We start from the raw sequence: 72,089 nt of genomic DNA on the forward strand, positions 1-72,089 counted from the left end.
CCAGTCTAATCCAACCTTCAACAATGCCTCAGAAAAATGAACCATAAATCAGAAGGAGTTTTCTTTGAGATGCATCAGATGAGGCAAGAGTGGAAACCCCCTGGATAGGAAACCAGTCTAACCTGTTTGGCCATTAGTGGTGACTTGGGTTTTACACCTCATTGCTCCTGGAAACAGAAAAACAGTATCTCACTGGAGCCAAGGAGAATCCCCACCCTCATGCCTGCGTGGAGGACACTTTCACAGAGGCTGAGAGAGGAGCTGGATTTGGACAGTCCAGGCGACAGTGCCGCCAGAAGTCAGAAGACGAGGGTGCCCACCAAACTGAAATCAGGCAGAGAAAGACAACCTTCAGGGCTAGCTATTTCATCCGGGGGAAATGTCTATAAATCAATTCATAAAGAGGTGGTGGTTTGGAAGACAGTTCTGTGATCAAATTTGTTTGGGGGAAAATGGGTTGAAGAAAATTAATATGTTTTCTGACTACAGAATTTTTCAGACTTTTAAATATATAATGGGCATTCAGACTCTCCAGTGATGGGGTAGAGCAGGGGTCAGCAAACTTTTTCTACAAAGGGCCAGATAGGCTTTGTGGGTCAAATGGTCTTTATAACAACAACTCAACTCTGTTGTTGTAGCAGTAAAGCTGCTGCAAAGCCATGGACAATAGCCAAGTGAATATTGTGGCTGTTCCAATAAAACTTTATTTACAAAAACAAGCAGGGGGCAGGATTTGCCCTCCAGGCCATAGTGTGACAACCCCTGGGATAGGATTAATAAAATTTATTGGACCACAGAACGCTTCATTCCTTCATCCTTTCATGTGTTATTTTTATGGGACAAAACTAAAAGTCTTACAGACAGGACACTCTCTGGTTCACGATTATTTCCCTGATATCTACAAGGGAACTTAGGACACAGAAAACTCTCAACCAAAAGTCACTGAATAGGAAACACTGAATTAAATAGCAAAATAAAATAATTCTTCCAGGAGAAAGAGGGCTCCTAAGGGAACACACTGATGACAGCTGAACTATTTGAGACAATGTTTCAGAGCAACAAGAAGTGACTGTGTTTTTGGAATAAAAGAAAAGAAAAAGGAGAAGGGGAGACATAGAATGGAAAAAACGGATTGTAATACAAAGGCAAAGGATAAGAAAAGAAAGAGGTGGAGGATCAAAAGATGTGTTTCCACCCGCAATAAAATGACTTTCTCTGCCCTGGCTGTGCACAACAGTGTTGGCGTCCTGAAAGGGAAAACCTTTAATGAGGTGCTGAAAAACCTTCTTTGGCATTAATTAACAAGATCACTAGGGGCTTCCCTGGTGGCGCAGTGGTTAAGAATCCACCTGCCAATGCTGGGGACATGGGTTCAAGCCCTGGTCCCGGAAGATCCCACATGCCGCAGAGCAACTAAGCCTGTGCACGACAACTACTGAGCCTGCGCTCTGGAGCCCGTGAGCCACAACTACTGAAGCCCATGCGCCTAGAACCCGTGTTCCACAACAGGCGAAGCCACCGCGATGAGAAGCCTGCGCACCGCAACGAAGAGTAGCCCCCACTCACTGCAACTAGAGAAAGCCTGCGTTCAGCAACGAAGACCCAACACAGCCAAAAACAAATAAGTGAAATAATAAATAAATTAAAAAAATAAAAGATCACTAGGCTGTCGTAATTGCAGGGAAAAAAAATAAATCATCAAGAGATATTTCCTAACAGAAATGCAGGTCATTATAAAATATTATTTAAAGTCACATTTACATATAAAAAGGATCAAATGGATGTTGTCCCACTTGGCACCTGACTCCCACCCCTCTCTCTTGTGCACAGGAATCAGCACACGGCACCCCTGTAAGCCAGGGGCTTTGGAATCTTTGCAGAGCCTCCTCCCAAAGGGGCTTGATGGATCTGGAGATGTGAGAACTGAAGGAAAGCTTTGCAGGCGAAATCTCAGGGCTGCAACCCCCCATTCCCCACCTGATTAACTACCACTTATGGTACTACATGCCCGAATCCCTCACTTAACTGGGGTCTCCATGAAACCAGTGACCTGATCTGGGTTTTTCCCCCTGCATCATGTTCTCAACACCCAGCCTACATTAGGGTGATCGATAGGTACCCATTGAAAGCATTCATCAATTCTTCAGGACTCAGCTAAAGACTTACCGCCGCTGAGAAGCTTTCCTGCATGTCCCAAACTAGATGAAGGTGCTTTCCTCTAGAGACACAGTGGCATTTCATGCTCCCTTGTGGTGGCACTTAGAGAAATAAACCGACAATGCAAAATGGCAACAAGGGCCAAGCCCCCTGTCCCCATGCCCAATTAGAAACAGAGCTACTAGAGATAGGACTCTGCTATATTAATATTCATGTCCTTATCTTTAGCACCTTTACAGACCTAGGTGTGGAGTATGTGCTCTCAGCAAGCGCTCCTTGAATGGATATTGATAACTCCATTCTGGCTCAGAAAGTCAGTGGCAGTTGTTATGAATCTTGGGCAAACTTTAGGGTGGCTGCCAGTGGGAGCTGAACAAGGATCTGGAAGGACAGGCCACAAAAAGGAGAGGTGGCTCAGGGAGCTCACTGTGTCTCTAGGGTAGTAACCAGAGAAAAGGGTTCTTTCAAGCCAGAGTGTCCCAAAGTGTGTCCCAAAGTGTGTCCAAAGTTAACAGACATTGCTTTGGTTGTAAATGGACACTACATAAAAAGGGGACCCTAGATTAACTGTGAAGCCACTATACATGTAGAGTGAGGCTAAACAAACAAATGGGTGACAGATGATGAAAGCCAGGCTTCTCACTGTTGGTGTGGGTGGTTGTAGAGAAACAATAGAAGGAGGCTAGAATGGCCAAGGTGGTAATGGATTAGCGTTAGAGACATGAGCATGAACTCATGTTTAGCTTAATATAGATATGAATAGATATATAAATAGATGCTAGATACAGATAGATGCTACATAGGTATAGATATAGAGATATCATGTGTGTATATACAGAGATATGTTAATACACACACATTTATTTCCTAGTTCTATCCTAGTTCTGGGAAGGCCTAGAAGCAATATCCCAGTAATAATAAGCACATGCAACGTCCAGATTTTGGTTTCTAAATACTGTTCTCCAATAAAGGAAACCAAGTCTCCTTGAAGAAATGGCTGATTCTAGGATTGGGTCAGGGAATATATAAGATGACCCTGGAGCATCTTCGAGTGTGAAGAATTAAAGAAGTGCTCAAAAGACAAAACTGTGTGAGTGTGTCAGAGGGACACAGGGGCCAAATGGAAGAGCTCCCAGTGACTTTAGCTGGAACAATCTGAGCAAGAAAAATTAATAACAAAACATTGTGTTAAAATCCAAAGTATAACGTAAACATCTGTTAAGTTCATACTGACTTAACAAATGATTGGATAAGTAAATTAAGGAGAATATACAAATCTCCCATAGAAAAGAGTTCCAAATAATTTACTCTGTGCTCAAGGAGGTGGAGCGTAACCCCTTGTTTGGGCTGCACATAGTGACTTCCTTCTGAAGAGTTCCATATGCGAAGACAGAGGAAAAGTAACTTTACGGTGGGGAAGCCTGACAAACATACTCAGCCAGGTGATCAAGGTCAACATCAACAGTGATAAGTCACATTGATCCCATACACTGTTGATGTGATGTGATGAAAATTGCACCTTACCTCCGGGCTCTTCCTCCCCCCATATCCATAACCCCAGTCTAATCAGGAGAAAAGACATCAGCCAAATGCCAGCTGAAGGTCATGCTACAAAATATTTACCTGAACAGCACACCTCAAAACTCTCAAGGTCATCAGAAACAAGGAGGGTCTGGGAAACTGTCACAGCCAGGAGGAGCCTATAAGGAGACGTGACAACTAAATGTAACATGAGATCGTAGAAGGGAAAAGGATATGAAGCTTAAAATTATGGAAATTAGTTTAAAGTATGGAGATGAATGAATAATAATGCATCAATATTCATCCACGAATGGTAACAAACGTTCCACACTCACATAAGATGTTAATGATAGGGTAAAGCGGGTGAGAGGCACGTGGATACTCTCTGTACTATCCCTGTGACTTTTCCATACCTTAAAACTACTCTAAAATTTAAAAAGTTTCATAAGGTAAACAAAGCTACAAAGAAAATAAAAACAATAAAAAACAAAACAAAACTAAAGGTCCCCATGAACACCATGGGTAGGACTGCCATTGTTTAAGATAACGAACAAAGGTGCCCTTGGAGTTGTGCAAACAGGCCTCCTCACGCTGCACCTTCCCCAATTCTCTGGCGCGATACTGGACCCTGGGTACGTCCCCAGCACTCTTTCCTGGGTTACTTATCCACTTACTGGTGCCGGTATCTCTTTTATGGTCATCCACTGTTGCCTGATGCTTTCAGGTGTAAGTCTCAAAGCCAACACTTTCAAACTTCAATGTGCTTAAGAACAGTCTGGGGAAGTGGGTTATAATGCAGATTCCTGGGCTCCACCTCAGAGATTCTGATTTACTCGGTATAAGGTGAGGCCAATTAATATGCATTTTTAATAAACCTCTGAGGTTTTCCTGAGTCACACATTCTGCTCAACCCTGAACTAAAGGGCAGGGACTAAGCCTCATTTTCGACTAAGTGTCATTCTTTTGCTTCTCATTCCACATCTAGCACCACGATGCTTCCCAGGTACCATGAGCTTGGCAGATAGTTGACACTCAATAAATATTTGATAAAAGAATGAATGTATGCATGCATGAACTGTCAAGATCAACATTTAATTTTTTTTTTCCTGTTTAAGAACTTTGACAATGGGTGTCATGCCCAGGGATCCATCACTATTAGGGGACCCAAGCTATGGGAAATTAGTTTTAAAAAAAACATCTACTGACACCCAAGGCCATTCATTCTGCAGAACCTGACTGAGGTCCAACGTGGTAGGAAGGATTTTCTTTCTCAAATGTGAGAGAGACTCTTGCTATTTGTTGTTCTGAAGCTAATACCATTTTTTTTCTTTCTGTTTTATAGGCTCAGTTAGATGGGCCTGCCTTCTCAATCAGCAGCTCAATAATTAGTTTGGTTGCATTTGCAGGTAGAAAACTGGAGGCACTTTTTTCCCCCACAGGCAGAAAGGTACATGTGCAATTAACTAATTGCAGGCTGATGCTTATCTGGTATAAATGCTAGAAACACACACAGACACACACACCTTGACATCCAAAACTCCATCTCTGACCTGGGGGGTGTGAGAGAGACACACAGAGAATGATACTCTGAACAGGTGAGGTGTTTGGAGGGAAAAAACCCTCCCTTTCCACAGGGGCCCCTGCAGAGGTCACTCCTTTGGTGCCCCTGGGTGTGGAGGGACACGTGGGGAGGTGGAATGCACCGGTTCCCAGAATTCTTTTAGAAAGGCTGTCAGTGTTTAAGTTAGAATATTGCTGGTTAATTGTTGACTCTGAAAGAAAAATTATGAACAGGGGGACGGCTCTGCATGGAGTTAGTGTATTTGAATAATTTAGACCCTCACCGTTAATTTGACAGGGTTGTTTTTCTCTCGCAGCAGCCTGCTGCTACAAGAATTAAAACTGTCGGGAGTACCCTGGGCTGTGCTGGAGCTTAGTAATGAGGTTTATCAGTCAGTAAATGATCTTATACAGCAAATTAAACTGTAAATTTTGTTTGGCTGGTAAATATTTAGAGAATAAAGATATCTGGTTAATGAGAGGGCTGGATGTTTAAAAAAAAGGGGGAGAGAGAAGGAAAAAAGGAAATGTCAACCTTTTAAATCTTGAATGGGGTTGGGACTGGATGACAATTTGCTCACTTACAGTTCTCTCCCTCTCCCTCTTTCTCTCTTTCTCTCTCTCTGTAAATAACAGAGGATGGTTTCATTGTGTATTTAAGGATGCAACAGAAAACCCTCCCGTCTTTGACTTGTGCCTACCACCAGAATGACGTAATACATCCCTCACAGGGTCCTTAGGAATACATAAGGAAAAAAATATGTAAATTGCTCATACAGTATCTGGCACAAGGTTCATCCCTTCTGCTATGATTTATTTTTAAACGCAGATACCCCAGAGCTCTGCTGTCCAGTATGGCAGCCACTCACCACACGTGCTCTTCAAATTTAAACTTAACATTTATTAAAATTAAATAAACTAAACATTCGGTTTCACAGTTGCATTTGCCACATTTTAGGTGCTTAATAGCTACACGTGGCTAATGGCTGTGTATGGGATAGGGCAGACACAGACACACTTCTGTCATTGCATGGAGTTCTGCGGGACAGTGCTATTCCAGAATGTGTCTGACAATTTCATGTTTCTTGTGCTGGGGGAACCGCAGATCAGGTGGTACCTGGGATGGCTTAATTGGCATGTGAGTTTTTGTATTACCATTACTATGTATCTGTGTGTATGTATAAAAAAAGTATTGTAACTCAGTTACCAAATCTGTGGTTTCACACATATCGATACTTAGGACAAGGCAGTTAAAGTAATGTAAAGTTTAAAAGAAAAAAAAAAAACAAGTGTGTCAAGTCGGTTTAGGGAATTTTAAATAAGTCAATATTGGTTATAATAATTTGGCAAAAATCTTGAAACAGTATACAAACAAATGACTGATGTTTGAAAAATGCTGACCCCAAGGCTCAGGAAACTTAAGAAGAGGTGAAAGAAGGAAGAAAAATAGCAGAGTTGAGAGGGAGAGAGGTAAGAATATCCAAGTCAGATTTCTCTAACCTTCCAGTTTTGCTCTGGGTGGAACCAGACCATAATAGTGGGCCACCCACCCACGTCATAAAGAGTCAATACATGCTCCTTAACTCCATAAGCTCAATCTCTGTGGCATTTCTAGGGGTGTCATTCAGTATGAACTCCCCATACATGTGGGATCTTTGGTACAGGGTTCTAGAAACATTATGCAGCACCATAAAGATCCTGAATATGAGGGTGATTTGCAGATTTGTAGGTCACAACTCAAGAGTGAAAATCAGGACATTCTGACTTGTACTCCCTGGCTTACCATGTTGACTGTCCAAAAGCAAGTCACCATCACCTGGGAGGGTACATCTCCCTCACCCCCACATATGGCTCATTACTTGAGCCAAATCCCTTCACCTTCCTTTCCTAACCCACCAGTACCACTTCCACTCTCTGATCACAGGACATCCTCCATATTGAAATATGCCCCTCTGTGACCTTGGTAATCTTGTCCCATAATCTGGTCAAAGGAAAACCACAGGAAAGTTGGAAGCACCATTGTATCAGTGTCACTAAAGGAAAAGATATGACAGTCAACTTGGATCTCTGGAAGAGAGTTTAACAAAAAGGTATGGGCAGGGTATAGGCAAAGCACAAGGTTTAGGATCTTGGGGCTATTAGCAAGATGGCACCATGATTATTGATAGACTTGATTGAACAAGGGAGAGGGGGAGGGATATGGCACCTGGAAGACGAGGACTGCCTGACAGGAGCTGAGATCTTAAGCTGAGGGACACCACCAGCTCATGGTAACCTTCAGGGAAGGAGTCAGAAGAACAAATACCCCAATCACACTCTCCTCCCTCTTTCTCCTCTCTTCCTGGTGCTCCCCATTGGCTAAACCCAACTAAGAGGCAGACAGCAAGGATTCTGTTGATAAATCCTGCTTTCCAGGGCAGGGGGCAGGGTGTAGAAGGGTGGAGAGTGCCTTGGAGGCACAGAGGGCAGCTCCCAGCACAGTCATCCTGCCTGCTCAGGTTGACTAAGCCTCATCTTCTCCTGAAGGAATTGTTGGGGAGGTGCCCATCCTTATTGTTGTTGGAAGGCCAGAAGGCCCAGGCTCTGTATTTTCCCTATAGTCTCCTTTCAGGACCTTATCATCACAGGTAGGCTCCCAGCTCCAAAGCATCACTGATAGTTCAACCTTCTGGAAACACTTTATCACATCTTTGAGAGGCTGAACCCATGCTTCCTGCCCAGTTCCTTCAGACCTTGGTCACAAGACTCAGGAGATCCCAGGCTTTGGCCATGTATGGTTTAAATTCTTTCCAGAGCAAGTAAGAGTAAGCCCTATCTCAGACTCGCTTGAACTGTGTGGTTGCCCATTGGGTCACATAACTGGAAGCGCAGAGGTTCTTTGAACACCACGCTCTGGCTCTGGTTCCTCACTCTGCCCCTCTCCCCGTGTGGCTGCAGCGTTACTGACCTCTAGGTGCATACAACCATGCCCCAAAGATGAGAGGGGGTCACTTTCAAACAGCTCTGTCCAGAAGAATGCAAGACACACGCTAATGTTTAATTGCCTAGTGTTCACATTTTTGAAAGTGAAAAGAAGCAGATGAAATTAAATTTACTCAAATAGATTTTCTTTAACCCAATATATGCAAAAGACTGGCATTTCAACATGAAATCAACAGTAAAAAATTAATAAGAGGGGCTTCCCTGGTGGCGCAGTGGTTGAGAGTCCGCCTGCCGATGCAGGGGACACGGGTTCGTGCCCCGGTCCGGGAGGATCCCACATGCCTCGGAGCGGCTGGGCCCGTGAGCCATGGCCGCTGAGCCTGCGCGTCTGGAGCCTGTGCTCCGCAACGGGAGAGGCCGCAACAGTGAGAGGCCCGCGTACCGCCAAAAAAAAAAATTAATAAGAGATTCTGTATTATTTTTTCACACTAAGTCTTTGAGATCTGAGGTCAATTTGGACTCACCCCATATGGACAGACCATCTTATTATACAGCATGGCTCTAGAAAATTCCCCCAGAAGAGTGAGGAAGCCCCCAGAAAACTGCTTCATGTGCCCCATTGGCTCAGTGGTGTACTTTGCTCTTCATGGAATGACCACTGGTAGGAGAGGCAATTTCCTTGGATGAACCCAGTTTACCTTTGATATTGCAGATGGAGCAATTTCCCCCTGAGGTGCATGGACTACTTAAAGATGATGGAAACATGAAAATAAATAAAAAAATTGAATGCAATGAGCTTGCTGTTGGGAGAGGGTTTACTGGATATGAATCCACAGACAACATCCACAACACCCTGACTCCTCTGTTGGGGAACTTCACTGATCCCTGGCTTGAGAGCCCATTCTAGCCTGGATTTAAACTCCTTTCCTTTGAAAGGAGAGATCTCAAAGAGTTGGGGGGAGTATTTCCCCTCTGTGGATCCAAGAAAGCTGACAGTGATGTAACAGACCCTGCCATCCAACTCCACATAGATTGATTTAATAGGCTTTTGTCTCATGGGGTTGATCGGGCCTTTTGGGGTAGAAAACTGCTTTGTCAAATAAACCTTACCCACTGCTTAAGCAACTTCTGTGCCCTTAGTATCCAAAGGAACAAGAATGGAAACTCAGGTGTTTTCTTTTGGGGATGAGAGAGGCTAAAAAGTGTCAAGAGCACGAGGTTACTAGTAACGAAATACAGATCTTGTAGTACTGTATGCATTTATTGAAAAAAGTCCATGTACATATAAGAGGACTTGCACAGTTCAAACCCACGTTATTCAACTGTATATTTAAGGTGTACAACTTGATGAATCTATATATGTACACATTCTGAAATGGTTACCACAATCAAGCTAATATCTATCACCTCACCTCCCACAGTTACCATTTGCTTTTTGTGATGAGAACACTTAAGACTTATTCTATTAGAAAATTCCAAATATATAACACATGATTATTAAGTACAGTCACCATGCTGTACATGAGGTCTCCAGAACTTATTCATCTTATAACTCGAACTTTGTGCCCTTCGACCAAAACTTCCCAGTTTCTTCCCATCCCCAAGCCCAAGGCAACTACCATTCTGCTCTCTGATTCTATGAATTTAACTTTTTTTTTTTTTTTTTTTTTTTTTGCGGTACGTGGGCCTCTCACTGTTGTGGCCTCTCCTGCTGCGGAGCACAGGCTCCGGACGCGCAGGCTCAGCGGCCATGGCTCACGGGCCCAGCCATTCCGCAGCATGTGGGATCTTCCCAGACCGGGGCACGAACCCACGTGCCCTGCATCGGCAGGCGGACTCTCAACCATTGCGCCACCAGGGAAGCCCTGATTTTAACTTTTTAAGATTCCACATATAAGTGAGATCATACACTATTTGTCTTTCTGTATCTGGCTTATTTTACTTATTTCACTTAGATGTCCCCCAGGTTCATCCATGTTATCACAAACTGAAGAATTTCCTTCTTTTTTTAAAGGCAGAATAATAGTTCACATATATAAATTTATTTACAAAAACAGGTGGCAGGGCAGATGTGGTTCATGGGCCTTTCTTTGCCAACCTCTCTCCTAAACAGACCCCGGATCAGGCCTTCCCCTCTATGAAGCTTTCCTGATAGCTGCGCCATCATCAGTGTCCTTCTGGGCAATTCCACAGCCTTCGCTCATGCATCTACTGGAGAGATTACTTGCTAAACTGTTCTCTGGTGCCACCTGACATGCTTCTCATCTGCTGCACTTATCTTTTAGATCAGAAATCAGGAATGTAGGAACTTCGGGTTGGGCAAAGATCTGGCCCTTTGGGTGTTCAGTCTCCTCTGAGGTGACTTAATGACTAAAGCTAAAAGGAGACCACTTCTCGTGCTGAACAAACGCTCACCAATGGTTCAGGAAGAAAGGCACACTTCCCCGGGAGGGAACCACATTGGCCGCTCACAAACTTAAGCCACGTCTGGGACCAATGACACTTAGGACCCTGGTGCCCAGGCCAGCCCAACCCTTTCTTCAGAACCAGCCTGTGCACCATGAACCATTACTTTGTTGAATGTGACATCTGTTAAACAGCTTTGAATATTTTTTAAAAAAAATCTTATTTTGTCTGAGAACATCTGTGTCCATCTGGACACTCTCCTCCCTAGCATCTCACTTTTAAGTTTGATGTAACTATCAGATGTTCTTGCACAGATTCTGGGACAGATCTGGGTATTATTGAACAGACATCAATTATACTGATGGCATGAGGCATGTCAATCTCAGCAGGGAAAGTGACAGCTTCCTTATCATCAAACCAGTGAGCTTCCTGATTCATTTACCGGTACTGTCAATAACACTCCATGCCAGAGCTGGATACGAGCCCATTTCTCCCCTCCTCATTCTTCCCTGCTGCTTCTCTTCTCCCCAAAAAGGATTGAACCTCCACTTTCTCTGGTAATTCCCCACATCCTATTACTAAGATCCTCTAATAGGTAAATTCCTCCTTAAAGCACGATTCTCGTGCTAGATAGAACGTTGCCTCTTTTCTTGAGCTTGTGCCAGTTTTTAAAAAATCTGTTTTACTCGGGAAACAGCTAACTCAAAATGTCTCCCCTTCTTGGCAGGTCCTGAGGAACTGACTTAGGGATGATGTGGAATTAGATCAATATTCCGACCAGGCCTCCTATAGGTAGTTGACTAGAGATCGCCTATATTAACTTGCTTCCTAGAAGCCTGTTACGTGTATTTTTCTGTTCCTTCTAAATAGTTTGGTTATAGCTTTCGAAAAAGTTCTGTCTTCTCTGTGTCTGGGTGAGTCCCCGTATATATTTCTTTGGAAAATGGGTTAGATCCATATGATCAATCCCCACAAATCCTACTCTGTGCGGTTTGGTTTTGGTTTTCTTTTCTTTTCTTTTCTTTTCTTTTTTTTTTTTTTTTTAACAACAGAGACTATTTAAGTTTCTCAGTGGAGCCTTAAAAGGTATTTGATAGATGGAGGTGAACTAGAACGGGCGCTGTCAGACTTTTCTAAATGGAGTAGAACTTTGAAAACCGCCCTGTGATGCTTTATTGCTTAAGCTTAAGAATGAGTCCTTTGGCTCTTGATAACCCTCCTTTGCCAGTAATTTCAGGTCTATTAATCACCTGTTTGAAAAAAAATCATTTTTTTTCTAATGACTTCTATCCTTATGGATTTCTGGTTATGAAACCAGGGGTTAGTGATGTCCCCTCCAGGAGTTTTGGGGAGTGTCTTTTCTTTTATGCTCTATACTGGTCTTGCCATCGATCTGTCAACCCTAACTTAAATGGTCTGTGTCATAATGATGGTCCCCTCTGTGATTAAACAAAAAGAGAAAAAACAAAAGGCTGGTATTTGGAAATAATGTCTAGATCATGCAGATGTTGGGCTGACATAGATACTGAGTTGTGGCCTATTAAGATTGCCTCTGTGTTAAATGTACAGTCTGATGAAGAGTCTGTTTCTCCAAAAATAAAGTCTCTTAAATTCCATTTTCTTTTAGATAAAATGACAAGGCTCAGTAAGCATCTTCAGACCTCTTCCCAGCCATCCCATAACCCTTCATCTGAAAATATGCCCCCACAATACATTATACATGAAGGAGCCTCTAAAACCACACAGTGGCAAGTGAAGTCCCCAGTCCCGGTCACAGTGGTCATGTCCCTTTGGATCAAACATGGCCACTTGTCCCAGGGAAAATATTGGGTGGCCAGCTGGACCAATCAGATTCTCCCCTTGGGAATATGGAATCAAGACATAGCTATTTTGTAACAACCTATGAGGGAAAAGAATCTGAAAAGAAATAGATATGTTTGTATGTATAACTGAGTTGCCTTGCTGTACACCTGAAACTAACACAACATTGTAAATCAACTATACTTCAATTTTTAAAAAGCTATATATATGCACTAATGTACATCCATTCACTAAACATCTGTATATGTATTATGAAAACAAACAAACAAACATAGAAACCCTGAGTCTTAAGTTGTGGCCATGGAGAATATAAACTTTTCCATGTTATGGCCACGTTTGGATCACATGCAGTGAGGTGAAGAAACCTGGTTTGCAACAAATGAAATGCAGGGACAGAGAGAGAAAGAGGGGAGACACCTGTATAGAATTAGGTACAAAAGCTGATACAACTCCGGGAGGGGGTACTTCTTGCTTCCACGGACAATATTCTGGTCCCAGTTCCCATGCCCAGTGAGGTTTGCTTACACTTCCTCTCCTCGGCTTCTATAAGACCTCTCTGTACCTTTCTTCTAACCCCCTTTTACTTTTGCTTAAGCTGTTCTTTACCACTGAAGACTGTAAGATGTAAAAATAAAGGGAGATAGACACTGAACTTGCCTGGTACAGTGAATGACTTAGATTTAACCAATACTTTAGTTTCCCTTTCCATGTACAAGGTGACACGTGACATGCATTTGACAGACAGGGTTTGTATTCTGGAAAATGTTATAGTGGCATAAGTTTAAATGGGGTGATATTATCAGTAGGTTTCCAGATCAGTGTAGTTTAGACATGGGAAAAAAATCTTCCTTCAAGAATAAGGTCTGATTTAGCTTCTGTCCTTTGAACTTCAGTGTCTGTGTGTATGTGTGTGTGTGTGTGTGTCCACATTGAAAAAAAAAGTTTTCAGAATCTTTAAGTCTATGTTCATCTAATCATTGGTTCAAACTATAGGGCCTTCCCTCTTGCCCACAATTCATACAAATAGCTTCCTCCATCCCCCTTTTCTCCTTCTCTTCCCTTCCATGGTCCTATAAGAGCCCAGGGGAGGGAATAAGTCATTCTGGCTCTGCTAGGGACCAATGGTAATTGTCATTAGAACTGGATCTTCCAGAATAACTAGGTGATCACATGGGGTGGGTGAAGATGAGGAACTTGGAGAAAATAAGTGCTTCAAAGACATAATTTCATATGTTGAAAGAACACAGCTTGACACTGGGAGAATGGAGGCTAAACTGTGAGATGCCTTGATAGTTACGCTAAAGAGTTTGGGTTTTAACACAAAAGCAAAAAGGTCACTTTTGAACTGATCTAATAGGAAATCCTTCTACATGAGTCAAGTGTCATAACCCAGATTGGTGAGTGGTCTTGTAATAGCCGGATTCTAAAGACAGCCTCCCATGAACCTCACCTCCAAGTGTGTGTGCCCCGGTTGTAGTCGCCTTCCATGCAGAACCTGGGCCTCTCCTGTGCCTCCCTTTCACAGACAGAACGTGGAAGTGACTCTATGCTTGGCAGCTTTCACTTTGGGGCTTTTAAAAACTCCAAGCTGCCATGTATGATCAGGATATGAAAGGACTTTGTGAATGGAAATATGGTTAAAACGTGATTTAGTTGGGGCTGTGAAGTGCAACATTTAAATGGCAGTGTTGGGACTTCCCTGGTGGCACAGTGGTTAAGACTCCACGCTCCCAATGCAGGGGGCCCAGGTTTGATACCTGATCAGGGAACTAGATCCCACAGCTATGCCACAACGAAGAGTTCACATACCACAACTAAGGAGCCGGCAAGCCACAACTAAGGAGCCCACCTGTTACAACTAAGAAGCCCCTGAGCCACAACTAAGGAGCCTGCCGGCCACAACTAAGGAGCACATGTGCTGCAACTAAGGAACCGGAGAGCTGCAACTAAGGAGCCCATGAGCCACATCTAAGGAGCACACCTGCCACTACTAAGGAGCACACCTGCCACAAATAAGACCCGGCACAACCAACTAAATAAAATAAATTAATTAAAATTAAAATGGCACTGTTGCTTGAGTCCTGAGATGGGACACATGTGCCAGGACTGGTGCCCTGGGCCCTGCAGAGGGAACTGATGAAGCAAAAATGATTCATTGCCTAGGGAGCTAGGCTGCAAGGGAATCTGAGGATGCAGCTGGTTGAGTGTTAAAGTGCTGAGATTGATTAGTGATGTCTGCCATGGGCACAGAGTGAAAAATTACTGCTCCTCTGTGATTTGTCATCTCAGAGATGAGACTACGTTCCTCGGGCCTAGTTGACTTGAAAAAGGTCAAACTCCATAGACTGGGGGAGGGGAGAAGAGTTCTGATCAACCAGTTGACTCTCCCTCAGCAGAGCAAAGCGCTAAGTGGGAAGAAGAGGGTGCAGCCATTCTGAAAGAAGAAGCTGCCATCTGAAAGCAAGGATGTCCCCTCCATTTCAACACGAGCAAGCCCAGAGCCCCCAGCCATAGTCAGGCTCAGGTGCAACAGGTGTGAGAGTCGTTCACGTGCACATTTCCCCCAAACAGCTCTGTCAAGTGCAATTTTGAAGGGTTGACACTGAGCCAGCCCAGAAACTCAGAAACTCATCAGCTCCCATGGCTCAGAAAGCTCCCCGGGCTGCCATGGCCCCTTTGGAGAGTCTGAGCTGCAGCAGCTAACAAGCCCTGACACAAAGCAGCCAGCGCGGCCGTTCACAGCAAACGCTCCTTCCTGGGGCTCGCTGGCTTTGCCTGTTCGCTGTTGGTTTCCCAACGCCTGAGATAAAAAGGCATACACACGACTCCAGGTGAAGAACCCAAAGCTTTCTCCATCACATGCGTTAAACACAGTGGTCTGAGCGCATCTGTTATTTGGTATGGTTGTGTTGTTTTGCATTTCCTTCACCAAAGCTTCAATAAGGTATAAAACAAGACGTTTGTAAAACAACCAAACCTGAGTGGTGTGGCTGTCTGCCTTTGTTATTTCAGCCCTGAGATTGACAGTGAAAGACAAAATATTTCAATAAAATAAAAGTATTGTCAGCAAAAAAAAAAGGTATGATGATGACATACTGAGAACGCAGCACTATGATAAACTAGTAAAAAAAAATTGACGAGAAGCAGGAACACAAAAGACTGCAATTTAATCTTCTTATTTGAAATATAAATATTGTTACTATCAAGCTTGACAGTATAGAAAATGTGTGCCCTGCAGCTTTCTGACAAAACAAAATTTATATTTAAAACTTCCTGAAATAATACCTTTCATCCAGAGGGTTTTGTCACATCGCGATGGCTCTGAGCCTGCTGTATAGCCCTGCACCTTTAATTATTTTATGCCTAGAAGACACATTTTAAATAGAAGAGGCGGGTTACAAGAGTTTTGACAGCTGAAGCTGATTAAAATACTGACAACATGCACTCTATAGAATTCCCTGAGGTTTTTGTCAAAGACCCATAGGAAAGTTAAAGATAAGGATCCCCCCCTCAAAAAAGTATTTTTACCCACCAGCATGAAACATTCAGGGCAAGCTAGTGTCATTTGTTGCCTGGCCCTTGCCAGAGAAACTTTTAATAAAAATTCCCTTTTTCAAATGTTGCAAGGCCATGGACTGAAAAACTGGTCAGCCTGATTGAGTTTGCTAATCTGTTTCCAGTTAACAAAGCACAGGGCCTCTTTCCAAGGCCAGCTGTTCCATCTCATTTGCTGAGGGGAAGAAAAGCTAGATGGCTTGCTTATTTATTTATCAGTCTCTTTTACAAGGGTGTTACCAACTGGGCTGGTTTCCTGGATCTAGTCCCTACATTGTTTCTCATTAGGGAGTGTGGCTTTTACAACCCCCAGTGAAAATCTAGTGTCTACCAATCCAGTCACTCCTGTTGCCTGTTGCCTGGGGGAGTGAGCCAGAAGCCACTGCAGTAAAGGAGCCATTAGTCTGGAAATGATCTCTGAAAGCAGGAAGTCTCTTGATATCAGAGGCCTGAATTTTAGGGCTGGACCCTCACCAGTTGGTTGAGTCTCATGTGCATTCATTTCTCTATTGCACTGTTGTAGATGGAGGATCTATTCTGGGCAAGACTCCCAGGTCCTTGCCCTTGAAGAGGGCACCTAACTAAAAACCATGGTCAAGTAATACTATACCTGGCAAAACTGTCCTTCAGAAATAATGGAGGGATAAAACACATTCCCAGACAAACAAAAACTAATGGGGTTCATCACCACTAGACCTACCTTACAAGAAATGCTTAAGGGAGTTCTTCAAGTTGAAACAAAAGGACACTAAGTAACAACATGAAAACATATAAAAGTATAAAACTCACTGGTAAAGTTAAATATATAGTCAAATTCAGAATACCCAAATATGGTACTGGTGAAGTGTAAATCACTTTTATTTCTAGTATGAACGTTAAAAAAGCAATGATACTAAAAATAACTAGAGCTATAATTTGTTAATGGATATACATAAAAAGATGTAAACTGTGACATCAATAGTGTAAAATGTGAGGAGAAGTAAAAGTGTAGAGTCCTTGAATGCAATTGAAGTTAACTTGTTATCAGCTTAACAGAGACTGTTACATCAATAAGATATTTTATGTAAGCCTCATAGTAACCACAAAGCAAAAACCTACAGTAGATACCAAACTATAAAGAAATGGGAATTAAAATATACCACTACAGGAAAATAAATCACAGAGGAAGAAAGGAAGTGGGGGAAAAAATCATGAAACAATTAACTAAATGGCCTTACCTATCAATAAGTACTTTAAACACAAATGAACGAAATTCTCTAAACTAAAGTGGCTGAATGCATTAAAGAAAGCCAAGATTCAGCAGCACCAAAATACACATTCTTCTTAAGCATGCATGGAACATTCCCCAGGATAGAGAATATGATGGACCACAAAGCAAGCCTTAACAAATTTAAGAAGACTGAAATCATATCAAATACCTTTTCTGACTATAATGTATGAAACTAAAAACCAATAACACAAGGAAAATGGAAAAATCCACAAACACATAAAGCAACACTCCCCTGAAAATCATTGGGTCAAAGAAGAAGTCAAAAGGGGAATCAGAAAGTACCTTGAGACAAATGAAAACACACAATATAGAAAGTTATGGGATGCAGCAAGAACAGTTCTAAGAAAAAAGTTTACAGTAATACTTACATTAAGAGAAAAGGAAGATCTCAAATAAACAACCTAATGTTACACCTCAAGGAATTGGAAAAATAAGAACAAGCTAAGGCCAAACAGAACAGAACAAAAATAATAAAGATTAGAGCAGAAATAAATGAAATAGAGACAAAAAAGACAGTACAAAAAATCAATGAAACAAAGAGTTGGATTTTTGAAAAGATAAACAAAATTGACAAAGGTCTAGCTAAACTAACCAAGAAAAAAGAACACTCGAATAAACAAAATTCTAAATGAAAGAGGAAACGTAACTGACACTACAGAAAAACAAAGGATCATAAGAGACTACTATGAATAATTAATTATACACCAACAAACTGGATAATCAAGAAGTGATATATTTCCAGAAAAGATTAACCAACCAAGACTGAATCATGGAGAAGTAGAAAATCTAAACAGACCAACAATGACTAAGGAGATTAAAGCAGTAATCAAACCTCCCAACAAAGACAAGCTAGGAACAGATGGCTTCACTGGTGAATTCTATCACACATTTAAAGAATTAATGCCAATCCTCTCAAACCCTTCCAGAGGGAACACTCCCAAACTCATTTTATGAGGCCAGCATTACCTGATAGCAAACCATCTATAGATTCAAGGCAATCCATATCAAAATTCCAATGGCATTTTTCACAGAAATAGAAAAAAACAATCCTAAAAATTTGTATGGAACCACAAAGACACATTATAGCCAAAGCACTCCTGAGAAAGAACAAAGCTGAAAGCACCACGCTTACTGATTTCAACTGATTTTACAAAGCTATAGTAACTAAAACAGCATGGTACTGGCATAAAAACAGACACATAGACCAGTGGAACAGAATCAAGAGCCTAGAAACAAACCCATGCACATATGGTCAATTAACATTTGACAAGGGAGCCAAAACTATATAGTAGGGAAAGGACAGTCTTTTCAATAACTTGGGAAAACTGGATATTCACATACAAAAGAAGGAAACTGTACCTCTATCTTACACCATGCACAAAAAAATGACTTGAAATGGATTAAAGGCTAAAAGGTAAGACCTGAAGAAAACACGGGGGAAAACCTCCTTGACATTGGTCTTGACAATGACGTTTTTTTAATATGACACTAAAAGCACAAGCAATAAAAGTGAAAATAAACTATTGGGACTCCAACAAACTTATAAGCTTCTGCACAGGAAAAGAAATAATCAGCAAAATGAAGAGGCAACCTACGAAATGGGAGAAAATATATGCAAGCCATGTATCAGATAAGGAATTAATAGCCAAAATACATAAGGAATTCATATAACTCAATAGCAATAAAACAAATAATCTGATTTTTAAATGGTGAGAAACCTGAATAGGAATTTTTCCAAAGAAGACATACAAATGGCCAACATTTACATGAAAAGATGCTCAACATTACTAATCTTCAGGGAAATTTAAATCAAAACCACAATGAGATATCACCTCACACCTGTTAGAATGGCTACTATCAAAATGGCAAGAGACAACAAGTGTTGACAAGGATGTGGACAAAAGGAAACTGTTGTGCACTGTTGGTAGGGATGTAAATTGGTACAGCCACTATGGAAAACAATATGCAGATTTCTCAAAAAGTTTAAAATACGACTAGAATATTATTTAGCAGTCTCACTTCTGGGAATACATCCAAAGGAAATGAAATCAGTATTTCAACATCTACACCTGTTCATTGCAGCATTATTCACAATAGCCAAGGTATACATGAAAACAAACTAAGCGTCCACTGATGCATGAAAGAATAAAGAAAATGTGATACATACACACACACACACACACACACACACACACCATGGAATATTATTCAGACATAAAAAAGAAGAAAATCCTGCCATTTGTAACAACATAGACAGAACTCGTGGGCATTATGCTAAGTGAAATAAGTCATATAGGTAAAGACAAATTTTGTATGATGTCACTTATATATGGAATCTAAAAAAGCTGAATTTATAGAAAAAGAAAGTACAATGGTGGTTGCCAGGAGGGAGGGGTGGAGGAAATGAGAAAATGTTGATAAAAGGGTACAAATTTTCAGTTATAAGATGAGTAAGTTGCGGGATCTGACATTACGACATAGTGATTATAGTTAACAACATTGCATTATATACTTGAAAGTTGCTAAGAGAGTAGATCTTAGATGTTATCACCACACACCAAAAGAAAAAGAAAAAAAAAACTAGTTATGTGAGGTGATGGATATGTTAACTAACTTTACTGTGGTAATCATTTTGCAATATACACAGGTAGCAAATCATCATAAGTGCAGCTTAAACTTACACAATGTCATATGTCAATTACATCTCAATAAGGCTGGGGAAAAAAAAGAATGAATAAGTTTTTGAAAGAAAGGCACAGTGGAAAGGTAACTCTGGGTTCAAGGAACCATTTTTAGGGAAAAGCTGGAGGCAGGAAAGAAATCACTGATCCAGGAGGAAACCCTCTTTGAGATGAGACCTAGAGGGAAGATGAGGCTAGAAAGGGGTCAGCAAATATTTTCCGTAAAGGACCAAAGACTCGAGGGTTTGTGGGCCATACAGTCTCTGCCACAACTATGCCATTGCTCTTAAAGTACAAAAGCAGCCACAAACAATATGTAAAGGGACACTGTGGGTTTCCAATAAAACTTTATTTACAAGATCAGATGGTGGGCCAGATTTGACCCACAGGCCATAGTTTGCAATGTCTGATTTGGGGGTGCTTGCATTTGAAATGACTTATTAAGTTACTTATTCTATAAGTGTTCGGGAGCCATTGAAGATATGAAGGGAATGGATTTTTTCTTGAACTTCTGAGGGAATATCAAGAAGTGGGATGTTTTGATTATATGCTATTCCTCACTTTTAAAAGCTGATAAAAATAATTAACAGTGTGCATTCAAGTGGATACTTGGTTCCTAGGGCTTTCTTGGCATCATCTCATTTAATACAGCAGCCCCAGAGCAGGATATACTATTTCCCCTTCGTTTGACTCCCCAAGGACTTGGAGTGGAAAGATCAGTCTCTGATATTTCATCGACAACTCGAGTTGGCTTCTGCATCTCACCCAGTCGACCAAGGGCTCAGAGGCAACATGCCTCTTGCTATTCACAAGGAGCACCCATGAGCACCCTAGGAATGCAGCAACTGGGAGAGGGCTTGGTGGTCAGTTTGGAATCAGCTAAAATCAGCAAATATCGAGGAGCAGAAGCAAGGGAGGCAAGATACAGTGAGCGCCAGCCACTGGCCAGAGCCCTCCAGTGCACTTTCTACTGTTGATGGCACTTACGTAGTTTTCAGATTTGGGCTACTACAAACGTTGCCCCTGTAACAGTGTACTGCCTGTCTTTCAGGGAACACGTGTGCATTCTATTGGGTATGTATTCTTTAGATTTCTTTTATACCAGAAAGTTTGCATGTCTATGCCAGACATTTGCCCACTTTTTAATAAAATAGGTGTATTGTGTCTCGTCTGGCTATACATCCCCTTAAACAGAACTATTGAAGGCACAAATAGTGAATCATGGACCCACATCTCAATGAGGCAGAAGAGGGGAAGTTCAGAGGGGCACGGCATTATCAATTAATAAGGAGGTGGGCAAGATTCGGGGAAAATTTACCTCCAACCTGGGTCAGAAAATCCAGCTCATTGTTACTTTATTGTGCTTTGATTAACAATATCATTCTGAATCACTCCCATTAAGCTAGTCTGTTTCCCCTACATAATGCCTTAAATAGAAATAAATTGCAACATTAGTTAACAGCATTACATCATGTAAATTTTAAAAACCGCAGCTTGGGAGAAATAAAGCTTTATTAGGAGTCGGGTTACAAATCTGCATTAGACAAAGCTGCAGATATTTTTGGAAAGTGTTGGCTACTTGAGCTACTAAAAGAAAATTGGTTTCTTTGAATTCTCTTAATGCTGCTGTGGCTTTCACTGATGCCACTGCCAATATTTCACGGCCCTGTCTATGACATAAAGCAAGGGTATTGTTGAACTTGGCCCCTGGGGTTGGGAGGTGGGGAGGTGATGGCGGGGATGGTTTTGGAGCTTGACTGAGTTGAATTTAAAATCGACCACAACATTCAAAGATAAGGACGTTCTCAATCAGAGGCGATCTGAGCTGGATTTGGGGAAACCAGCTATATGTATTTTGTTACATCTGATCTTTGAAAGTTTCAGTTTTAGAGTCTGGATCACTGAATATTCTCAGTGTAAGGACAGCATGAATCTTATTCATCTACCAGTAAGCGGTTTGTGAAAACAGGAAGAACATGAACTTCAGAGCTGGTTAAACCTTGATTTCTAATTTGTGACCCCGGCTAAGTTTCTTGACTTTTCTGAGCAGGGCCACCATATACAGTTGTACTGCAAAAAGTGTCCCAACTTAGGGGGCAAGTAAAGACTGAAATCCTATGTGTGTCCCACTAGCCAAGTCATGGAACTGTGTCTTCCAGGGGATTCATTTGTACAAAGTCACTATATAAATTTGTGGTGGCCCTGACTCTGGGCCTGTTTCCCTACCTATAAAATAGAAATAGAATCATGAACTTCACAGGATCACTGTTGGAATTTTCTGTATATCATACAAGTAAAGGGTGCAGCAGACTGCAGGACATCCTATACATATTTTGGGCCACATTTGTTGCCTTCTCCAGGGTGAGTACCTGCTACATGCAGTTCTTGTCCTGGGTGCTAAGAAAAAGAGTAGGAGAGCAAGGAAGGCATCTCCTTTTGTGGGTTTAAATATGTAGGAAGCTTCTCCCTTTACAGGTCTATTCATAAAGGTGGTCTTTCTTTGGGTTGTTGTTTTGTTATAAAATCAGTATAATGAATATCACAGGAATTTGAGGAAACAGGAAAGTATCACTTATAATCACACAGCTCATTATCATCATATCTGTGGACATGGATGTTATATGACAGTGTTTACCAAAGAAAATTCATGTAAATCAGGACACAAGTCATAACATGTGATCATGGAAAGTGTCCTTGTGATCCTACTTTGAAAGACAATGCTTAAAAATAAGAACAGAGTCTGGCTCTAACTGAAAGGCCAAATTGACTGTTTTAGGTCAATTTCTATTCAATGCATTGGATGGTAAATATTCAATCTGATCCCATTATAATCGTTGAACTATTACAACCACCGATGATGAAATAACCATATCAGCTCAACTATTCAAGCTACTAATCTATTTTTTGCCACTTGACAATTGGACTAACTAATGTGATTAAAATATGGTTGAGTTACTGGCAGCATAGAGATACCATCTATGATTGAGCAAAGAGGAAAAACAATCCAGAATGTGGACAGGCAAGACAGGAAGAAAGGTGGACTATGCCCGAGGCTTGAGTTTAGGCCATGCTTTGCTTTATGTTAGCAGAGCCCGCCCATGGGGGCTGACCAATAAGGGAGTCCCCAGGGATATACCATACAGGTGCCATGGCCAGCTCAGCCTGGAATGACCCCACACTAAAACAAGAGAGATGGTCAGAAATTGGGAAATGGGGCCCAGATTTAAAACCCGAAATGTGGGAAATCAGTGCATTTCATCAGAGATACGAGGTGAAAGATGGTGTGGGGAATATCCAACACATGAGCACTGGGACCAGCCGATCAAAAAGGAGTGATTTGTTTTGGCTGTAATTCTGCAACTGTTGAGTGTCTGTTCATAATATCTACCCTAAGATTGATTTTGTGATAGTCCATGATTGATAGGGGAGATTTTAGATGGGAAGGTTTAAAAGGCATGAAATAAGTCACAGAAAATGAATAGCATGACATAAGACGAAAAGAGTTGAAGTGTGAGCGAGTGTGGTGGATGGTAACAGAAGATTATTTAAAAAATAATCTCAGTGAACATAGATACACGTTTGTGTGTCCTACAATGTAATAACAACAGCACCATCACCTACTTTGTGTCAATCTTTTCCCACATATTTAAATGCTTGAGGTATCTTTCCTTGTTTGTTCTCACTTATTTCATCATTAAAGAGTTGAGCTTTTGAAATGATTCCAAACATTAGAAATGATTACTCCTTTAGAAAAAAACAGATGGACTGATAAGAGAGGTTACCCCTGGGGAGGAGAGTGAGATTGACAGGTTTAGTCAAGGTGGTGTAGGAACTTCACCCGTGTCTTTATTACTATTGTTTTTGCAGTGAGAATGTATTTAGGAAATATATTTGTAAGTAAAAATAAATACAACAAAAATAATTGCTATACTTATTATTTTTTAGCTTAAGATATAGTAAAATTGGCCTTTGTTTTACACCTGTAGCTCTATAAATTCTATATAACACATGCATAGATCCATATAACTACGACCACAATCACAATACAGAAGAGGCCCGTCTCCTCTGCCTCAAATCCCCTCCTGCCTTTGTAGCCACCCCTTCCCACATCCCTAACACCTGGCAACGACTCATCTGTTCTTTGTCACTCACAACAATTTTGTCTTTTCGAGAATGTCATAGGAATGGAATATAATGTAACCTTTTGAGAGTGGCTTTTTTTATTCAGTATAGTGTGTTGAGGTTCATCTAAGTTGTATGTATCAAGAGTCCGTTCCTTTTTATTGCTGAGAGTATCCTATCGGATGGATGCACCACATTCTGCTTATCCATCATTCATTGAAGGAAATTTGGGTTGTTTCCCATTTTTAGCAGTTGTGAGTAGAGCTCTTATAAATATTCATGTGCAAGTTTTTCTGTGAACACAAGTTTTCATTTCTCTAGAGTAAACACCCAGGAGTGGGACTGCTGTATCATAGGATAGGCGTGTATTGAACTTTGGGGAATCTACCAAATCGTTGTCCAGAGAGACTGTACCATTTTATAATCCCACCAACAACCTAAGAGAGTTCCTGTTGCTCCACATCCTTGCCATAGATGGTGTGTAGCTGTGGGAGTTTTCCCAGATGAAATCTCAAACTGGCTCCTGTACACAGAGGGGCAAGTAAAGATGGAAGAAACAGGCAGACCACTCCAAATTGGTAGGAGAAATGACTTCCAAGGCTTGTCTTGGATGGCCACAAGACAAGTAGATCTCTGTGCTCAACAGTCAGAATCTTAGAAGTTTATATAGAGGCCTTAATGGGGTTCCATCACTATAGCATCCAGATGGCCTCAACCACAGCTTACTCTCTCAAGGCTATGTCCTTGGAACAGTTCCCACTGTGGGAACAGTGGGCAGAACATATATTCCAAGGACAGGGGAGGAGGTGAGGAATGTTCATCTCCCTGGATCCAGCTCACAGGTCAGCCCACATCTTCTCAATGGGCCACATCTTCACAACGACCACCTCCTACAGCCACCACTTGGTATTGTCAGTACTTTTTTCTTTTTTTTTTCTTGCTATTCTAGTAAATTGTAGTGGTATCTCATTCTGGCATCACTCCTTTTTGATTAGTTTGCATTCAATTAATTTCTTTTGATTGAATATCTTTTCATGTGCTAATTTGCCTTCCCTTTGGTGAAATATCTATTCAAGTCTTTTGCCCTTTTTAAAAAAATCGGGTTATTTACTTTCTTACTATTGAATTTTGAGAGTTCTTTATATATTCCACATAGAAGTCCTTTGCTGATATGCAATTTGCAAACATTTTTTCCTAGTCTGTAGTCTATGTTTTCATTCGTTTAGCAGTATCATTCACAGAGCAAACATCTTTAAGTCCAATTTTTTTTCTTAATAAACTATGATTTTGGGTTATGTCTAAGAACTCTTTCCCTAACCCCAGGTGACAAATATCTTCTCCTATGTTTTCTTCTAAAAGTATTATAGTTCTGCATTTTACTATTAGATCTATTGTATGATTTGAGTTAATTTTTGAATAGGATGTGAAGTTTAGGTTGAGGTTTTATATATGTGTGTGTATATATATATATATATACACACACACACATACATATATATATGTGTATATGTATATATACATATACACATATATATACACATATATCTCTAACTTTCCAGCACCATTTATTATAAAAAATATTTGGTGCTCCAAATTTCCAGCACCTTTCTTCATTGAACTACCTTTTTCATTTTTTTCAAAAATCAATTTGCCATGTTTGTGTGAGTCTATTTCTGAACTCTCTGTTTTGCTCCATTTGGTCTATATGGCTCTCCCTTAACTAATACCTCATGTCTAAATTGCTATAGATTTATAGTAAGTCTTAAAATTGGGTAGAGAGATTTTTCCAACTTCACTTTTCTTTTACAAATTTCTTTTGATTATTTCAGCTCCTTTGCCTTCCCATATAGATTTTGGAATAAGTTTGTCTACAAAAAACAAACAAAACACTGGGATGTTGATTGGGAAGTACATTGAATCTATGGATTAATTGGGGGCAAACTGACATTTTACTGTGTTGAGTCTCCCAATCTGTGATCGAGGGATGTCTCCCCATTGATTTACGTCTCCTTTTATTTCTTTTATCAGCATTTTGTAGTTTTCAGCATATAGATCCTAAATATGACTTTTAGGTTTATATCTAAGTATTTCATCTGTGGAGCTATTATAGATGGTATTATTTTTTTGATTGGTTTTTCAAATTTTGGTTTCAGGTCTTCATTGCTAGTATGTAGAAATACAATTGATTTTAGTGTGTAATTTGGACCCTGTAATTCTCCTAAATTAACATATTAGCACTAAGAGTTTATATTGTTGTTGCTGTTGGTTGTAAACTAACTGGGATTTTCTACAAATCCAATCACATCCTCTAAGGAATGGAGTGGGTTTTATTTCTTCCTTTCTAATCTGTATGAATTTTATTTCCTCTGATTGCCTTGTTATACTTGCTAGAACTTCCACAAAAACGTTGAATGGGAGTGCTAAGAGTAGATCTCCATTCCTTATTCCAGTCTTGCGGAGGGGGGAGGGGAACCTTCAGTCTTTCACCATTAAGTATGATGCTAGATAGCATGCATACATTGAAAACTTCATCAGACTATGTTATATTTTTGCTTTCAACCATCAAGCACATTTTAAAAACTCAAAGGGAGAAGAATCGTTTCCTATTTTCTTTCTTCATTCCTGATGGTTCAAGTATTCCACCTGTTTTCACCTCCCTCTGTCTAAAGCACTTCCTTTAGCAATTCTTTTAAAGCAGGACTAATGGCAATAAATTCTCTTAGTTTTCTTTCATCTGAGAATGTTAGGGTGACCAACTGTTCTTGTTTGCCTAGTTTTAGGATTAGAAGTGCTGCATCCAGAGAAACCCCTCAGTCCTGGGGAACCAAATTGGGACAGTTGGTTCCCCTAAGTCTCTTTATTTTACCTTTGTTCATTGATTGAATATTACCTCTATTTTCATTGATTGTAGAATTCTGGGATGGCAATTCTTTTCTTTCAACCCTTTAAAAGTGTCATTCTACTTCCTCTGTCCTCCATGATTTCTGAGAAGAAAACCATAGTCATTCAAATCGTTAGTCCCTATAAGTAAAGAGCTGTTTTCCTCCGGCTGTTTTCAAGATTTTTTTTTCTTTATCTGTAGGTTTAAATAGTTTGATGATAATGTATCAGAGGGTATTTCATTTGGTTTATTTTATTTGGGATTCATTAAGATTGATGAATCTGTAAATTTATGTCTTCTCACAAATTTGGGAAGTTTTCAGCTATTACTTCTTCAAATATTTTTTTCTCAGTACCACACTATTTCTCCTCTCCTCTGGGACTCCTGTAACATAAATGTTGAACCTTTGGTAGTGTCCCAAGGTCACTGAGGCTCTTTTCAATTTTTTTCACTCTTTTTCTGTCCATTGTTCAGGTTGGATAATTTCTATCGATCAAGTTCACCTAGTGACTCTCCTCTTTTAATCTCTATTCTGTTATAAAGTACATTCAGTGAGGTGGGTTTTTTATAATTTAGGTTATTCTATTTATATTTCTAAAATTTCCATTTTTGTATATCTTCTATTTATTTTGTGTTCTATCATTCCTTTCTTTTCAAAAGTGTAGGCACTTACTTCTTGGATCATTTTAATAATAGCTGTTTTAAAGTCTTTATCAGATAATCCTAATATCCGTGTCATTGGTATTCTATTGATTATCTTTTCCCAGACAAGTTGATATTTTCCTGGTTCTTTATATGATGGGTAACATTGGATTGTATGCTGGACATTCTGAATATTAGGTTAGGAGATACTGGATCTTATTTAAATCTCATGGAGAATGTTGACACTTAGGGTTTACCAGGCAATCAACCCTGCTGGGTGAAGCTGCAAATTCTCCCCAGACTTTTGTAGTTTGTGGTTTCCATTTCAGTCCCTTTTTCAAAGCCTCTGCAGTGCTGTTTGAATTTATCCTGCATGTGTCCTACCCAGTGGGCTGTCTGGGACACTGCCCCAGTGAGTGGGGTCTCTCTCTCTTAGTTCGCACCTCAAACTCTTTGGTATGTTCTTTAAGATCAGAAACACACGTGCTTAGTGTGGGAGTGATTCCAGGAGTTTAAACACAACTTACTGGGTTGATTTTTGCCAAGCTCATCTCTCTCCATCATCTCCCTGCTATGTTCCACCTTCCCGAGGCTTCCTGTTTTGGTGCCCCTACCAGAAAGCTAGGGCTTTTGTTTCCCTGCTCTTTCCCACAACAGTACCTTCATCCACAGCCAAGTGGTGGGAAGACAGGAGAGGAAAAGAGCAGTGGGGTACTCCTCATACTTTCGGGACCAAGTAGAGGGGCAGGCTCATCTTCCTCTGAGTTGTAGTAGTTTGAAGAGCCCCAGTTCCATCACTACACACCGCATTGTCACCACTGTGCAATGATTACCTGGGCACTGGGGCTCAAGAGAGTAAAGGTATTTTTCAAAAGAGATGATTTTCCTGCTCTTGCTGAGCTTTGGGTGTCCCTTTCCCGCTTCTCAAGCCAGGGCTAGAGGGCTTCTTTGGGAGTTCTGTCTGTATGCGTGGATGACCACTTGGTGTTTTGCGCTGCCTCGAGTCCAGGCTGTCGGGTAGAGGAGGTAAAAGGCTGGTAAACTCACCAAACTTTCAGTGACTCTTAATTTGGCTCTTCTTCCCCAATGTGCCTGCTACTGCTACTTTCAGAGACTTCAAATTGTTTCTCCAGGCATAGCTTCCCCGTACATTCTACCGAGCTTTTATAGCTTCATTCAGTGGAAGAGACAGGATGGAAGAATGTGTGTACATCATTTTACCTGGAATTAAAACCCACGGCACCTATGTTTTCAGGTTTATCCTTGGAGGTGCATATTACCATGGACAGAACTTGGGTAGTGACGTCAGATTTGAGACAGAACTCTTCTCTGACACTTACTAGCTGTGTAAACCTAGACATGCTAGTTGACTTCTCCAAGCCTCACTTCCCCTCCTTGTTAAGTGGGAAGTGAATACATGTCATTGATGTTGTCTAGTTCCAGAAGGTAATGTGCAAAGTGCCTGACACAGAGCAGGTACTTAATTTCTATCCATTTATTGCCTCCCCTCCACCCTCTTCCTCTCCGAAGCTGCTCTCCTGGAGTCATGGTGAGAGAGAGAACTTCAGAGTGTGAGGAACCTGTTCAATCTGATTTTGCAACTTCTTGTAACCGGAAGTGGTGAGAAGGGGACGGAAAAGAGTTCATGGCTGCATAAGCTTTAGGCAACTTTAAACATGAGAGCCTATGGTTCTATGCAGACAAGATATGAAGAGTTTTGAAAACAGCATAAAAGCATCAAGGGAGCAAGGCTGAGACGCTTCTGTTCTGTTTAATATGTCATTAGGAAGATTTATATTCATATACCACAACGGCGATTGACACTTCATAATAAACGCTTTAGGTATGACATCAAGAAATTACAATATACATATTTAAAAGCCCAGCCTTACATTTGCAACACTGGAGATAAAGTGGGATATAGTAGGAACTGATCAATCATTTAGTTGACTTAAAAAAAAAAAAAAAAGAGGTGGGCTTCCCTGGTGGCGCAGTGGTTGAGAGTCCGCCTGCTGATGCAGGGGACACGGGTTCGTGCCCCAGTCTGGGAAGATCCCACATGCCACGGAGTGGCTGGGCCCATGAGCCATGGCCACTGAGCCTGCGTGTCTGGAGCCTGTGCTCCGCAACGGGAGAGGCCACAGCAGCGAGAGGCCCGTGTACCGCAAAAAAAAAAAAAAAGAGGCAACCGTTACTTTGGGGAGGTGGCAGAGGAGTGATTTATTTTGAATAAACAAAAATGCTCTGAAAAATCTTCAGTTGGAGTGTCCAAATCCTAAACATAGATCCGGCAGGGTTAAGATGGAGCGTTTACCCACTGGCAAGACCGCCTGCCTTCGTTAAGGGCCATTCACAAAGCAGCACTACGGACTCCTTGCTGTTTTCACCGTTGAGAGCAACGTACAGCGTTTTGCACGGGGTCCTCACTTTGAGATCCACAGGGAGGGTGTGCTCTCTAGTTTCAGTAACAGCAAGGGCTGGGCGCCTCCTGAGTGACCATCCTATTTACCTTTTATAACCTCTGTGAATCACATTGGCTGCCAGAACGCTCAGATCCAAATGTGCAGCCCTCTTATACTCAGGAGTCGAGAATGCATGGCATGTATTTATGCACTTTGTGTGCTGCCCTTGGTGCCGGTTTTTGTTTGTTTGCTTGTTCGTGGGAAGCATGCATGTCACTCACCCTGTATGAGAAGAAAAGACTTGGGAAAGAACGGCTCTCCTGATCGCTGCTTTGGCCACTCGGCCATTGTTCCTCCTCACAGCTGCCAACGTGATCCTTCTACAAAATCTGTCTGAGGCTGTCATGCTTCTGCTGAGAAAGTCTTCATTATCCCCCTGCTGTTCAAGACACTGGGAGCCAGGAGGGTGTAGCAGCTTGGAGTGTGCAAGCTGCCCAGCCAAGCTTCAAATTCCAGATCCACCTCACATGCCATGGAAAACTGACCCAGTTCTCAGAGTTAATACTGCGAACCCTCCAGCACCTTCTTCCACCTGTCCTTTTAGCTTAGGTCTGCCTGGGATATTTCCTCCATCCCAACATGAGTATTCTTTTTTTCCTTGTACAGATGTATGATATTTCCTCCTCCCCAAATTCACACAAACCATTTCTCCCAGCAGAAGGGCCCTCCTCCGCTCCACTTCAAAACGTTCAAGCCAGCCTTCAAGCGATGACTCACATACTCTCCAACAGTATGAGATTCTCTCCTTCCTCACCTTTTCTGTAATATTTTGTCTCTCTGATTCTTCCATTAACACATTTATCTTATTAATTTGATAAACAGTTGTTTACTACTACTATATATACAAGGTAGTGGATAAATTTTGGGGGGCATATTACAAAATTAAAATGAAACACATTATCTTGCTCCTCATAGAGTTTTACAGTCAAGAAGGAGAAAGACAAAAATGTTTAACATTAAGAGCCCAGGAGAGAATCTAAATGTCATAATGAAAGAGTAAGCATCACAGGAGTTCAGAATGACTCTTTCCCTTCTTCTTACACAGAAGTTGACACTCAATTTTCTCCTTAATTGTGTGTTTCTCATTTCCTTTGGGGAAGATGAAAAGAATGGTAAGGATGACGGGGTGTTTGTTGCCCATCACTTTGTGCCAGGCACTGTGCTAAACGGTTTATAGCAGGTTATTCTCAACCTCGGCTGCACATTAGGAATTCCTGGGGAGGCTTTAAACATCCCAGTAGGCACCCACGCCTATGAAAGCAGAATCTCTCAAGTTGGACCCAGGCATCTGTATTTTTAAAGTTCCCCGAGCAATATGCAACTAAAATTGAGAACCACTGCTCTTCCTGTGTTTTATCAATGTTTCCCAGATTATCCTGATGACAACTACCACCTGGAATATTTGTTTAAAATAAAAAAAAACCAACCCAAACAAACAGAAACCCAAGGTTTTGAACCCCAAAGCCACTGCCTCAGAATTTCCATGAGAGGGTCCTGAGAAGCTGTATTTTTAACAAGCATCCCAGGTGATGGTTATCATTAGGGAACTTGAAAACAAAAGCTGTATTGTATCACTTTATTTACACAACAGTTCTTTTATTTATGTACTATTAATCTCACAGCTCTATAGGTGAGGACACGGAAGGGCAGAAAAGTTAAGGCACTAGCCCTAGTTACACAGAGCCAGGATTTGAACCCAGGTAGTTTTGTATCAGTGCCTGCATCCCTATCCACCACTGGACTGGGTTGGGACATGCTGCGATAGAATGAGGACAGATGTCCACGTAGAAACAGCTGACACCTTTTCAAGGGCAGGGCAAGTCTCATTCACCCTTGCACTCCCCTCACCTAGCAGAGCACCTGAGACCTCGGAGGCATTTAATGTTTGATGGACAAACTAAAGAAGTAATTGATGGGACTTCCCTGGTGGGGCAGCGGTTAAAAATCCGCCTGCCAATGCAGGGGACACGGGTTCCAGCCCTGGTCCAGGAAGATCCCACATACCACAGAGCAACTAAGCCCGTACACCACAGCTACTGAGCCTGTGCTCTAGAGACCATGAGCCACAACTACTGAGCCCCTGAGCCATAACTATTGAGCCCGCATGCCACAACTAGTGAAGTCCGTGTGCCTAGAACCTGTGCTCCACAACAAGAGAAGCCACCGCAATGAGAAGCCCGCGCGCTGCGACGGAGACCCAGTGCAGTCAAAAATAAATAAATAAATTTATAAAAAAAAAAAGAAAAGAAGTAATTGATGTGCTATGACCCAGCCAACCTCTCCTGGATATAATGACCTCAGGTGAAGGTCAAATCACTTAACCTTTAGATGGAAGGACGTGGAATATGGCTTCTCCGTTTGGGCTTCGGAGGCTTTCATCCTTCTGCCGTGTGACTCAAGGCCGAGGCTCAGCTTGCCTCAGCCCCAGATCTATAAAATCTAAGAAGTGCCATTGATCCACTTCCTTGGGGAACATTTTGGAAATCTCAAGTTGTGTACAGACACCAAAGAGCGACACAAGTGCGCCAAAGGTGGGCTGTGCTGAGACTCCCCGACGTGCGCGCGCTCATCGCTGAATGGCTCATCAGGAGCGCTGTTGCGAAACCAGCTCGCACACCCTATGATTTCCGCAAGTTCTAGAGAATATCTCATAACTGATCACTGAGTTTCAGTCCCCATCTATCTGCACCGTCTGGGGAGGCTTCATGGGAGGAGGTGAAGATGAGCAGAACTTTGAAGTGTGCTGGAAAGAGAAGGTCCAGAGCTTTGGACTCAAATCCTGAGCGGGTCAACCTCGGGGAAGGCACTTCACCTCGCAGATCTCAGCGTGTTCACCTGGAAAACCCAGACACCGATGGCAGCGAACTCGTGGGTGTGCGTGAGACTCAAACACGATGTCTGTGAAGCACTTAGCAGTGCCCAGCACATAGTCAAAGTGAAATCATTGGCCGCTGTCATCAGGCATCACCATCATTTCATTCTTGGTACAAAAAGAACCTGGACCATCTGGACTTGCTCGGGGAACTCAATACATTTCCAGTGCTGTCTGAAGAGGACCCTCTCCACCAACCCTAAACTACCACCACCATTACCTACTCCCATACACACATCCCTCAGAACAGGATTTCCCCAGTTCTGTGTATACAGGGTCATGGCTGTGTTGGGTGGCTATCAGCAATAAAATAACCCAAGAATGAAATACAAGGAAGGGAAGCTATTTCCCCCTCCATGTTTAAGACCCTCCACTGCACTGAATCAAAAGTGCTTCCCCATTTAACCCATCTCCCTTTTCTCCCCCTGGCTTGTCAAGATCTAGGCATATGGGGCTTCCTCATATTTTTAAACTCCATGCTTATTTCCACAAGTCTCTGTTTTTGCTCCTCTCTCTTCCTGGAAGACTCTACCCACGCATCTCCAAATGACTGACTTTTTCTCCTTGAGGTCTCTCCTGAAACTCTAACTTTTTGGAAAAGTTGGGAGCTCCACCAACCCGAAGTTACATCACCAGCCCAAAGCTGCATCTCATCCTATTCCTATTCCTGGTTCAACCAAACACTCTATCATACAGCTATATTCTTCAAAACACTTATTACTATCTATTATTATCTTGAGTTTATTTATTTTCTCCTCTCATTAGAATATAACTACCACGAGGGCAGAAGCTACACATGGCTTATGCACCATGGTACCTCCAGGACATAATGGACTCCCAGCTTATAATTGGTGCTCAAGAATATCTGCTGAATGAATGAGCAAGTGAACACACATGACACACACATGGCACACACGACAGGACATATGCTACCCCAATCCAAACTTTTTTGAAAATAAATATTTGCCTTCAGATGGACACTGTTCAAGAAGAGGGTAGCCTCATATTCATTTACTACATATTCACTGAGCACCCACCATATTAAAATCTTTACCGGATCCCAAAGCACAGAGATGACAACACCAGCCCCGCCCTGAGAAACTCCTAGAAGAGGAGGAGGCAGCTGTGAATCAATATTACTGAACCCCTATCAAGTATCAGGTACTGTCCTAAACGGTTTAGGTGGACTAACTCTGCAAACTACTTCAAACAGCCTACGAGGAGGGCATTGCTATTATCTTCATTTTACTGAGAACACTGAAGCCCAAGCACATTAAACAACTTGATGAAGAGTTGACAGTGAGCCAGCAGGACAGCCAGACTTAGGATCCAGAAATCCAACCTTAAAGGCCTTGCTCTGAAGCTCTCCACACCGCGTTGCTGCTCCATCTGAGGGATGTGCAGGTTCCTGGGACAGCAAGGATTCCTCGAGGGAACCGATAAGGTCTTCAGAGAGAGTTGATCCCGGATGTGCAGGCTGCCTGCAAAGATGGCTGCCAAGGGTCCCTCCCACCCCCTGAGCACATATGCCACGGTCGGCATCAAGGGCTGAACTGTGTTTCCCCTGCCCTAGAATCTGGGCTGGCTGGTGCCTTGCTCGGACCAATGCAACGTGTCAAAGCGATGTGTAAGTTCTTGAATCTAGCACTAAAGAGGCCTGGAATTTTCCACCTTCATTTTCTTGGGATCCAGCTGCCATGTAAAAAAGCTCTGAATAGGCTCCTGTATGACTCCCAGATGAATGAGTCACATGACAGCAACATCAGCTGGGAGGGAGATAAGCCACCAATTCCAACACTTGCTGAAATTGCAGTGCTGTGAGCCAATGCATGGGTGCTGTTTAAAGTCACTCTATTTTAGGACGGTTTATTGCACAGTAACAGATAACTGAAACTTTGAGAAAGTTTCTGCCTCAGCCAAACCCCGTTCAACAGAGACCCTGTGCTTTGAACTAAGTGCAGGGGATGCAAGTGTGGGATGTAACATTTGGTTCCCACATCTCACTGAGGATTGTCTTAGAGGCAAGTGTCGCCTTAGAGGCGAGTGGAGTCTATAGCGTGTTTTGTTTGTTCAGCCCCTTTCTCTCCTTCCCTCCCACACGCATAGTGTGTGGAAGGGTTCATGCTGTGGAAATGGCCACACTGAATCATGGAAACTGAAAAGCATCCATACCAAATTGGTTGTACCCATAGTCAAGATGATGGCTGGCTTGATCAACAAAGATGATGAAGAGGATTCTAAAGAGAAAGCATATTCTTTCTTCCTCTTGGATTTTGAAACTCTCAGCTCAACTTCTGATCATTCTCCAGAGGAGGAAAAATGGCTGGTGCCCTAGTTACACAATCACTGGGATACTGGTTAACCAATCCAGAATGCACATTAGAGTGAGGACTATATAATGTTCATTTCAGTGAGGACTATCATGCACATTAGAGTTTTCAATGGGAAGTAGAGAACCTACTGCTTACACAGCTTTAAAAATCAGCCTCACCTAGTCTTCCCATAAAAGCCAAATGGTTCAGAAATTACGCTAAATTATCCTTATTGGTTAAGCTAATTCAGAATCATAAACCAGAACTTAAAAACCTTCAGTGTGTGGGTCTGTCCAATCCATCTCAAGTTCAGTGTAAATGCCATTATATAGAAGTGCCAACTGGGCAAACCCAGATCTACATTTAATAATTGATACATAATATTATACCCACAGCCCCTTCTCTCTGGCCATTTCCCAGTTAGGGGTGGCCAAGTAAAAGTTCTGATCAGGGAAATGAAAGTGGGAAAGTCTGCAGAACAGGGCTGCTGGGGAAGCATTGATTTTGGTGATAAAAAAAGGACCCAGTCTGGGGGTGTGGCCCTTCACCTTGTTTCATTCTGGAAAGTCTACTGGATGATGGTGAGGAAAGAGAAAACATCTAGGAATCTGTTGGCACATTCTACTCTGAAAGGCTTACCACCAGACTTCCTGTTATGTAGGACAAATTCACCCTTCATCACTTTAAGCCAAGGTGTCTATTTCTTTACCTGAAGGAATTTTTTTAATGATGCATGAGCTTCCTTGATTCCCTAACCCATAAAATGGTGATGGAGATGCCTTTTCTGTAGAGATTTCTGTGAGAAGTGAATGAGGTGACAGCAAGGAAAAAATTAACAGCCAATACGAATGCAAGCTATTGGCATTATCCTCCGAAATAAGATATTGAGAACAATTATCATCTTTATGGTTTATTTCGGTACCGTATTATTCTGATTACCTTTCCAAATACTTAGCACTTGTTTCATCTTAGTTGGAAGAAGGAATGTGGAGGATGGGTTTTGATGAGGAGAGGGAAGAAAAGATGTTATCAATTTATTAGACTCTAATATGACTTCTGATTTTTCCAATCTTTTTGTTAATACTTATATTTTCTTGTTGATATATATATATATAATTTGTGCATATATATACATGTGTCTAAAATGCATATACATGTTTATATACATATGTACATGTTTGTATATTTACATTCACACACACACAGTGAGGACACAGTGAGGACACAGTGAGTACAGTGTAGCTGAAGTCACCAATAACAACTCCAAACTGTGTGCTTTTTAAGCTTCTTTGGGAGTGTGGTGAAGCCTGTTGTCAAATTCTAATTGTCTGCTTACTTCACTGAAGGTTGGAAACAATCTGTATTTCTAAAACCTCATAACTGACCCATTTAAGTCATATGATTTTGCTATCTGAAGCACAGTTTGATGGTATATGGATTGAGTGATGAGCTGACCAAAGAAGACATTTGTTTTATTTTTAACAGCAAATGGGAAAATAAACTTGACTTTAGGGAGACTATTTCATTAGATTTCAGGGTAATGTTATTAGCAGGCAGAAAAGTTCTTTTGGCTTCTGAACACTCTTAATCCAACTCTGGGACTATATTACATTCCTTAGGTATTTTTCATTGTTCTCAATACACTGAACTCATTGACTCCAACTTGTAAAGCCATAAAATATTTGCAGTTATTTTCAAGTAACAATACCAGAAAGACTGCATCATGCTGGGTTAATTCTTGTTTTATTTTATTTGGTTTCATTTTATTTTTCCCAGAAAGTGGAGTCTGAGATAAACCCAAGCTCCAGCTCCAGGAGACGATACATAATGTGCCCTCATATTCATTTAGCATGGTGCGTGGAAGATCTGTGGGAGGCCTTCTGAGAAAATGAGCCACACGTCCTTCAAGGACCCAGTGAAACATCCAACAGTGTGGTCGAAAAACCAGCTTCCTCCCTGGGGATCGTCGGCCTCAACCATTTCCAAGGGAAACCAAGGGCCCACTGTCACTTGGACAAGTTCCCTGCCCTTGAATTCAATTATTTCCCTGGCCAACCAGGAAGTCAATTATTGGTCACATTTTGTATTCCCAGAGCTTAAGGCATTTTGATAATTCTCAAAGGAAAAGTCAAAACAGCTTTGTTTTTTTTTTCAAAATGCACAATATTCCTGGTGGAATTGCTGAGACCAAGGGTATTTCAAGTCACAATGTCATAATGCCCTTTGGACCCACTGCTATCATTTTCTTTTCGTTTCCTGTTCCTGGAAGCCTGCTCTCTAGATTGTTTTGATTAAGTCCACTTTGGGGAGTCAGATTCTTAGTGTATCCTCAGCCATATTTTATGATAAATCTCATTCAATTTCCCATGTAGGGTGGCAAGCTTTATTGCTTAACAAACATTGCATCTACTCGGCCATAATTTATATCTGAATGGGTTTATTATAGGCGTTGCATTTCATTCATTGTGCAGCTAATTCCATAACATGCTGCCTGCTTTCTCTATGGCAGTTTGGCCATTATCAGCTTCCAGGACAATTGAATCTTTCCCTTGCAGTTTCACAAAATGGTTTATGAATATGTAATACAAACTGTGTTAACAAGGCAAATATACTTCATTTCTTTTATGGCTATTTCCAGGCTGTAGCTGGGAAGAAGAGGCATAACAATGTATCTCACTTAGAGTATGTTGTGCCCTTAATAGCAAAATGCACACCCCTTAGCGGTTCCCTTTGAAGGCCTGTATTGTCTTTGAGCGAGCTATGCGTTGTTGTGTGGTTCCGTGTGAAATGAGCCCCTGTCGACCTCCCATGGATTCAATTATCTTCTCTACACGGATGGCACGCTCTTCTCCTTGCCTCCCTCAAGCTCGCTCTCCTAGTATGGTCCTACGTGGTATTCTGACTGCAAAATAGCTCCATTTGGGCGCCCTGCCGTCATGGTGGGAACAGAATTGCTCATTTTCCACATATGGCTCTTTCCCTCTGTACCTTTCCCGGTGACCTTCACACCCAAGGGCAGTTCTAGACTTAGGGCTTGTCCAGCTGAGCGGGAGATTCTCTGATCAGGCTCCACTATCAAGCGAGAGAGCGCACCTGATCAGCAGGTGTTTGAAATATTCGAAAGACCGTTTCAAGTTGGAGACATAAAGGGTATGAGATGTACACGTTATTGAACACCCATTATGCCAGGGGTTTTACCCTACAATATCCCCTTTGAAGCAGGTTTTACTCCCTCTCACAGATGAGGAAATTGAGGTCCCATGAACTTAAGTGATGGTTTTTTTTTTTTTGTTTGTTTTGTTTTTTTTTTGCAGTACACGGGCCTCTCTCACTGTTGTGGCCTCTCCCGTGGCGGAGCACAGGCTCTGGACGCGCAGGCTCAGCGGCCATGGCTCACGGGCTTAGCCGTTCCGCAGCATGTGGGATCTTCCCGGACCAGGGCACGAACCCGCGTCCCCTGCATTGGCAGGCGGACTCTCAACCACTGTGCCACCAGGGAAGCCCCAAGTGATGGTTTTAATGAAGAGTCAAGGTAAGGCAGAAAGTTCCCCAAATCCCTGGGTACCTCCTACATAGATTTCAAATCTACCCACTTATGTCCACCTCTACTGCCACCATCTTAGGTTGACCTACCATCAAATCCCATCTGGAATATCGGGAAGCTTCTTCCTACCTGCTCTCCCACATCTATTCTTACCTCCCTTCCTAGTTCATGCTCCCCTCTGCAGTTGGGGTGTTTCTTCTACAGCAGCACAGGCCAACAGAACTTTCTGCAATGTTGGAAATGTTCTCTATCTGTTCTGTCTGATGTGGTAGCTACTAGCCACACGTGGCTACTGAGCACTTAAAATGTGGCTAATGTCACTAGGAAGCTGAATTTTTTTAACTATTTAATTTTTATTCATTTAAATTTACATTGCTACACATAGCTAGCGGCTACTGCATTGGACGACACAGATCTAAAGTATACATCTAACCTAATTTCCCTGTGAGTTAACACTATTCAAACTATTTCCATTTCAAATGAACTTATTTACAAAACAGAAATAGAGTCACAGATGTAGAAAACAAACGTATGGTTACCAGGAGGGAAAGCGGTGTGGTGGAGGGAGGGATAAATTGGGAGACTGCGATTGGCATAGACACCCGACTATATATGTAATAGATAACTCATAAGGACCTCCTGCGTAGCACAGGGAACCCTTCTCAGGACTCTGTCATGGCCTCTATGGGAAAAGACTCTAAGAAAGCGTGGATACCTGTATATGTGTAACTGATACACTTTGCTGTACAGCCAGAACCGATGCAACACTGTAAACCAGCTCTACTCCAATAAAAGTGTTTTAAAAACACTCCCATTTCTCGTAGCTTAAGAACCCAAACCCCTCACCCAGGTTACAGAGGCTGCCTGATCCAGTGGACCATTTCCAGGCTGAGTTTGCATCACGTCCTCCTCACGCTTGGTGAGCCAGGCCCTCTAGCCTCCCTGCACTCCCTAACCTGTGCCATGTCCCCTCCTTGCGTGGGGCCCTCACACAGAGAACACACTCTGCCTGGAATTCCCTCCCAACTTGCACCTTCCCCAAGGCGCCAACGTCCTCCTCCTTCAGGGAAGCCCAGAGGAGCCTTCCCCAACCAATAGCTTTTGGGACCTCGATTGGACCTTCTTACATCTCCCTGTTTTCTTCCTTCCTATCACTCCCCACTTTGTACATTGATATATTTAGTCTTCTGATTTCCTGATTAAGTGTTAGTTTTCTCTGGCTGCTTAACAAGGTACCACAAATTTAGCAGCTTAAAACCACACACGTTTATTCACTTATAGTTCTGGAGGTCAGAAATCCAAAATCACTCTCACTGGGATAAAGTCAAGGTGTCAGCAGAGCTGCATTCCTTCTGGAGGCTCCAGGAGAGAATCCATTCCTTTGCCTTTTCCAGCTTCTGGAGGCCACCGGCACTCCTTGGCTCATGGCCCCTTCCTGCATCTTCAAAACCTCCTGACTCTCCTTCCCACCTCCTCCATATCGAGGACCCTTGTGACTGCATTGGGCCCACCTGGGTAATTCAGAATAATCTCCTCATCTCAGATAGATAAGAAGATCCTTCATATCTATCAACTCCTTTTTGCCATGTAATCCCAGGTTCCAGGGATTAGGATGTGGACATCTTTGGGAGGCCACTCTTCTGCCTGTCACACTCCCCAACTATTTCATAAGCTCTGTGACAGCAAGGACTGCTCATCACTGCCAATGTGCCAAGTATCTGGCACATTGCTGGAGTGTGTGTGTGTGTGTGTGTGTGTGTGTGTGTGTGAATGAATGAATGAACAAATGAGGGAATTCCTCCATCAGAAAGAAACCACCCTGCAGGAAAATCCATGAACAGCTTATTAAGCATCCATTTAGCCTAAATATTTTTGGAAACTACAATTGCCCTTCGTGTTACACCCAGTATAAACTACTGATGCCAATGAGCCTTCCTTCTCTTTAGGTATTGCCAACGTGTCTGTCTTGATTCGGGCCTGCCTTCGTTTCCTGTTGCACCAGCCTTCTTCAGCATCCCCTCCTGCCCCTCATGACCCACAGTTTTTCATGTTGAACTTGAATTAGAGAAGAGGTGCCACTTGAACAGAAATCCAGGTAAATCAAGACAAACACGGACAACACCCACAGTATGTGGTCTCATTCCAGATCAGCGCTATCAACAACACATTTATTTTTTCCCTGAGGGTTGTGAGTGGGAACAGCACTGTTTAGAAGGCATCTGTGAGCCACACTTGCCACTGTTCAATTCATGGGTTCATATGCATGTGAACACACACACACACACACACACACACACACACACACACTTCCGTATAATCTATTTTTAAAAGAGAACAAAAATCTCATGCTGACAGCTGTTGTCTCAATCACTGAATTTCAAAGTATTTTTTTTCATAAATTGTGCATACTTTCAGAATATTTTTGGAGCTGGACGAGCATTGTTTGAAATCACCTAATCCAATGCCCAAATGTCTTGTTTCAGGTGAGGAAACCAAGGCCCAGAGCCAGGAACTGATTTGTCCCAGGCCTGTCAAGGTGCAGATGGCAGAATGGATGCCTTGACTCCTAGTTAAGTGCTTTGAACAATCACACTCTCTAGAAATATTTCTTAGTATTTTGTTCCTTAGGATTCTTATATCCTGACCTTGCTGTGAATTTGGATTTAGAGTCAAACAAATCTAGATGAAAATCCTGGCTCTGCCTACATACTATTTATGTGACACTGGCCAAGTAAATTTCTCTGAGTGCTTTTTCTACATGTGTAAAAGAGAGGGAAAGAGGGAGAGAATAATAGCTTTCTCCCATGGTTGCTGTAGGGATCAACGGAGTCAGTACTTGTGAAACCACTTTTCATGGCTTTTGCCATCACACTGGCTGAGCAGTCCCTGTCCCTCCTCTCTTCTTCCCCCCATTTTGTGTCTACTTTTATGAAGATGTGCTCTTCTCTCAGCACTTTGTCAATCTATTCAACCAGCACTTATCAACGTGTCCATGAGTCAGACACTCTCTAGGCCCTGAGGGAGAAGACACTGCCCAGGACCTCATGGTGCTTGGGGTACAGAGACATGTCCATGGAGGTGATGGGGTAGCTGGCTGGTCAGGGTGACTCGGAGGCACAGGTGACCAGAGAAGGAGTGCCATGCCAGGTTTGGCACAATAAAGACATCTTGGAGAAGGTGTGGAGAAAAGGGAACCTTCCTACAGTGTTGGTGGGAATGCAAACTGGTGCAGCCAGTACGGAGGACAGTAAGGAGGTTCCTTAGAAAACTAAAAACAGAGCTACCATAGGATCCAGCAATCCCTCTCCTGGGCATATATCCAGAAAAGATGAAAACCATAACTCGGAAAAGATATATGCACCCCAATGTTCATAGCAGCACTATTTATAATAGCCAAGACATGGAAGCAACCTCAGTGACCATCGACAGATGAATGGATAAAGAAGATGAAAAAGAATGAAATACTGCCATTTGCAGCAACATGGATAGACCTAGAGATGATCATACTAAGTGAAGTAAGTCAGACAAAGACAAATATTATATGACATCACTTACATGTGGAATCCAAAAAATAATACAAATAAACTTATTTATAAGATAGAAACAGACTCACAAACATAGAAAACAAACTTACAGTTACCAAAGGAGAAAGGAGAGGGAAGGCATAAATTAGGAGGTTGGAATTAATAGATACACATGACTATATATAAAAGAGATGTACAGCACAGGTAATCATATTCAATATCTTGTAATAAACTATAATGGAAAAGAATACATATCTATATCTATATCTGAATCACTTTGCTGTATACCTGAAACTAACTCCATACTATAAGTTAACTATAGTTCAATTTTTAAAACAAGAAGAAAGGAAGACATCTCGGGGGAAAAGTGATGTTGAAACCGACACCCAAGTAATGTTCAGAAGTTAGTGATGAATAACTGACCAGAGTCCCCAGCAGAGGGAAAAGCATGACCGAAAGCCAGGAGGTGAACAGCACGGCACATGGTTGGGGGGGGCCCGCAGAGGTTAGCTGTGGCTGGGTCTCGGGTTATGGGGACGACTGAAAGGTGAGGCTCGAGAGCAAAGCAGGGGTGAATGAAGCAGGACTGTGGGAGGGCCAGGCACGGGGAAGGAAGGGGTGTCCTCTGAGGCCGATTCACTCAAGGGTTGGGCCTTCAGGATACAGCAGGGAACAGGACAGAGCAGTTCCCTGCTTCCACGGCCTCCCATTCTAGTGGGACAGCAAAGCACGAGGCATGGGCTGGGACCGTGGGTGTGAGGTTCTCCAAGCAGACAGGGGCTCCCAGACAATAAAGGCTGAGGAGGCTCTGTGCCTCAGGACACCCGGAGACATCAGGGATTTTCAGTTGAGTCCAGCCCACTAGGCCGCCTTGGGGCTTTACAAGGGTCCTCGAGATTCAGCCTCACTGGGCCTTGACATCAGTGCTCACGGAGTCAGGAATGTGGGGTTTTCAATAAAAGTGCAGGCAATGGGCCCAGAGGGAGTCCTGGCTCAAATGAGCTTTTATATTTTTATGTGGAATGTAATCACGCTTGGTCATGATCGAGGCTGCCCCGTTACTGCTATTAGAGCGTTTATGGTTCTAAAGGGGATATGCGTCTTTGGCAATACGTGCTTGCAACTGAAAGCAACAGGGTGTGCTGATTCCAGGAGCTGCTGAAAAATCCCTAAGAATTCAGAGCTCGGGCTGATGGGCATTGCCTTTGGGAGTGTGATCGAGAGGACTGGTTACGGGCACAGGAGTGGTCAGAACCGGCAGGGTCCTCTCAGGAGGGACAATTTGCCTTGGTAGTTTTCCCAAGCAGCTGCCCTAGTGTCACGTCATAGAAGGAATACCCATCCGATATGTGTACGTTCTTTACATGACTGATCTATAACCTTCAGAACTGCATAAGGTGGTTCCCACTCAATACACCCATTTTCCAGGTGTGCAAACCAAGTCTCAGAGGTTAGTGGTCTCCCCGGGAGGACACAGTCTAAAAGTGCATGAGTTTCCCAGTGCTCCATAACAAATTACAACAAACTGTATAGCCTAAAGCAACAGAAACTTAGGCTCTCACAGCTTTGGAGACCAGAAGTCCCAAATCAAGGTGCTGGCCGGGTTGGTTACTTCGGATGCTCTGAAGGAGAACCGGCCTCATGTATCTCTTCTCGCTGCTGGTGGCCGCTGGCAATGCTCGGCATTCCGTGGCTCGAACCTGCATCACCCTGATCTCTGCCTCCATCTTCATGTGGCCTCTTCTCTCTGGTTTCCGGGTCCTGTCCTCTACTTATAAGGACACCTGTCCTTGGATAGAGAGCCCACCCTAAATCCAGGGCGATTTCATCTCAAGATCCTTAACTATTTACATCTACAAGGATGCTCTTTCCACATAAGGTCACATTCTGAGGTTCTGGTGGACATATACTGGGGAGGACACTATTTAACCCAGTGCTGTAAGTAAGGGGAACAGGAGCTGAACCGGGTCTCTTTGAGGGCAAAGCCACTCATACAGAGACGCGTGGCTGTGTGATGCTACATTTGCCCACAGTGCCTCTGGCTTCCCAGCTTTCCACTGGGTTCCCTTGAATGTCCTTTATTTCCTTATTGCAGGCTGGCTCCAAACCACTTCTCACAAGTGTAGACCACACCTCTGCAAAACTCTCCTTAGCCAGGAACACAGAGAACCCCAGAAGGATCACAGAGGACCAAAGACTCGGTAGGGAAACACTATGATGCAGGAAATAAGAGAAACATTCTGCTCTGGAAATGAGACCCAAAACTGAGTCTTGTCTCTGCTGCTCATAAGCTGGTGACCTTAAGTAAGTTACTTGACCTCTCTGAGCCTCACTTTCCCTACTGTAAATTGGGCACAAAATCCTTCAGGTTTACTGGATGAAAATGATGAAGTTAATGGGAACAGAGGTTCTAAAAGTTCCTGGCAGAGAGTAGTTGATCAACAACTGCTTGTTGAATCTGAATCTGCTCTCATCTCCTCAATTACGGTGGAGGAGTGCCAGACCCCTAAAAGGAGAAAGGTGAGTGAAGTCCCGTCAAGTGGAAACTGGTAAGTGGGGGAACATGTAGATAGAACTGCACATGTATGAGGCACAGACATACACATATACATACATGCATGTGCCCAAAACTGTAATTAACCGTTGTCTCTGGGAATACCTATACCCCTCTCTATTTATCCATCTGTCTGTCCATCCATCTTTTTTTCTGAGTGCCTATGCTCTGCGCCAGATCCTGCTTAAGTGCTGTACTTCCATGTTGCTTACTCTTCACACCATACCTGGGAGTTCTCCGTTATTATCACCCTCCTTGTACCCACGAGTAGACACAACTTACTACAAGCCCACGTGACCTAAGTGGCAGAGCTGACGCTCAAACCAGGTTGGTCTAACCACGGAGCTTCCCTTGCAACCCCAGTAACACTCTCCATGACGGTGGCCACAGGGACACCCAGGAGGTGCCTGGGAAACAGAGAGCAGCACGATTAACTCCTCCAGGCTGGGTCAGGAAAGGGTTGACGGAGAGGTAGTATGGGAGAGGGACCACACAGCTCACCATGTGATGGAGAACACAGGCAGTGGAGCCAGACAAATCGTGCCCTGGCTCTGCCACTCACTGGCTCTGTGACCTCGAGGAACTGACAGAGCCTTTCTGAGCCCTTGGGGATAACATACCTGCGTCAAAAGGCTGACGTGAGGGCCTCCCTGGTGGCGCAAGTGGTTGAGGGTCCGCCTGCCGATGCAGGGGATACGGGTTCGTGCCCCGGTCTGGGAGGATCCCATATGCCGCGGAGCGGCTGGGCCCGTGAGCCATGGCCGCTGAGCCTGCGCGTCCGGAGCCTGCGCGTCCGGAGCCTGTGCTCCGCAGCGGGGGAGGCCACGGCAGTGAGAGGCCCGCATACCGCAAAAAAAAAAAAAAAAAAAAAAAAGGGCTGACGTGAGAACTCAAAGAATAAATGTATGTAAAAGGTGTAAAGATAGAAAACTGGCAGGACCTAATGAAGCAGAACATGACCCTGTGGGTAGATACCCAACAGAAATGGCATGCACACGTATATGAAGAGACATCTACGAGGACGTCCGCTGCAGCACCCTTCGTGACAACTCCAAATAACCAAAATGTCCATTGACAGTAAAAATGAGAGATTGTGCTACATTTCATAACAGAATAATTTAGAGTAATGACAATGAAGGAGGTACAACTGCAAGCAACAACGTAAATGCACCTCACAAAATATAAGGTTGAGCCAAAGAAGCCAGTGCATACTGTATGGTTCCATTTACATAAAGTTCAAAAACAGGCGGGTTAGAATCTGGGTTAGTGGCTACCCTTGGCAGGGGCAGGGGATGGTGTTTGGAAGCGGGTACAAAGTGGTACCTCGAGTGTTGCACACGTTCTCTTTCCTGATCTGGGCGCTGGTCACAATGAGTTCAGTCTGTGAAATCCATCAACCTGTACATTGATGTTCTGTGAACTTCAATACAAGTTTATACTTCAATACAAAGGCGTTTCTGTTTTTTTTTTAATTATATGGAACAGCTTCTGGCATGTAAACATTTTCAGTAAGGGCGAGTTTTCTTTCCTCAAATGATTCAATCATAACCTCTGCAAGAAAAGAAACCTCTATCTGCAAATGATGTCTTTAATGGCATCAACTCACTGGGGGGCCAATAATTTGGAAAAAGGGCCCAGAGGGAAGATCAGAAATTTGGATGGAGGGGATGACATGGATGTATTTGTTTCAGTTTCTGTGGGTTCCCTGAGCAGAGACTCTGATCCATGTCAACGTGACCGTCCATTAACGGTTCCATCTATGTTTTCCAAGAGCTTTGAGAAATCAAGCTGGGCTCTCCGTCAGACCTTCCAATGCCCTGTTGGTCTAGCCCCTGTCTACCTCATTAGCTTCCTCTCCACACTGCTTTCTCCCACCCTCTGGTATCCAGCCACACTGACCTTTGTGTGGCTTCTTCTCCAGCTCTAATTCTCCGCTTAAATGGCAACTCCTCAGCCCATAGGAGCTGCCATCTAAATCGTTCGTTTCCATAAAATTCTGTTGCTCTATGACATTGGGATTCTCTCAGATGTTAATTTCATTAACATTTATTTAGCCATTTCTTTATTTTCTGCCTTCTCTTCAAATTTATATTCATCCTAATATCTCCAGTATATGCCCGCAGACACTTCTCACACAGCAGGCTTTCAAAATAGAGAGATTGAATAAATTGAATCAAAGGCACCTTAGATTTGTTAGTAGAATTAGAATAGATTTTTCTCACGAAAATATTTACCCAGCAAGAGTATTTTCGATCAGATAATTCTAGATCACACTGATCCTCAAAATCCTAAACGCCAGAAGAGTTTTTGCAATATGGGGATTTCAAACTATAGTTCAGGAACCAGAAAATAGATGAATGAATAACAGAGGCCAGATGTCATAATAGGGAGTGGGGTGGGGGGACAGTGGCAAACGGAAAAGCCAGCATATGGTCAAGCAGAACGCAGCACCCAACAATCAGCAGCATCCAACTGCTGCCATCTTGGAAGGCAGATCCTGTTACCCAATCTCCGAGTTTTCTAAGAGAAGCCCCAAATCCCCATTTTTGAATGTGAACTCTGCCAACTTTTTAGTATTGGTAATAGATTTAATGTTTCTTAAGAGTATGTAGCAAACTATTTCTGTGGGCTGCTGCCTGCAGCTGGCATCCTCCGTTCTGACCCCAATCAGCTGTTATATAAAAGGGGAACAGGGCTGCAGAGAAAGGAGAGGGCTCGTTACAGATCTCACGGTTAGTGCGTGTCAAGGTATGGCCCGAGCTCAGCGCTCTCAATGTCATTTCCACTCGACCCACGAGGAGAAAGATCTCAATGCACACATCTGGCTTAATTGAGACAAACCAGCCATCATAAAATTAAATTATGTCTTGGATTAAGCACACTAGATTGGGAAGAGCCTATGTGCCTCTTTTTATTAGCATTAAATGAAAGCCGGTAGCCCAGTCGTGAGGGCCCATGACCACAATCGTAGGAGAGGGGAGTGAGGCCATTTTAACATTTGATATTAATTCACAGCCAACCTGGAGTCAGAGCTCCACGCCAGGGGCCCCGTCTGAAAATGCTTCTTTGTGAAGCCCTGTGCCCCCTATGCTTGCAGCAGCTCCTTTTTAATTCTGTCTCAGCAGCTTGGGCCTCACCCTGTTATAGAAAGAGTAATCGTAAATCTGCATGAAGTTTCTGATGATTAGTTTTGCTTGGAATTGGGCCAAAGAGCCAGACTTTTGCCAATTCCATATGTACATGTAAGTTCTCTCAAGAAAGAATGCATTAATCCTTCCCACTGGGCCAGGGATGAGGAGGTTAGGGGCCTCATGGAGGAGGGCGCCTCCCCGGCCTTAGTTATGTGTTTAAAGGGTGGGCCAGGACCACTTAACGGAGACTTTAGTAAGTGGAATCACTTTATTCTCACTGCAGCACCAAGGGGCACAGAAAGTGGTTTTTTTTTAGACAGATGAGAAAACTGAGACTCACATTTTAAGTACCTTGCCCAAGTGTGTGCAACTAATAAGATGTCCACTGGGGTCTGATCCTGTCCTATGTGATTGCAAAGCCCTTGGTGGAGGGACATGCAGCTGACATGGCCAGTTCCTTCAGTACTGAATGATGCCAAGAACTGCGCCAATGATCCATGCTGCTGATTATCCAGCTACCTGGCTTACTCTTTCCTTCTTCTTAAAAGTCTGACAGATGCACAACATGATAGCAGTTGACTCAGAGAGGAGAAGGGAAAAAACTGAGATGAAAAAGAAAAACCAGCCAATGGTAAAACTGCTTATGATACTATTTAAAACAAAGAAAAATATGACAAGGCAAGAGTTCAAAACTCTGGGTATAAAGAAGATTTTTAAACACATTTAATTACTCAGGCTCAGTCCTGGCCATGAAGAGTTAGTTTTTGACAGGTTGTAATGACTGCAGTAATTCAAAGGTAATACGAGAGCAGTGTGCTGAGGTCTGAGCCGACAGACTGGGTTCCAGGCACTTGGGGTTATACCTCTTTTCCCTTCTCACTAGATGTGTGCCAATGAGCAAGTCACCTCGTGAACACTTCCATCTTGTATACCCTAAACAAGGACAGCACCCCCTAGTAACAGACTGAATCCACAGTCCAGCTTTAAGCGGGGAAATAGAAGCCGTCGGAAGAGAATTTCCACATGCCTTAAGTCTACCATCCCCACTGTGTCTGCACCAAGCACTCCCCTCACTCCCGTTAGCTTGGCTCGCAACCACTTATGTCTAACTTTGGAGACCCCCCAGAGTATTGGGATGGGAGCTGGAATATGAGACTGTGTTGGCAGTATGGATTTTGTTGTCACAAAAGGAAGAGAACTTGGTATTCCTGTGCTGATGAGACAGCCTGGATTTCAGTGCATCTGAATTCCTTCCTGACAGCTGGGGGTCCTCCGGAGCAGGCATCTCTTAGGCGTAGTTTTGGGAGAAACGTGTGTGCGTGCATGTATACTTTGGAATCTCGAGCAGGGAAGAGGCAACACCTGTGCCCTTGTCCGAAAGCATCCCCTGCGCAAGTCCACTGGAGTGACAGTGAAGAGTTTAGAAGCAGGCAGACCTGATTCCAAGTTACACGCGCAGGAGGAAGGCAGAGCCTATGGAGGCAAATGTAGGTGGAAAGGTAGGTGAAAAAAGCATGTGGAAATTCTCCTCTGATGGCTTCTGTTTCACCACTCAAGGCTGAAATGGGAAATTACTTTGTGACCAGGGAAAGGGTGTGGGTGAAGAGAGGAGAGTGGCTTTAGAGCGCGGAGTGGTTCATCTTGCCAAGCGATGATGTGCCCACTGGAGGAAGGACACAGAAGGAGCTACTGTCAAGCAGGTTTATATTCCACAACAATCGGTAGCTGGAGGGTTGTAAGAATCCTTCAGAGGGCGCCTTCTTTCAGTTTAGAGCCAGAAAAAGAAGTCCGAAAGAGTTGAAGTGACTCCTCACTTCTCTAAGAGAATTAAGGCAGTGGTTCTCAACTAGGGGCTATTTTGCAAACCCCCTCACCTCCAGAGGGCACTTGGCAATATCTGGAAACATTTTTGGTTGTCACAGCTGTTGGGGAGGGAGCAGGTATGGTTCCTGGTATCTGCTGAGTAGGACCAGGGATGCTGCTTAATATCCTACAGGACAGCCGACAACAAAGAATGATCCAGCCCCAAATGTCAAGAGTTAACGAGTAGGAAAACCCTGGATCAAAGCAAGATTCGACTTTTACAAAGCCATGTTACATATGTAGTCATGTTACATACCATATCCTCTCAAAACAGCCTGGGCATGTGGTCAACGAAAGATCCTTGGATGCCCCCTCTCTCCAGCTGTATGCCCCACACTCCTTAGGTAACTGACTTGTCTGGACCTCAAAGTGTGAACGTACATCTCATATGATTAAAGTTAGCCTCTTGGTTCCCATCTCGTAGAGTTAAACAACCAATCTTTGGAAACTTTTGGGTGTCATAATAGCTGGACAGAGGTTTGTGGTTGAATCAGGAAACAACAAAAGTCAGTTTCCAACCAACTTAACCCCTGAAAAAAGGAGCTAATGGAAAAATTGGATATTCAAGGGTGTGTTATGAGTTTAAATGAACTGAGGGCTAAAATAAACTAGCCTGATCACCCAACACAAATGGCAATCGTGGGTTGAATTTGGTTTAGGTGTACTGCAGCTGTAGGTAAATATACTGAATGCTAATGGTTTTATAATAGTCATATTAATTCACCCTTCGTAGTTCATGTTTAAGATAAACTCTGTCTTTAGAGTAATTTACGCATTCCACTTTTAGAGAATTCCAGTTGAATGAATATGAACGTAATCATTTTACACAAATGTTCTCTGAGGAGGGAGCAGGAAGTATGAACAGGGGCAGAGACTCCCCACTGCTTTATTCATAATGGATCAGCCCATTCATTCCTTATTAATTTAATGGAGTACAAGTAAGCAGCGTAACAGCTTGAGTTGAGGAGTGTTTCACAAATGGGGCTTTTTGTCTGTAATCGCTTAATCCTGCTGGCTAGGCCTCATAAATTGAATAAAAGAGGGAACTGGGTTTTAATTAAGTCCAAGGAATGAGGCTGTGTCAAAGACACAACCACCACTGACAAACACAGGGGTGAAGTGTTTGGTTAATATCCCATGCTAACAGCATCCTGGCCCAGGGAGCTCCTGACTGGAACCTTTTGATGTCAGGCTGGAGGGGAAATCCTTTCCCCTTCGTTGGCTGCTTCTCGAGGGCAGTGAGAACAGAGCAGATGACTCTGAGCTCTTGCCCGCCCAGACCTCCCCATCAAGCTGGTGTTCAAGAAAAAATGTATGACTGCCCCCTTGTTTCGCATCTGTCCGCATCTGGCTGGGAAAAGAGACTGCTGGCCAGTAGCCCCAGTCCATGGAAAAAGTGAATTCTTTTCTAGGAATTCGTGTGACCTATGGGAAAAAACTGGGCTTTCAAGCTGGACAGATTCGGGTTCAAATATAAAAGCTACAGGCCCTCCTTGAATAGGATGAAGATAATGCTTTGCTGGATTATTATAAAGACTAAATAAGTATACGTGGTCAGGAACTTTGCAGAATGTACAGTTAGCATCATGATCATCACCTCCTACCTAAAATAAAAACGTCCTTTCATGGAAAGCATGATAATAAACTTAAAAGGATGCATTTCCCCCATGTTTCCCTATAAATAAGCCTCACTTGTCAAAGCTTTTGGCGTATCACTCTGTGCATCAGCAAAGCTCCACTCGAGGCCCCTTGTGGGGTCTGAGGAATCGGCGGCAGACAGAAGAATGGCCCGCACAGATGTCCATGTGAAGAACCCCAGAGTCAGGGAATGCATGACCTTACATGGGGAAAGGACTTTGCCGACATGATCTCAAGGATCTTGAGATGGGAAGATTACCTTGGATGATTCAAATATCATCACATGGGTCCCCAGAAATGAAAAAAGGAGACAGGAGAGTCAGAGCCAGACTGACACAGCATGAGAAAGCTGCCCTTGCTGGCTTTGAAGATGGAGGACAGGCCAGGAGCCAAGGAATGCAGGCAGCCTCTAGAAGTTGGGAACAGCAAGGAAACTGATTCTCCCCTGGAGCCTCCAGAAGGAACACAGCCCAGCTGACATCTTGATTTTAGTGCAGAGACCCGTATCAGACTTCTGACTTCCAGAATTGTCACATAATAAATCTGTGTAGCTTTAAGCCACCAGGTTTGTGGTGATTTGTTACAGCAGCAAGAAGAAATAGAGTGCCCAAGCCTGACCACGCACATCCCCGGGGTGCATCCATCTTCTGTTTCCTTGAAACGAAGACTCTGTCTGATGAGTTCAGCCTGGCACTCTAGCCAACATACCCAGTATGATTTCTAGTTCCTGAATTTAGGATTATGAACTCCTCTACGCAAGCACAGAAACGAGTGTCAAGTTCTGCTCAGGGCAGGGTTCAGAACATGTTTAAAAATTTTTGCTGATTGGAGAGATGGGCTAAACTGCTAATTTGCTAGAACTCTGTGTTCCTTGAAGAATGCAATCAGTTGAGATAGAAAGAGCTCTGCTCTTAATGAAAACCACAGAAATCACAGCAGCAAAGATGCCTCCCACAATGGAGGACGATGAGGACATCACTGTAACATATCAGACAGCTTACACGGGCCACGCCATTCCCGTAATTTATTTCTAATTCTCACAACAGCCTCACATGGTAGGTAATAAGAATGCCTGTCTTACTACTGAGGACAACGAAGTTAGTAATTCGCTGAACCAAGGTTCAAACCCAGTGTCTTCTGATTACAAAGCTCCTGCTCTTTGCATTGCCCACAGAACTTGAGAATAAATCCTGGTTTTGCATACAGTTCTTAACTACTTTTTATATGACTGTGACAGTCCCGTAAAATTTTTAGGGAAAAAAAGAAAAGCAACATTACTGTCAACTGAAGAGAACACTCTCACTTTTTTCCAATTCTTCTTTCTTTGCTTCTTTCCTCCAACTAATATTTATTACATGCTCAGCAGTAAAGCCGTCAAAGGGTGAATGGTGAACGGGCTGGTCTCTGAAAGCAAGGCGCTTATAGAGCAGCGGGGAGCAGACCTGCAAGAAGGGGCCACGACAGTGTTGCGTGGTAAGAGCCCCTCACCCGGACTGGGGCTGGGGAGAGGGATGGGCAGGCTCCTGGAAGGAACAACACACCAAGGCTTAGAGAGGATGCAGCAGAAGATGGCGAGGAGGTGGCGTAGCCCAGGCACTGGAAAGGGCCTGAACACAGAGGTGGAGTGAAAGAGCGAGGGGAGAATCCGGAGGAGTGCAGGCCTTGGAGGGTTAACGTGGCTATATGCCTGTTTGACCCAAATCTGCCCCTTTCTCAGTGTGTGACCTGGGGGGAAATACCTTGTTTCTTTCTCTTTAAAATGACAATCCTAGGGCCTCCCTGGTGGCGCAGTGGTTGAGAGTCCGCCTGCCGATGCAGGGGATACGGGTTCGCGCCCCGGTCTGGGAGGATCCCATATGCCGCGGAGCGGCTGGGCCCGTGAGCCATGGCTGCTGAGCCTGCGCGTCCGGAGCCTGCGCGTCCGGAGCCTGTGCTCTGCAACGGGGGAGGCCACAACAGTGAGAGGCCCGCATACCGAAAAAAAATAAAAAAAATAAAATGACAATCCTTATTCTTACCACTCCCACTTGGTGGTTCTGAGTATCAACTAACAGTACTTGTTTTCATTGTTCTGGGGGGTGTTTTTTTTTTTTTTTTTTAACATCTTTATTGGAGTATAATTGCCTTACAATGATGTGTTAGTTTCTGCTTTATAACAAAGTGAATCAGTTATACATCTGTTCCCACATCCCTTCCCTCTTGCGTCTCCCTCCCTCCCACCCTCCCTATCCCACCCCCCCAGGTGGCCACAAAGCACCGAGCCGATCTCCCTGTGCTATGCGGCTGCCTCCCACCAGCCATCCATTCGAATGCTCTTAGTGCGAAGCTCTAGTCCAGCCCTTCAGTTACATTAGCTCATTCCATCTTCCCCCTGACCCCATGAAGAAGGCTGTATTATTATTTTACAGATGATGAAAATGAGGCACCCAGGGTGCCAGAGACAGAGGGGACAGCGCTGAGATTCAAACTCAAGATGTGTCTGGCTCCAGAGTCCAAATACCAATCCCTAAGCTATGTGCCTATCAAGTGACGCAGCACATATGAAGGATGTTGGGGGGAGTGATGATGAGGCATTCTCTCCTGAGCACGTTGAATTCTGGCCTCTTGCATATCTGATGAGTCCGCTTTTATCGATTAAAAATAGCTCGCTTTTATTAACAATGTGTTAGTTGCCAGGCACAGTATCAGATCTTTTGCATGAATTGCCAAACTTAATCTTCAGATCCTCAGTATGATGATTCTCATTTAATTCATAAGAGAACAAAGGTTCAGAGAGGCCAAGTTGTTTTCCTGAGCCCACACAGCTACGAGGAAGCAGGTAGGGGCTTCATGTCACTTGCTGAGCCAGGTCATTACATGTTGCATCAGACACAAATGTGCTGAGGAGGTAAGACTTTGGGTGGGCAGGTGTGACGGCTGAGGGAGTTAGAGAACCACCCTTGCCCAGCACAGACCCAAGCTGTGCCATACCCAGACGGAATGAAAAAGCCTTCTCTCCCCATCGTGGCAGCCTGCAAGTGAGGGTAAATGGTGCCTGGGACAATGCATCATGGGTACACCCCCTCAGCTACAGGCCACTGAAGGATGTGCAGTGACGCTGGTGTTCTGGTGTCCCCCTAGACTGGTGCCTGGAAACCGCATGGCCCCCTCAGGCTTTCTCGTGCTGCGGCGCCTGCTCTGGCAGCTGGGTGCCTATGCCTTGGCTCAACCCCGGGCACCGGACTGAACAACCTCTCCTACTTCTGTTGGTGTCAGACACCTACTGTGTGTTCCCCACTAGCCCCTGCCAGTCCTTTCAGGGCTGGGGGCTTCAAGTGGTCCCCCGGGACTGGGAGAGTGGGGAGTGATTTAGTATATAGGATCAGAATCACTGTGCAACTTAATTCCAGGAGCTGTGCTTGGTGGGTAATTAAATGTGCTGTTTACTCTATGCCCTTGGTTGTCTAATTGGAGCTCTTTTATTAAAGTTTGTGTAATGCTTCCTAGTGATTAAAGCAGCATTTGGTAGATGGCTTTACTTTGGGAGGCTGAGACGCCCAGAGGCGTTGAGACACCTGTCTGGGGTGGAGACACCTGAGGCATTATTTACAGATTTATGTATTAAGCAAACAAACCTGACACTCCTTTTGCATTCAACAGGGCAAACTTTTTATCTGTCAACCTGGGAGAGGGACCTCTTCTGTGCCTAAAAGACCAGGATGGGAGGAAGGGATGGTGGGAAGGAAGGAAGTTTTATTGAATGCCTTCTGTGTGCCCCTTGCACTGCTGAGCTTTAAGTTCCTCAAATATAAATAGGGGAGAATAATCTTTGATAGCATTCTTAATAATGAAGATGAATGGTACTAGCACCAGTAACAAGTAACACTGAACAGTTATCGAACATTCTGCATGCCGGACGCTGTGCTAATTGCTTCATGTGCATCCTCTCATCTAATCCTTACGAAGTCCCTGAGGGGTGGGTACCATTTTACAGATAAGGAGGCTGAGGAAGAAAGCGTTTAAGGGAACTGCCCAAGATTGCAGAGCTACTAGGGTCACAGAACCTATTTCATACTTGGGTGGTTTGTCTTCCAGAACCTGTGTGTTACCTGCTTTCCATTATGCAGGCAGGGTTACTTGGGTTAACCCAGTAAAATGCATAGTGTACCCTCTTCCCACACCAAAGCTGCACTGTCAGTGTAGATTACAAGTTCATCCAATTGGGGAGGGCTGGGAAACCTTCCTGGAGGAGGTGACCCCTGCAGTGTCATGTTTTTCCTGCCAGCATCTCTATAGGCCCAGCTCTAGGTGGGCATGTAGGTGTCAGATAGAAAAGGTTCATCTGTTTCCTTCAGTGAAGAGAGCAGAAAGAGATCCAGGGAGAAACAGAAAAGTTCCTCCCCAGCTCTGAGGATCTGTAGGCTGATTTCAAAGCACTGGGGCAATCCAAGAGTATACCATTTGAGCCTGTAGCTAGAGGAGAAGGAACGGTGGGCCTTGTACCATCTCTTTTAGAGTCAGCTTGAGGTGATAATGGTTTACTCAAAATGGTTTCAGACCGTGATATCCCTGAGTCGGGCCCCCGCACCTGTAAAGGTATTTGGGTCTCCCAGGATAGCTCCTAAGTAGCTACCCTGGAAACCATGGGGAGACAGGTGTATGTCAAAAATACCAGCAGGGAACCTCTCTCTCTCTCTCTTTCTGATAACTGTTGAAAAGCAGCTTTCATTAATAACAAACCCCTTTGTCCCTGCCCCCTACAAACAAAAGGAAGGAAGGGAGGGAGGGAGGGAGGAAGGAAAGAAGGAAGGGAAAAAGAAAGAAAGGAATAAGAAAGGGACAAGAAAACCTGTTGGCTTTCATTCAAAAGCAATTAAAAAAAAAAAAAAAAAAACTCGGGCCACCTTCCTTATGTGACTACAGACTTTTAGACAGATTATTGGATCTTGTACCAAATTTAGCAAAAGATTAGAAGAATGAGGACGCCCTGTGAAAACATGCACTGCCTCTTTAATATCTCAGGTTTTCTTTAAACATAAAATTATAGCACCCTGCACGGAAGGACGGCGGCATTATCCTTTATCACAATACCCAGCCAACTACAACTCGTCTCAAGTGTTATTATAAGAAACAGAATTTACTGCTATGGACTTCTCTTCAATAGTCCTCCTTCCCTGTTTAATGAAATGTCATTATTCCAATACAAACCCTTTCTTTTTGCAGCCTGTTCCCCCCAGCCCAGCCACTATATTTCATTTCCTGCAGTTATGCGATATTATTGCCTTTTTTCCACAGCTATTGATTTAGGTGTGTATGGTTATTACAATGCAAAATAAAACAGCTCCCCCATTCATTCTACCTTGTATCATTGAACATTAACTTAATTTGTTTCAAATCTGCATTTGATTTGGCAAGGAAACCATTTATCTTTATGAAGAAAGCCCTCATAAAATAGAGAGTTTAGGAGATCACTGCTTTAAAAATTTAATAGCCTTGTGTCTTATACACTAGAAAAATGAATTAAACCTTCAAATAGTATATGTCTCAATGTAACCTTTTTGCATTTCATACTATGTTTAATTTATTATATTCTGGAGAAGGAAAAATAGAGGACAGATAGCAGGATGTGGCTTGCTTCTGCAGTGCGTGAATAAAGGTGAGGTCTACCGCGTGACAGCGTTGTGATTTGCTGCAAATCCTCGTTCAGCTGGTGCTTAAGTTGATGTTGTTATTTCTGGTGGTGCAAGTATAGGCTTTGTCCAGGACTCCTTGCACTCAGAAGGAACAGGGCACCTCTAAGAGGTTAAGAAACCACACCTGAGCTTAGGCAGGACCAAAAGGTACCCATATCAATGGTCTTTATAAAAAGAGGGCTGAAGCTCCAGTTTTTACTATCCCTCCCTTCACTGTGCATTTCCTTATTTTCTTTGTTGCCACCTCAATCTATGCTATATGTGGGCAACACATAGCACCAGGTCAACAGAAGATAAAGCTTGGAGGGTAGTAAGCTTGAAGAAATAAACTTCTCAATTTTCAGCTGAGTGAAAATGTTGTTCAATTTATATTTTGGAATGCAGGGTCAGTACACATATTGCTGTATAAGTTGCATTGTTTCCTCCACCTTTACAACCACCATCATCACCAATATCACCACCACCTCCATCCCCTCCACCACCACCACTGTCACTAGCACTGCAAGTGATATAAAATACTTTCGTACGCCCGATAGGCTAAACATGTTACATCCATTCTCTCCTTCAACAATACAACAGTGCCAAAAGGCACTATATTCATGCTTTTTGCCAGAGAACACAGGAAGTTGCAGAATGTGAACTGAATTGCCCACTGTCACAAAAGCAGAGAAGCCAAGACTTGAATCTAGGTATTTCTAAATCCAAAACTATGTTGCATTTTTGATTTGCTTTCACCAAATAGTTTCAGCTCACAATAACCTCTCAGTTATTTAGGACTTTTCCTTTTCCAAAGACTCAGTTGTTGAACTACAATCATCTGAGATTTGAGCCACAGTCTGTAGAATTAGCCATGCTCACAGAACTGGTGAACGGGCTCAGGAGCTTGGCTGGAGGATGGGTTTAGGAGAATGCCTGTCTGTCTCTATCGATTGTTGAGAACTTCTAATGCTGCTCTGGAAGACTGCAGTGCCTCCTCGATTTGTACTGACTTACCTAGTCTTACCTTGCCTTCAAGGCTATTTTTTATTCTTTAATTATGAACTACTTGATTGAGTTATAATTTACATACAGTGAAATTCACAGATCTTAAATGTAGAGTTCAGTGAGTTTGTATAAACGTACACACCTGTGTAACCACCACCCTTAACAAGATACAGAACATTTCCATCACCAGGGCTCCTTTTCAGGATGATAAAAAGTACTTCCAGAACAGTACTCCTTATTATACCATCTCCAGCATATCTCTTTTTTCTTTGAAAAAAATATTTACAATAAATGGTCAACATTTATCTTATGCTTGCTATGCGGCAGGTCTTGTGCTAGGTTCTTTCCCTGGACTCTCATTTAATTTACATGTTTCTGTAGGTGGATATGTCATTATGCTCATTTTGAAGATGATAAAACAGGATTAAAGAGGTTAAAAGCAACCTGCTTGAGGTCACACATGAGGGTCAGGAACTGAACCCTAAGTAGTATGTCCCCCTCTATATATTCCTGTCCCTGAGTACTCTGAGTACCCTGTTCTTTACAGTTTGTCACCAAATTGTTTCATGTGTCTCTTTCATGATAGGACCCACCTAACCTTTAACAGCCCCCAGCAGCACAGAGCAGAATATTGGTTTTGTAGGGGCTGCTATATGCATTTGTGTTTCTCGATTGACAATGCCTGTCAGCCAAAGACACCCAGGACACGGCTGTAACGCAAAGTTTGCTTTATTGGCTTGTTGGCACCAGGGAGAACCCATACCATAGGAAGCCATGTGTTATTGCAGTAGAAGGTGCTAGAACGACTTATAAGATTTGGGTTTGTGTTAGGTGATTATGAAGTAGATTCAAGAAAACAGGAATTTGCTTTAGGTTGGGTACTGTGAGGAAGCTGTGGTCGTTCTCTGACTGTGTGTCAATAAATCTTACCTATAGGGAAGGCAGACAAGAGCAAGGCTAGAGCTGTGATTGGTAAGGAAGCTGCAGTCACTCATACTGGCTGGGAAAGCAAGATGGTTGGTATTTTGTGGTTGGATGGTGTTCATGTTTTGTCTGTGTTCAGGCATGATTGCAGGGTGATCTTGTTTTTGCCTTACTCCATCATGGGCGCAGAGTGGCATTGTCTGATACTGGTGTGCCATAAGATTGTTAACGTGCAATGGAAGAATGCCATGGCCTGCCTGTGAGTCCCAGGCCATGTCTCAGAATTACAAAGGCCTGGCTCTTAATGTCAGGTCAGCTCCCAGCTATTAGCAACTATTTTCCTTTTCTCAACTGATTGTTGTCTCTCAGGAAAATATCCCTGGAGCTCAAAACCAGTAAGGATGGCTTCAAAGCAAACCTAAGAAACAGGAGTCAAGGCAGGAGCTAGGCTCACCAATGGGTCATGGACCACCCTGTCTGAGCTGACACTGAGACCTCCTCCCAGACAACTGTGTCACGGGCATTGGAGGCAGAAAAGCACGATGTTCAAGAACAGAGGCTCATACACAGGTGGCTGGGAATCATATTTTGTCTTCACCTTGTATTAGCTCTAGGATCTTAGATACGTCTCTTAACTGCTGAGCTACCAATTTCTCATCAGGTGGAAGGAACTGAATAATAACACTCTTCTCATAGGATTATCATGATAATCTATGAAATAATATATAGAAAGTGCCCGCCAAGTGACAGACACATAGCAATTCCTCAAGAAATAGTAACGAGCATGACCTTTCCCTTCTGCCACTCCCCTCCTCGCTCAGAAGGCCATGAGCCACTGGTCTTCTCTCTTTCCTTTAAACGTGCCAAGCATTTCCCGCCTGGGAGTCCTTCTACTTCCTGGTGTCACTGCCTAGCAGGCCCTGCCCCATATACTCACAGAACTGTGTGGTACATGCTTACATCCTCACCCCAGGAACCTGTAAATACGTTACTTTACATGACCAAAGGGACTTTGCATGTGTGAATAAGTTAAAGACCTTAAGAAGGAGATTATCCTGGATTATTCAAGAGGGTTCAGTGTAATCACAAGAGTCCTTCAAGGTGGGAAGAAGAGGCAGAGAGATAGGACTGAGATGGACTGGACCCACCAGTGCTGGCTTTGAAGATGAAGACGGGGCCACGAGCCAAGGAAGGTAGGCGGCCTCCGGAAGCCAGAAAAGGCAAGGAAATAGATTCTCCCCTAGAGATTCCAGAAGGGAATGCAGCCCTGCCGACACCCTGACTTGGGCTCAGTGAGACCTGTGCAGATCTGTTTCCTACAGAACTGTAAGAGAAATAGATCTGTGTTATTGTAAGCCATCAAGTTTGCAGGAACTTGTTTCAGCACCAACAGGAAACTGGATCCTTTCCACTCAAATCTCAACTTAAATGTCGCCACTTGAGAAACCCCTCCTAACTGTGCAATTTAAATTACACACTCCTCCAGTGTACAGGGGGAAGGGGAAGCTGGGACAAAGTGAGAGAGTGGCATGGACATACATACACTACCAAATGTAAAATAGCTAGCTAGTGGGAAGCAGCCGCATAGCACAGGGAGATCAGCTCGGTGCTTTGTGACCACCTAGAGGGGTGGGATAGGGAGGGTGGGAGGGAGACTCAAGAGGGAGGGGATATGGGGATATATGTATATGTATAGCTGATTCACTTTGTTATACAGCAGAAACTAATACACCATTGTAAAGCAATTATGCGCCAATAGAGATGTTAAAAAATAAACAAATAAAATGATAAATTACACACTCCTCTCCTGTCCCCCAGTCAGTATCAAAATAGCTAGTTTTGATTTTCACTCAGTACCTATCGGTATTTGAAATCACCTTCAAATTTATTTCTTTAGTTGGTTCTCTCTTGCCTCATGAGAATGTAAACACCATTAACAAGCGAAACATGTTCACTTCTGTATAAACAATACCTAAAAGAGTGCCTGGCACTTGGCAGGAGTTCAGCTGGTACTTTTTACCTTTCATATTTTTCAAACTGACCTTCGGGGAACTCGACTTGACATATGGTCTGACATATGCAATAAAATAAGGAATTTAGACTCAATTTACCTAGGATTGTAAAGAGATGCAATATCAGCATATTTAGGGCATGAGCAATACCATTTCTCCATTGTAGGAAAATACAAGTAGTTTTTTTTCATATTCTTTCCTATTGAGCCCACACAGGGCATCAGAATCCTTCTTAACATAAAGTTCAAGGCAGTCATTATGAACCAATTGCAGTTGGAAGACTAGATGGAATTTATGTGCCATCCTCAGAGAATAATGCCTGGGGGGAAAAAGGGTTTATATTGTAGAAAGAACTAGGGACATTAAGGCTGGGGGGGGGAACAATGATAATCATGCAATAATAATTGATTGATTAATTGATTGCTACATGCCAGGTACTATTCGAAGCTTTGTTAAGCAATATCTTACCCAATCCTCACATCAACCTTATGGAATGGGTTCTATCTTTACCCTGTTTTCACAAATGGGGAAACTGAGGCATAGAGAAGTACCTTTCCCAAGGTCACACAGCTAATAAGCAGCAGAGCAGATATCTGAAACCCAGAACTTTAATTCTGGACATCTCCCAGTTAGTTATTATATATATTGTCAGCTTGGGATATGGAGTGTGAGATCTCTTCCTTTGAATATTTGAAGGGCTGCCAAGTATAAGAGGATGAGACCTGTTCTATGTGGCTTCAAGGTCACTGAGACAACCTGTCACATTTGCATAATACACTCCCATAATTCACACATTTTTATCCTCAAAACCACCCCACGTGGTTGCCATAAAGACACAGGAGTCTGTGCCTTAGAGAGGAGAATTGCCTTGCCCGATCCACACCGTTCAAAAGCAGCCTAGGCAGACTTCAACCCCGATTCTCTTTACTGGGTGTCCTGGGCTTGGTTCATGATGCTCAATTACCTGTAGCATTAATTCAACAAAACTTGACTCTCCTGATGCTATAAATCTTGCATTCTGCTAAGCTCTGAGATTCAGTGATACAACAAACCTGCTTTTAACAAACGTAGAGTCTGGTAGAAGAGACGCAGAATAGCCCTTTGCAATCTGGCATTTGGAAGCCACAGGAATCACAAGGAATGGACAGGAGGACAGAGAAACGGAGGCAGACGTTTGTCTAGGGTGAGAAACCTATGGAAGGCAATGCATGACACAGAGGACACATGGGTGGGCAGCCGCCTCAGGGAGATCATTTTCGTTCAGTGTAAGAAAGAACTTCCCACCAAATGTGCCAAAGGTAGAAAACTCATTTAATCTGACATCATCATAGAAGGATTTCACTGGCTTATTTTTAGGCCACATGGTCAGAAGAACTCTACTTATTGGATAAAAGGTTGAATGTGAGGACCCTTTAACCCTCTTCCAGCCCAAAACATGTATGAGATCTTGGCTTCTCCATGAATTATTTGATTATTCACACAATTCAATTCTGTGTCACAGTTTTTGGCAGGCACCACACCAACAGGCTTCAGGCCTTGAGGGCTCTATCCCTGGGTTTGAAAATGTCTCAGCCCAAGGGAAGAGAGGCACCTGAACCACCACCACATTTTCTTGGTAAGTGAGTCCTGGGAGATATAGGCTCAGTGCTAAGTGTTGCTCTTCTGCTGGTTCCAAAGATTTTTCTATAAGGCATCCCTCATCTTCAGAAATGATCCTAGAAGGCAGGTTATTACCGTTTCAACACTGATTTACTCATTCAATCCATGATCATTTATTAAGTGCCAAACCCTCTGCTAGTTGCTGAGAGAAACTTATTCAACCCAACAACATGTCCTCCTAACTCCAAATGTGAGTGAGATAAATCACCATCAACTGAGGCCTAAGGGGACATGATTCGTGTCTGGAATCCTTGGACCATTACCAAGGAGGTAAAAAGAACCTGGAACTGTGACTGTTACTTGTTAGGAAAGTCACAGGAACAGGAACTTTCAAACAGGTAATAAAAAGAAGTGGTAATAATAAATAGGGAGGGTTTTATTCCATAAGAAAGATTTGTGGTAGACAGAATCATGACACCCCCAAAGATGTCCACATCCTCATCCCAGAATCTGTGAGTGTGTTACCTTACATGGCAAAAGGGGACTTTGTTAATGTGATTAGGTTAAGGATCTTGAGATGGGGAGATTATCCTGGATTATCCAGTGGACCCAATGTCATCACAGAATACTTATAAGAGAGACATAGGAAGTCAGAGCCAGAGAGAGACTGGATGACATTGTACAACTGGCTTTGAAGATGGAGGAAGAGGTCATGGGCCAGGGAATGCAGGCAACTTCCAGAAGCTGGAAAAGGCAAGGAATGGATTCTCCCCTAGAATCTCTGGAAGGACCACAACCCTCTGACACCTTGATTTTAGGACTTCTGACCTCCAGGACTGTGAAGTAATAAATTTGTGTTGTTTTAAGGCACAGTGTTTGTGGTAACTTATTCCAGCAGCAACAGCAAATACAATACTATTTGTTGAGTTGTGCATGTATCAGATAATTTACATTCATGTATTCAAAAAAAATTTACTGAGTAAGTATGATGCTCCAGCAATTCTGCCAGCTTCTGAGGGTATAGCAGTAGCCCAAATAATGAGGAACAAATTTATAGTCCAGTGAGTAAAAAATGAGAAAACAGCCCAGTAAGCTTGGTATTGCTACACCCATTCTAGTGATAAGCAAATGAAGACAAAGAGGCATAAACCAACTTCTCCAAAGTCTTTCGAGTTATAGATGGCCCAGCTGAACTCATCTGTCTCACAAAAACCAATGCCATTTCTACCACTTTCTCATTTTCCTTAGGGACAGCTCAACGATGCAGACCTAAAATTCTTTCACACGCATAATAACCGTCTTATTTTCCTCTAAATTCCCTGAGAAGCTGCATACGTCCTTTACTCTGATGGGACAGGGGCCACTTCTAAAGCTGCTTTGAACCATGGCGCTTCTCAACTTTCTTTTCTTTTGGACCACAGACATGTATCTTGTTATAGGCAGCCCCTAATATTTTGATTATTTTGATGCAAATCCATCACCCGTAATAAATTCCCCTGCTTTCCAAATGCAATCGATTTTAGAAGCATGAAAGCAAAAACTAAGTAAGCCCTGACAGTCTTTGCAAGTGTCCGTGACAGGAGAGACCTAAGTGGCTGAAAGCTATTTTCCTCACCGTCAGTCTGCCAAATGATTTTCCTTGCACAAACACATACCCATACAGTCTGGCTAATGCTTGCCTTTTTGGACATATGTGAGCAAATAAATGTAATTACGAGAAAGATGTAATCACAATTGCTTTGCTATTAAAGCTGCTGTACACTCTCGTGGCTTGGTTAACAATATATGCAGAAGGGTTGAATTACTTGCTACTCTCCCAGGAAGAAAAACATGCCAGAAGTATGGCCTCCTTTATATTATATCTGCAAAATACAACATTTAAATGCATAATTTGACTTTCCAAGAATCGCACCAGAAAACCTTTTAACAGAAACAGCAGGGAGAGAAAGCTTTTTAAATCATGATACTCCATGAAGGATTATGAGAATGGAGGTCATCGCATGAGACAGAATTGCAGATACAATGAGGAAAATCTTTCTCCTCTGTGTAAATACATGGGAACAATTTATTCTTCTCTGTTGAGCTATCAGGGGATATTTTCAGCTTCTGGAAAAAGAAAAGGAAAGAAGCCACCATGTCCAAATGGATCTATTCGAGGTGATGCGCTTGCTGGTACCTGGTAGGAATGGTCAGCTTCTCACATACTGAACCAGGCTGCCTGAGAAGATCCCCCTGAAGACTTGCTACCTCATAGCCTGCTAAGCAACTGGGCACACATAGGCTGACAAGATTCTCCCCTGTATTCGGTCCTTAAAGGAAGAAAAAGAAAGGGCAAGTCTATCTATGTCACAATGCCTGAAAGCCAGCATACTAGGCTAGTGGTCCATTTGACATGACCAGTCATTGACCATCTTCATATTCAATTCAGCTCCCAGAAACATCCAACTCTACCAGTTGGGTTCTTTGGCCAGCACTGGGTGCTGGTCTCTTTGGTGAGATTGTCAGAGGGAAAGAGGTTACTCAACAATACATCTGATTTCTAAGTCATAACGAAACATCTATAAAACTAACACCTTCATTTGGCATCTCTGTGTGTGAAAGTACACCCAAACATGGGTATGCCTTCTTTAGGAGTCATTATGGACAGATAGATAGATAGTCTTTTTTTTTTCACTTGACATTTCTTGATCACTTATAATAAGATGGACAACTATTTCAACACTGAGAATGTAAAGGATAGTAAGACACACAGAGTTCTGCCCTCAAGCATAACATTATCTAGTTGAGACAGACAAATGAAGGAATAAACAGACTGTATCAATAAAAAGCAGCCAGTGCTATGTGAGAGTAGGTGAAAGAGGGCTACTTCTTTGGTTCTTTGCCTACATAAGGTCTCAGAATCTTGACTCCGATTATAAATTGGGCTCACCAAGTTCAAATACTTTAATTAAACTCCAAAAACTTTTTTGTGTTGTTTTGTTTTTAACAGGACTTTGTAATGAGAGCCAAGCATTTTATGTGAATGACTGATACATAAAATAAAATAAACTATATAGTGTTTCCTTTATGATGAACTTCAGTAATGTATTTCTTCAATGCTATAGTTCAGGGTTTTTCACATTTTAGCATAGCTGAAAATAGGATGATGTTTCCTCTAGCAGTGGAATCTCAAAGTTGCAATGATAGTATTTTACCTGTCTTAGATATACATAAAATCATGTTGTGTCTTACTCTTAGATGCAAGGAATTATAATTTATATGAATATATTCATATATCAATAGCAGCTATATACAGAGTACTGATTACATAGTGGTGTTGCTGATAAATGCCAATTAGATAGTAGTGTGCTGATAAACGTTTAACAACCAGCTCTCTGATTTGTATCATTTGCCAAATATTCCTAGTGTAAATCCTCCTACCATGGTCAATTGCAAGCTAACGAGGGCACATCACTGAATGTAAGCTGGGATGAGATGAGCACAATGGGCCTGGAGAGCCTGGACAAGCCGGCCCCAGCACACCGCTGCACGAATGCAAATCAACCTCCTTCCCCACCAGCGTGGTTCGGGCTATAACAACCTGTAAAGCCCTATCAGTGTTTTTACTTAATATCACCCTGACAATATCAAGTTATATATAATTTAAAGTGTGAATCTGATATTAATTTGCAGTCCCTTCTTATTAGAATCCTAGCCTCTGTTTTTGAGGGGAATATTTCTGTCCTTATCCTGCTTAAATCCTGTTTCTTGTTATCTGGTTTGGTGTCAGCTGCTGACTCTAGTTTTTGTATAATGATATTCCACATTCCATAGTAATCTTCATTAGAAATGGACAAATGTATACAGGCTTTATATGAATTGCACAGCACAGTTGGTGTTTGTCTGAAAAATGTTTTGAGTTCGAACTTGAAGACTGAATATTTTCCCTCCATGAGCAGAAAAAACAAAAAGAATGTCCACTCTCACCACTTGTATTCACTGTTGCACTGGGTGTTCTAGCCAGTGCAATAAGGCAAGTAAAAGAAATAAAAGTGATCCCAATTGGAAAGAAATAATTTAAACTGTTCTTAATCATATATGATGTGATCTTCTATGTAGAAAATCTGGTCAAATCACCCAAAATGATACTGAAACTAATAAGTGAGTTTAACAAGGTTGCAGTATACAAAATCAATATACAAAAATCAGTTATATTTCTATAAATAAGTAACTGGAAATATAAAAATTTAAATACCATTTACAATATCATCAAAAACTATGACACTTGAAATACTTAGGCATAAATCTAACAAAAGATGTGCAAGTCCTGTAGTCTGAGATCTATAAAACTTTGCTGGAAAAATTAAAGACCTAAATAAATGGAAAGATATACTGTGTTCATTGGTCAGAAGCCTCAATACGGTTAAGATGTCAATTCTCCTTAATCTCCCAGCAGGCTTTTATGATAGAAATTGATTATATTCTAAAAGTCATATGGAAATGCAGAAGCTAATATAGCCAAAATAACTTAAAAAGAATAAAGTTGTACAGCTTACACTCCCAGATTTCAAGATTTATAATAAAGCTGCAGTGATTTTCTACATGGTACAAAGGCAATTCAGTAGATGAAGGGTACTCTTTACAACAAATGGTGCTGGAACCATTGAATATCCATGCAAAAAATGGATAACTTTGATCCATACCTTGAGCAATATGTAATATTAATTCAAAATGGATCACAGACCTAAAAATAAAACCTAAAACTATGAAACTTCAAGAAGAAAACATAGGAGAAAGCCTTTCTGACATTGGATTAGGCAATGATTGCTCAGACGTGACATCAAAAGCACAATCCATAAAGGAACAAATTGATAAATTGGACTTCATAAAAATTTTAAATGTCTACTCTTCAAAACACACTGTTAAGACAGTGAAAGGACAAGCCACAAACTGAGAGGAAACTATTTGGAAGTCATATACTTGGTAAAGAATTTGTATTCAAAATATAGAAAGACCTCTTGAAAGTCATTAATAGAAAACAAACAACCCAACAAATAAAAAGATTACATGGGTAGCAAGTAAGCACATGAAAAGTTGTCCAATATCATTAGTCCTCAGGGAAATGAAAATTAAAACTACAGCAAGATACCACTACATACCTATGAGAATGACTAAGACTAAAATGACCCATCATACCAAGTCTTGGAAAGGATGTGAAAGAACCAGAACTCTCATACACTGCTGGTGGCAATGCAAAATGGTACAACTACTTTGGAAAATGATTTGGCAATTTCTTAAAAAGTTAAACATCCACCTACCACATGATCCAACCATTCCATCCCTAGGTATTTGCCTAAGAGAAATGAAAATATTTGTGCATATGAAAACTTTTACACGAATGTTCATAGAAGCCTCATTTGTAATAGCCCCAAACTGGAAACTCCCCAAATATCCCATGATAGCTGAATGGTTAAACAGAGGTATAGTCATACAATGGGATATTTCTCAGCAAAAGAATGAACTCTTGTTACACACGGCAACCTGGATTGGTCTCAGAATAACTGTGGTGAGTGAAGGAAGCCAAACAAAAAATGAGAACATACTGTATAATTCCATTTATATAAAATTCTAGAAAATACACACTAATGTATAGTGACAGAAAGCAGATCCATGGTTGCCTAGTGAATGGGAAGGAGTGACTACAAAGAGACACAAGGAAACTTTTAGGGGTAAATGGATATATCCGTTATCTTGTGTAATGGTTTCCCTAGCGTCTACATATAACAAAACTTATCAAATTATACATTTTTTAAATGTGCAGTTTATTGTATGTCAATTATATATCCATAGAGCTTTTTTTTTTTAAAGTATAGATACTGGGATGGTTTTAGTACCAGAATTCTTAAAATATGCATACCAAGTAGATTAATGATTCAGAATAAAGAAGTAGATGGACTAATTTAACAACCATTTTTAGCACAATTTATTTGTTCTGGGCAGTGGATTTTCAGTGTTAAGGTATTAGGTAACCAGTCTGATCACCTTCATCCCTTTAAAGTTGTTTTTTTTTTTTTTTGGTTAATCTGTATTCATTCACTCACTCACTCATTCAGTAAATAATTATTAAGTACTGACTAGCAGCCAGCACTCTCCTAATACAGCATTTTTTAAAAAATGAAGTCTCCATTTCAAGGAACTTGCAATCGAGTGAAGCAGACAGGCAATTAAAATGCAACACTAACAGATCTCTACCCTTCACTGGAAATTATTTTGTGTACCTACTATGTGCCAGACAATGTACAGTAGAAGTGAGCAAGCAACTAGATTTCTATGTCCTGTGAATGTGAAGCCCAAGCTAAGAGATGAACATCAAAGGAAAGACTATAATAAACTGTGTGCCAGGGGGCTGCATGCTGGGGAAGCAACATACAGAGAGGTCATCCCAGACTCCCAGAGAAAAAGATGCTGAAACTGTGGTTCTCTAGTCATTCCACGCCATCTCAAGTAGCTGATTTATACCTTTATTCCCTAGTGTTGTGTTCTAGGATGGGAATCTGGATGGTCCTATGTGATCAACACCACAGTCAGTCCTCCCTGAAGCGCCCAAAGAGAAAATATGTATAATACAGAAAACATCAGGCTCAGGTCCCAACAATATAGGAGATTCCCCACTGTGGCCAAGAGATACTTTAACTGTGATTGGGGCATATTCAAGTCATTCCTAAGTAGATGAGATATCTATTCCCCAAAACTTCCATTATCATATCTTTGGAACAGTTCCCCATGTGGCTATTTTTAGCTACATCACTATAGTAAAGTCCAATCAGCTGAGTCATTAAATACTGAGTAATGCCACTGTCTCCCTAATAAGAAAGAATAAATTTTTAGAAATATGGCTAGGAATGGGCTTCCCTGGTGGCGCCGTGGTTGAGAGTCCGCCTGCCGATGCAGGGGACACGGGTTCCTGCCCTGGTCCAGGAGGATCCCACATGCCGCGGAGCGGCTGGGCCCGTGAGCCATGGCCGCTGAGCCTGCGTGTCTGGAGCCTGTGCTCCGCAACGGGAGAGGCCACAACAGTGAGAGGCCCGCGTACCGCAAAAAAAAAAAAAAAATATGGCTAAGAAAGAACGCATATATATCAAAGGTGCTGTAGAGAGGGGGTAATTCCCAGAGGTGTTTAAATTCCAAATCAAATCACCTTTCAGAAGCCAGCAAGAACATTTATTCAATATCAGATATCAGATTTTCTGTGCTCAGAATTACCTCTCTTTGAGGCCTTCCTCGAGAAGAAACATGAAGGTTTTTTTTTTTTTTGCATGAACAGTGCATCAACAGTGTTCCATGAGATAACATAAAAGGATAAAGCAGCCTTTTTTCTACAGTGCAAAGTGGTCTTACAGGAAATTTGCCATCAGTTACATCCTCTGAGACCAAGTGTTCACTAGAGAAGTCAAGTAAAGTCAGTGACAGCAGCAAATACGCATTCTTCTCATCACCTGGCTTTGGAGAGGAGAGCTTCACTTGGGCCAGAGCAGTCACTAGGGTTTCTTCTCTCAGAAATCCTTTATGCCTTGTCCTTTGGCTTTATCAGATACCAAACCAATTTTTCCTATATTTAGCACATTGGTCAGTACAAGCCTCCAAAGTAGACAAGTGTCAAGGAATTATAGATTATTTGAGCTAGAAAGAGTTCAAAAGCATCTAACCCAACCTTCTCATTTTACAGACAAGGAGACTACAGCCTGGAGAGTTTGGGGCTTCCCCAATACTATCTCATTTCCATTCATCCAATACATATCTGCAATATAGTATGCATTTGTCAGCAAGTCCCCCCAACATGCTGGGTTGTAAGAGTTACACTAATTTTTTTTTTTTTTTTTTTTTTTTTGCGGTACCCGGGCCTCTCACTGTTGTGGCCTCTCCCGTTGCAGAGCACAGGCTCCGGACACGCAGGCTCAGCGGCCATGGCTCACGGACCCAGCTGCTCCGCAGCATGTGGGATCTTCCCGGACCGGGGCACGAACCCGTGTCCCCTGCATCGGCAGACGGACTCTCCACCACTGCGCCACCAGGGAAGACCTACACTAATTTTTTAGATGGAAAAAAAAATGGGACTACTAAGACTTATAAGTCATCTGAGTTATTAAGTGACATAACTGAACTTCAACTTGGATCTTAAGACTCCGAGTCCAGTGTTCTCTCCAACATATGCTGATTTACAGCTCATAAGCCAGGATTTTAACACTTTCTACCAGTGAAGAAGAGGACCTGACAATACAGCCATTTAAATAACTTTGCCATGGCAAACCCTAACACTGCCTCTGCTTACCAGGGGCCTCTGGCTAGGGTCTTGGGCTGTGGGTGTTAATGTTCTTGTTATGCCTTCAACTCTTGGCTGTGAACCTACTGAGATGAGTTCTTACTGAAACTCTATTCCATTACACACAGAAATGAAATAAATGGAGCATAGAGGAGGTTCTTGGGGGAAAAGATCAAAGAGTTCAGCTGGTTAGAGGTTGTGTCTGGGGAAAAGGATATTGTGTATCAGGTCTCATCAGGTTTGCAAATCCATCAGATCCCCATTGAACCAGTCATCTACTGTGTGTACAAGGTCCACAGTGATGTTTCCACAACCCATGTCTATTCACATCTCTCCTCTCTTCTCCTTTGCCCTGACAACAAAGCACATGCTCATGAACAGGCTTAGGAGACTCCCTGTGACATGAGCCCTGTCTTTCTCCATCTGCAGCCTTCCTTAACAACCTGACCCGCTGCTCTGCCTGCTTCGTACATGCACACCTGCTTTCCATTCTTACCCTCTCTGACCTTCTCTCTCATGTATAGATCCTGGCACGAGCTGTTCCTTTAGCCAGTGAAACTCTTTTCAACCTTCACAACCCAGCTCAGATGGAAATCTCTCTGAGTAGCCTTGCCTGTGCCCTCAACCCTGTAACGCATGCACCTAGGTTGGGCCTTCTATTCTCTCCATCTCACAGCCCTTATCACACTTTAATGCAAGAGCCTGTTTAATTGTGTCCATTTACCACTATGCTGCAAGCTCCCAGCTCCCCAGCGTACCCAATGCCAGGCTCAATGTCTTACACATGATAGATGCACAGTGATTATGTCAAACAAATGAATGAATGAATGAGTACATGAATGGATGAATAATCCTTTGACTTTGTCAATAAGCAGTTATACTAAAGCTGCTTCAATGGAAGGCAACCACGAATGACTAGAGGTTTAGACCTGTCTTTCCAAGTGATGTTTTTTTGGAGAGTTCATGGGGTCAGCCCAAGGCAGCAATCGCTTGTCAAAAAGACCACCCAGATGACACAGAGAATGCATGTTTGCCACATATACACGACAGGCTCCAGGAGAATCCAGCTTGCTGTAAAGAATCATCAGCCAACAAAGGAGGTGACTCTAAAAGCAAACATATAACGTCCTCTGTGCTACAGAATTTATTCCTCGTTGATAC

This window comes from Mesoplodon densirostris, chromosome 19 (genome assembly GCF_025265405.1).
Source record: "Mesoplodon densirostris isolate mMesDen1 chromosome 19, mMesDen1 primary haplotype, whole genome shotgun sequence".
NCBI classification, from domain to species: domain Eukaryota; kingdom Metazoa; phylum Chordata; class Mammalia; order Artiodactyla; family Ziphiidae; genus Mesoplodon; species Mesoplodon densirostris.